This window comes from Thamnophis elegans, chromosome 4 (genome assembly GCF_009769535.1).
Source record: "Thamnophis elegans isolate rThaEle1 chromosome 4, rThaEle1.pri, whole genome shotgun sequence".
In the NCBI taxonomy this organism is placed as follows: Eukaryota; Metazoa; Chordata; class Lepidosauria; order Squamata; family Colubridae; genus Thamnophis; species Thamnophis elegans.
In genome coordinates, this window is record NC_045544.1 from 62408789 (window position 1) to 62469736 (window position 60948).

Here is a 60948-nt window from a genome sequence, read left to right on the forward strand (position 1 = left end):
ATAACAGAATTGGAAGGGACGTTAGAGGCCTTCTAGTCCAACCCCCTTCTTAGGCAGGAAACCCTACACCATTTCAGATAAATGTTTATCCAACATCTTCTTAAAAACTTCCAGAGTTGGAGCATTCACAACTTCTAGAGGCAGGTTATTCCACTGATTAATTGTTCTACCTGTCAGGAAATTTCTCCTTAGTTCTAGGTTGTTTCTCTCCTTCTCTATCGGGTAGATATAATCCTTACTCATCCTAGAACGGACCGAAAATTATACCAGCATCATCTCTGCCGACCCCATTGTCTCTATTGCCTTTCTTGGCAGACGGTGTCCGTCTCTTAAGTTTCTCTTCCATCAACAATGGAGAAAAAGCCGAACAGGTGTGAGACACCTTGAGGATCTCCTTGGATGGTTCTGAATAAGAGAGGGGGGAACAAGACGAATTAAAAAGAGCCCTGCAGAAATTGATCTGTCTCACTCGTGGATTGGAGACAATACGCAAACAACTTCACGGAGACGTTGCAATAACCACCACAACAAGGAAGTTTGCGCCTACAAAACCGGATCCATCTCGCCCCAACAGTCAAGTCAGATAAACGTTTCTGTTTATTGCAATTGAGTCGTCTTCCTGGTTTGCATAGAAATGCAGCTTCCCGCAGGAGTCATTCGCCGGGCAGTAAACAGTCCCATCAATTTGGAAGGTGTAATTGGCGGGTCTTAACAGCATTATTTATTGACCCTTTTGATTTATTTATCGAATTTACAGAGCTTCCCGTCTCACCAGAAGTGACTCTGAGCGCCTGGCTCTATGCAAAAATAAAATAAATAAACGGGGGGAAACCGCGGTAGATTACCGCCCCCCTTGCAATTAAATTGCCATCTTTTGACTCGGGGTTTTCTCCAGTTGCCAAATTTATTAAATTGTTGTTCTCGGGTTTTGAGAGCAAAGAAACGACTGAACGCCAGGATAAACTTCATAGAAATGTTTTCAGGGCAAACTTCATAAAAATGTTGCCAATGGTTACAACCGGGCATATTTCATGATATTATATCTGACATATGAGATCAACATCTCATGATTAGTATACTTTTCCAGCATACTATCAAGATATGCAATCTATACTATCTTACTATGCGGATATGTAATTAACACAGCAAGGCTGGCTGGGGAATTGTAGGAGATGAAGTTCACACTCTTAAAGTTGCCAAAACTGGCCTGGAATGAATATTGAAGGTTTCCATAGCGTTGGCAAAAACAAAAACACCCCATTCGATCCAGCACGGCTTTGCCTTTCCAATATTTGACTCTCCTCCCCCGCCCCGCCCCCCAGCCCTACGCCGATTAATATTCCTTCCTTTGCCCCTCGTCGTAGAATACAGCGGTCGCTTTGTTAAATGGCACCGCCAAGAGCTTCCCTCCATAGGGTTCAGGCTGATGAAAGGGGTCGAGAATTGCAGAAGCTACGTGGGAAGTGAAAATAAACCCGCCTTTTCTTCACACACACTCACACACAATGGCGGATTAAGGCTCACTGGTGTCGTAAGCACTGACAAATCTTGGTGCCTCCCTTCCTTTGTACATACTGTGCAAATCTTTTTTCTTTCTTTCTCAACTTTGTGGTGCCCTCTTGAGTCTGGTGCCCTAAGCACGTGCTTAGTCTGCTTAGTGGTTAATACACCACTGCTTCACTTTTCTCAACCTTTTAGCGGGAGCTATTGTGCATGACAGTTTTTAGCCAAAACGTTATTTCAAGCCAGGGCTATAAAAGTTTCTGACTTAGAGCAAAGCTCCTTTGGGGGACCAGGGATCCGTTTTTGGTTTTTTTTCCACCTTCCAAGTGAGGGTTTACCCAAGGTGTTAAATCCTCATGTGGATTGTTTGATTATGTCTTAGCTCTAGTCTACTTTATTCACCAAGCAGATTCTAGCTTCTCTTGGTGGGTGGTTGTATCTGCATAGGAGTCCCGCAATTGTGAATTGATATTATGTTTTCTGCTCTGATATTTAGGGAACCTTTTTGCAAAGAATCTCTGCATCCCAAGAGGGACTGCATCCACTAAGCTTCTTTGATCTTCAAGGTAATCTTCAGGATTCCCTGGGATTTCTCAACCCCAAACAATGCAGACAAGGATGGATAAAGATGGGTCAGATGATTCTTTTACAGGATACTTTTTAGAAAGATGTCTTTTAAGAAGAGACTGGCCAGCCAGTCTGGAATACTACAAGTAGGGCCTCCTGTTTGAGCAGGTTTTTGGACTAGAAGACCTCCAAGGACTTGTTTGACATTACTAATCTCCCCATGGATAAAATACAGTATCTACTAAAGGGCAATCCATAAATATGTAAGGGTTATGTGTGTAGGTCAATAGGCACAGCTTTCTTTGGAATAAGTGAAAGGGGGGTTGCCGTAATGACAATAATGGCAAAAAAATAATTGCAGTAAGTATTGGGGATGAAAAGAAGAAAAGTTGGGAAATAATTGGGAAAAGCATCATTGCACAGACTCTTAAAATAGTTGTCAAGATGATGTAGGAAGGGGGAACTATCTTGCATGCTATTATTAATGCATGTTGTATGTTAAAACTTGGAGGTATCATGGACAGGAATTTAAAAACTGCTGCCCTGTTACAGTTAATGATGGAAACCTCAACCTTGATCCATGCAGTTTAATTTGCCAGTAGATATAATTACATTTATTTATTGATCTGTATGACTGTATGATACCCAATACTCAACAATTCTGGATAGATATCTGTTCTAACCCCCTCCTCCATCCAGTAACGAATGCTGAGAGAAGCTTAACTGGATTGTACTTTAATAGCAAGACACCAAAACCTCGGTGGCTGAAAGCCAAGCAAAACCAACAGATAAGGACCTTGGCAGCAACTCAGACAAACTCACAGATAAGGCTTGGCAGCAATCCAGCCTGCCAAGCTCACAGTACTGTCCCCCGACATTCAATCCTGTGTTGACTTCTGCAAAGAGGGCTGTGTGCACAAGTAGCTTTTTATAGTCTGGAGAGGAGCCTAATGACCACCAGCTGAATACAATCACCTCCTGTAATTGCGTAATTGTTCCTGATGCCTAGTAGCTCTTTGATGGCGTGCATCCAGGAACAACTCACTACTGGCCTCCGGCTCACTCTCCCTTGTCTCCTCCCCACTGATCCAAGGCTCAGGTGGCCAACCAGCCTCTCTGCGCCCTGCTCGGAGTCAGAACCCTGTCCAGGGTCCTCCACCTCCTTCAGAGCCGACTCTGTCGGAGTCTGGTGGCAGCTCCAACGGCACCTGCTGGGCCACAACAGATATCTATTATCAATCAATCAATCAATCATTTATTTATTGTCTCTCTTCAAGGGACTGCATTAAAAATATTATGTCATTCTTCCTAAGTATTATTTCATTGTGTTGGTGCAGTGCTTTCTGCAGAATTAAGTTACAAATTGAAGACCAATACGAGCGCCCAGAAGTGAAATTTGATGCAGAGAAGATCCTGAAGTACCTATGCTCCAATAGGGCTGCTTTGTCAAATGAATAATCCAAAATGATAGGAATATTTTTCATGAAATGAGATTTATTTATTGCCTTTTATCTTTCTCAAAACCTATTTTGAATGGTGCTGATGCATTGATACCTAGTTTATTGAATTTTCAAGATCCTTAAAATCAGGCTTAAAAAAACAAAGACATTTTCAAGCATAAAAGATATGTGACTGAAATTTGTTGGATTTTAAGAGGACATTTCAAAATGGAAAATCTTGTGTTGGTTTGTTTCCATTCTATGGAACTTTGCAGTTTGCAAGTATTGTTTTTACATTCTGTGGAATGTTGTGGTTTTTTACTTTTTAAGCAATATAACTTCAGTCTACTGTATCTTGGCAGCTGAATTAACTCTATGTACAGCCTAGATCAATCTTTTTTGATTGGTGTTCCAGGCAACCCTAGGGATCTATGGGAGGTCATTAGGGGTTCCACAAGAGAGCATTATTGAGAAAAGAAATTATTCTGATAGATAAACAGAGTTGGAAGGGACCTTGTAGGTCTTCTAGTCCAACCCCCTACCCAAGCAGGAGACCCTACACCAGTGATGGCGAACTTTTTTTGGCACTAGGTGCCGAAAAGATCAGGTGGAAACGCATGTGCACGCGCTCATCAGGGCCGTGCTCCGGAAAATCCAAACTTCCAGGTTCTAGCATGCATGCGTGCCCAACAATCAGCTGGTCAGTGCACATGCGCAGGCTGGTTTTTGGCACTGCTGCATGAAGGGACCATGCTCCAGAAAAGCTCCAGAAAAGCCAAACTTCCGGGTTCTGGCATGCATGCACTCCTGACAATCAGCTGACCGGCGCACATGCACACACCGGTTTTCGGCATTGCTGTGCGTGTAAAGGACAGTTGACCATCATGTGCGCATGTGTGCCAGAAACATGAAAGACAAACAGGCAAGGCTGCACATGCTGGGCAACATAGCTTTGTGTATTACTTTGAGCACGTGTGCCATAGATTCACCATTCTGAAAAATGGCACTCCACTCTCTTCTTGAACTTAGCACACTATGCAATGATAGTGCTTGTGAGCTGTAGATATAATCATTGTTTATTTTATTGTAACTTTTATAAGTGTTTATTTATTTATCAAATTTGCATAGCTGCCCATCTCACAGAAAATAGCTGTGGGTGACAATTACCTTGGGCCTGAATTTTATTTCCTCCTATTAAAAAGATTGAGAAAGGCTAAGTTGAACACATGGATGGATTGATAAATACTTACACAGCAGATTACTGTATTTTGTGCAAGTGTACTTGGCAAAATAGCAGGCTTCTTCGAGTACTTAAAACAGTAACATTAAATCTTACTGAAGCTGCTTGAATGGTCTTGGTTCAAAATCCCGCTCCTTCTGTTTAGTTCTCCGATGGTGATTTTCCTTATTCCCACCCCTTTTTATCAAATCAGCTGGGACATAGCTTTTTTTTTTTTTTTTGCAAAATTATTGAATTTCTGAAAGAGAATTTTAAAACTCCTGGGCTTTCTATTTTTGATACTTTCTCCTAAGGCTTTGGATCACCAGTACTTTGCAAAACATTTCAAAGAGGAAGGAGAGAATAAGAGGGTGGAGGAGGTGATTAAGGAGAATCTCTGAATCTTCACCTTTTGGCTGTCTCAAGTACTTGTCTGCCTTAAAGCTTAATACAATGCAATTCATTAAAAACCATCCTCTACCCTTCCTGCCTTGTCTCATGACAAATGTGCTGGTAGAACGGCACATTTCTTTAAGGAATTGTGTTTATGGAAGATGAAAAGAGTTTAGAGAGTTTAGAGTAATTTATTTATATGCCGCCCTTTTCCCTGGGGGGACTCAGGGCAGCTTACAACTCGAAAGGGGAGGGAAACAAACAATTGACACATAAGACAATACATCATTAAAAGCACAACGTTCATACTATTCGGGTGGGTTACAGTCTTTAATTCCAGGCCTGTTTTTAAGGGCTGTGCGGAAGGTCTGGAGGGTGGTGAGGGTACGAATCTCCACGAGGAGATCGTTCCATAGGGTCGGAGCTGCCACCGAGAAGGCTCTCCTCCGCGTAGTTGCCAGTCGACATTGACCGGCAGATGGGACTCGGAGGAGGCCTAATCTATGGGATCTAATTGGTCGGATGGAGGTAATTGGCAGTAGGCGGTCTCTCAAGTACCCAGATCCACTACCATGAAGGGCTTTGAAGGTGGTAAGTAGCACCTTGAAGCGTACCCAGAGATCGACCGGAAGCCAGTGCAGCTCGCGGAGGATAGGTGTTATGTGGGTGAAGCGAGGTGCACCCACAATCGCTTGCACGGCCGCATTCTGGACTAGCTGAAGTCGCCGAATACTCTTCAAGGGCAGCCCCATGTAGAGCACATTGCAGTACTCCAGCCAAGAGGTCACAAGGGCACGAGTGACTGTTGTGAGAGCCTCCCGGTTCAGGTAGGGGCGCAACTGGTGCACCAGGCGAACCTGGGCAAATGCCCCCCTGGTCACAGCTGACAGATGGTGTTCAAAGGTCAGCTGTGGGTCCAGGAGGACTCCCAAGTTGCGGACCCTGTCTGAGGGGCGTAATATTTGACCCCCCCCCCAGCCTGAGAGATGAAATACTTGCTGAATTAGTGGGAGGGAAACACAACAGCCACTCGGTCTTATCTGGGTTGAGCACAAGCTTGTTAGCCCTCATCCAGTCCCTAACAGCTTCAAGGCTCTGGTTCATCACGTCCACCGCTTCATTGAGTTGACACGGGGCAGACAGATACAATTGAGTATCGTCCGCATACTGGTGGTATTTTATCCCGTGCCGCCGAATGATCTCGCCCAGCGGTTTCATGTAGATGTTAAAAAGTAGGGGGGACAAGACCGAACCCTGCGGCACCCCATATGTTAGGGGCCTAGGGGTCGATCTCTGCCCTCCAACTAACACCGACTGCGACCTATCCGAGAGGTAAGAGGAGAACCACCGCAAAACAGTGCCTCCCACCCCCACCTCCCGCAGTCGTCGCAGAAGGATACCATGGTCGATGGTATCGAAAGTCGCTGAGAGGGAAAAAAATTAAAGGAAGTAGAACAGCAAAATACACATTGTTAGCCTCCATTGCAAATGTCTACAAATGTTCATAAGTAGCAGAAATGGTCAAACATCTGTCAAAATTTAGAGAAGCTAATGATGCTGTTTTTTTTTTTTAATAGTTGCAATTATTGCTACTGCTGGAATAGAAACAATAATATATAGGAATATGTAAGTATTCTGAAGTATCTATTATTTTTTATCAACCTCCAATAACATTACATATATTTTGCTATCTTATTTTTTTAGCTAAAATGCACACTGTAACCTGAAAAGTAACTACATATACTTTTATGTAACATTTTTTTTGTTTCTATTCTTTTAGAAGCCATATATTTATAATATGTGCAGAATGATTATTATTTTTAGATCATACTATACATTTTGTAACAGAATAGACCAATATAAACTATTTGTTCTATGGCATCAGAATGTTTTCAGATATATCAAGATGTTAGAATACTTCTCCCTCTCTAAATACTAATACTATCTACTACAATATGTTTTAAATAAACCAAACAAATGAAGCCATAGTGGTTCACTAAAATAGTTATATAAAAAGATTGAAGAAAAAGTGGATAACAATGAAACTTGGCAATGGCTTAACAACTGAACCCTACAACAAAAACTGAAGGTTTGATTTTGGCTGCTCAAAAATTATTTGAATTATTACAATCAAGGCCAGAATTGAAAAATCAAATGATTCAGAGGAAACTTTGTGCAAAGAAGCAGAAGAAACAATAGATCATATATACTCATTACATGCATGAAGATCACATAAATTAATTGTAAACAACAATAGAACACAGTCGCCAAAATGATTCAGTAGAATTTCTGTAAGAAATTGCCAGTAATGAAAAATTGGTGGTATATACAGTTGAAAAAGTAATTGAAATGAGCAACATGTTGAAGGGTTTCCTTAGGCAAACTGATAAAGTTTGGATAACATACCAATAACTGATACACCAGATCTAATAGTAGAATAAAAGATAAAGAACTGGAGATCACAAAGTATCAAGAACTGAAAACTAAAGTTAAACAGTTTATGAGATGTTGATTGTGGTTGTCCCAGCAGTTATTGGTGCAGTGGATGTCACATAAAAAAATTTGGATGGTGCTTAGAAAACATGCATATGGACAAAATTTCCATCTGCAAATTACAAAAGGCCATGTTGTTTAGATTTGCACATATCCAAAGCCAATATATTATGAAATTCTAGCTTCTTGGGAGGAAGTTGAAGTGTGAAGGCCAACACCAGCTAAAAAACTGGCAACTATGATTTCAGGTTGTTGTGTATGTAATAATAATCATAATAGGCAACAGAATCAATAGCTAAATAGCACATAAAGATAATCATAAGTGGCTCAAAGAAGTACATTGGCTTGCCATTCTTAGGGCTAAGATTTATATGCTGTATTAAGCCAGAGCATGATTTATTTGTAGCATAGGCCATTGTGTGAGTACAGCCATTGTTGTTTTATTAACTTCAATTGACAGCTTAGCATTTTGCATGAATCTTGACTATCACCACTTAGCAAGCTGTGGATAAAACTTGGTTAAAATGACATCTAAATCCCAGGTCCTAGGAATTTTAGCTCCATCACTGCTGTTGAATACATTTTGAGATGCTTAAAAATTTCTTCCTTCCATGAACATTGTATAGCCTAAAGTTCCATGAGAGAAGGAGGAATTATAGCACAGTGATTACTAATTATTGTTTAAACATGCCTGGTTTTTCTGAGGGGGGTATTCCTTCAAATTGGTATTGATTCCTGGCAACTGCCTGGATAGCTCCTTTCAGGGGGGTCAGGGGGGGCAAGATTTTAGAAATGGCTTGCCCTTGCCTTTCTCTCAGAGCTGAGAGTGACTGGCCCAGGCCATCCAACTGGCTTTGTACCTAAAGTGGGATTAGAATTCACATTCTCCAGGTTTGTAGCCTGCTACCCTAACCACTACGGCTATGCCAGACTGACTCTTTTGGTGTACCTCACTGGTACGGCATAACAAAATAAAAATGCAACAAGCCTACTATAAAATATAAAAAAATAAAATAAACTAAGAATTATAATATATTTTGCTTGTTTTATACATCTATGTTGTTTGCCATCCATGCCTGGCTTGGATAATCCAAGTGTCTATGGAGATTCTCAATCAACCAGGTCATGGTTCTGAGCAAGCTTCTTGTATGAGAAGCAAAACAACCAAGAAAGTCCAGTTGTCTTTTGAAAAAACACCTTTGGATAATGCGAGGCTCATGGTTTTCCCATGTGCAATGAACGAAACAATACAAATTCTTCAGTACTTTATCACTTTGCTTCCCCAAAGCATTGTCATCTTAACCACTATAGAGATATCACATACTGTATTTTTCGGACTATAAGACACACTGGTCTGTAAGACACACCAAGATTTCGAAGAGGTAAGTAAGAAAAAAGTTTTTGTCCTTCCTGGCCCCCAGGAGCACTCTGCAGGCTTCAGCAGGGCTGGGAGAAGGGGAAAATGCCTTTTCACCAAAACAGAGGCATTTTTCCCTTCTCCCAGCCTTGCTGAAGCCTGCAGAATGCTTCTTGGGGGGGGGGGGGGGAGAAGGCAAAAACACTCTCATTTTGGTAAAAAATGGGCCATTTTTCACCCATTTTTCACAAAAATGAAATGCGGGGGCGGGGCTTTGGGAGGCCAAAAATGTCTGTATTCAGTGTATAAGACGCACCAACATTTCCATGCTTTTTTAGGAAGGAAAAATGTGTGTCTTTTACTCTGAAAAATACGGGAGCTTCAGATAGCCATTTCTCATCCTAGTCTCATCCTAGTCAAGGTTCTATTACTGCAAGGCTGTCCTTGAAAAATGACTCACAAATTTCAATTAATTAGAATGGAGCAGTGTTGGCAGTGATGGTTATGCCTCTCTACGTCAATATGACATTCTTGCTTTATGAACTGTACTGATTACCACTATGTTTCTGGGTGCAACTGAAGGTGCTGATCATCTCACACAAAGCTACATGGCATTAGGCCAAGTATTTGAGGGACCACCTATCTCTCATGCCCTGCTGGTATGTGCTGGCAGAGTTGGTATGTTCAGGGTTCCTTTATCAAATAGGAGCATGCATCAAGAGTCAGGTAGCACCCGCCTTTTGACATAAGATTCTCCCTGAAATCCACATGGCTGCCATCCTGATGTTTCTCTGTACGGTTTTGAAGATTTGGTTATTCTTCCAGCCTTTGGATTGAGAAGTATGGGACACCTTGTTGGATATGTTTTCTCTGTAATTTTGTATAAAGCAGTCAGATCCTAATGTGTTTCATTTTCTATTGTGTCTTTAAGGTTCATTATATGGTCAGTTACACAGAGTCCGTGCAGCAGTGTCCAAATTGAATTAAATAAATAAGTCTGGCAGCAGGATTAAGTGTCTGGATTTGCACTGAAAGCTACAGCATGCACCCTATCAAAATAAGTCTCTCAGGTATACCAGTTACATTAAAGTTGATGGAGCAGTATTTCTAGCAATTTTTAATGCTGAACTATAACTTCAACTTGGATATTAAGGAGCTAGATCTGAAGCACAGGAAAGTGGGAGTAAATCAGGTCTCTCTCTCTCTCTCCCTCCCTCCCTCCCTCCCTCCCTCTCTCTCTCTCCTGTGATGCAGAAAAAAGGGATTGATTTACACCTTGCTAAATTTATATAGGCTTGTAGGACAAGAACTTCCAAAGCACTCAAATATCCACATTTCATCCTAGCGGGAGTTCCTCTATGTATTTCCCAGTTATTTCCCTATTTTGCAGTGCACAGCACACAGCCAAGGAGAGAGCCATTGTTCTCAGGGAATCCTAGGTATACCTTCAAATAGCCTTGTAAAATTTCAAAGATTACACTTCCATGCTTGTCTGAAAAGTGTACTGATTCAAGTTCTATTGATTAATAGAAAGTATTGCACAAAATACTTTAAGTCATTTCTGAGCTGAAGACAACTGAATATTGTGACACACATACACCCACACATCTGCCTTGTACATTTCATTACTTTATGAAGATAATATTTTCAAAGGAAAAGTGCCTACAAATGCAAAGAATAGAATCTTTTTGCTGTGGGGAAGGCAAGTCCAGCTGTCCTCCCCTCTTCTTTCTAATAAAATATCCTCCTATATTTACCACAGTTGGCTCTAAGGAACTCTTGCTTTAAATACTTCAGACTTTATTAAATATGTTGTTCTCAGTGATTTCAATGACATTGACACTGGGACTGTACTACTCCTGTACCACAGGTTTAAGCATTTTTATTTGCAAGCAAGTCATGGAAAAGCCCAAGAACTTAGAATCAAGAGAACAACTTGGTTGCTCTTGGTTCTAAGTTCTCCCAATTACAGATGATTTGTGAATATGCAAGTTGCATATTCCTTCTCCATGGTGTGAAGAAGCTTAAGTCTAACTCTGATCTATGTCACACAACATATCCCACTTCCTTCGTATCTGAACTCCAGCCATTGACACCCTTCTCTGCCTTTTAACAATCTGAGCTTAATCTTTATGAATGTTGTTGCAAGCATTTAATCATGTACTCCAAAACATTTCTAACAACTTTAATATTGTCTTTATTCTTCCAGACATCGTGACCCAATTGTGCATATATTCTTTTGAATTACCTTTGTTAGTTTTGATAAACGCGTTAGGGTTGTAGGAATCATTTTTAATCAGCATTCCAAAAATGACTTCTCACTTGCTTTCCAAAGGGTGCCTCATTAATGTTAAGAACTTGAATAGCACCCAGGAGGAAGTTGTCAATTAAATTCTCTTATAATACTCTAAATCTCTCACATAAATAATTCATTATCATAGTGGGTAGTTGAAAGATTTCACTTCTAAGAACTTTTTCAAAGTGTGAGAACCCCAGAAGTCCATTCTCCCCACCCCAATATTTAACAACTTACTGTAGTAGAATGCAACCTTGGTGTGATAAGAGAGGAAAATAATATATGCTGCTTCTAGAAATAATCACATTTTATCTTTGCAAATTTTTAAATTAGCGATAAGCATTCCAGAGCTGGAAATTAATTCACAGCTTTCAAAGTACTGAATGCTGCTGCTGCTGCTGCTTATGTTGATGCAATTTATCTACATGTGCTCTTTGCTAAATTATTGTTTGGTGTATTGTTCTATCACAGATGTTTGCATTAGATTCTTAGTTAAAATCACATTCACTGCTCCTTCTACCAATGTAAAGCAGAAGGTTTGAAAAATTACCTTTTGTTACTGTCTATGAAAATCACACATGATTTTACACCCATGCCTTTTGGGTTATACTTTAGTATCTTTGTCTACCAATATATTTCCATTGTCCTGCTCCAAATGAAGCCGAAATGAACTTGGCTTCCGATTACTGGGTGGTAGAGAGGGAGGGGTGAGCGAAGTTTGGTAGTCTTGGAACAGTGGCAACCTACCAAATTAGAAGATGTGGAAACAGGAAAGTCAGGGAGCAAAACAGGGAAAGTGAGGCTTTAATTACAGGAAACAGCCAGGAAGTTTTAAAGTACTTAACATACCCGGAGGGCAATATACTGCCAAACCTTCACACATCTCTAGGATCTAGGGATGGTTTCAGATGTATTTTCGGGAAGGATTTCTTTTTCAAGGGCTACTTAAGACTTAAGAAATATTCATAAAGGACAGTTTAAGAAAAGTAGGGTTCTTTTCCTGCATTTATCAGTTGCATAGTGCAAACAGATGGCACCAGTGTTGCTGTTGTTTGGGGAAAAATAAACTTACAAACACTGCTGCATAATAGTTAAAAGGCTTATCTGATGGAAAGATTATGCAAACGTAGATTGGGGAAGAAGCTGGGGCAGGAGAAAAGTCAAAAGTCTGAAATAGCTTTCTGGGAGAAGCTTTTCTTTCACAAGTGTTTTAATATTTAACAAATTTGCTGTGTTATATTTTATATTGTTTTATTGGTACTTCTATCTAGTAAATATCATTTGATGGGAGTAAAAAAATGGAAGAGTTGTGCCAAAAGTTTATTATTCAAGGTTTTCACTGAGAGAACCATTGAGTCAAAACTTCTGATTATTTTAATCATTGGAACATCATCCTGGGAGATTTGCATACATATTTTGATTATACAGTTTGAATTAATATTCTGCAATAAATCTGTCCATCTTGGGTAAGATATCCAAGACCCAGTATAAAGATGAAGATATTACATAATCCAACAACAAAAATAAAAACAAAAACAACTCCATGATACAGCCCTCCAACAGCAGCAATTAATTATAGCTGGAAAGGCAGTAATTCAGTTGAACCAAAACAGCAGCTTGCTATTTACAAAATTTAGATGGATTTTAATTTGGCTAAGAAGTGTAAGGAATGATACAGACAATTATACTCAAATATAGCCATTTAACTATATAAAATGACATTTTTCCTTTATTGGAAAATTGGGGTAGTAGCATTAAGTGGCCCAAAAGGGAAAAAGGCATTTAAATAGAATACTCAACTGAACATTAGCAACAAAGGGACGATAGTAGGTGGACAATAGTGGAGTAGATTATAAGTAATAAATAATGGAACACAGTCTCAGTAACAGCAGTTAAGATTTTTAAGTTAAAATATGTAATCTCTAATACTTTCCATTTTTTTAAACATAGAATTTAACAAATATGTAATACTTTTCTAGGCTGTATTGCAGGCATTGGGAATGAGGCCTCTTAGCCAAATGAATAATTGTTCATTACATAATTTTAAATTGATTTATTTTGTTAAAAAAGAAAAAATAATTTCTTTATTGTGTTCTTTATAATGTAGAAACAACAGAAGAATGTGAAGGGGAAAATAATTCCCAGAGAGTAGATATTTCTTCCACCCCAGTCATCAGACTCCATTCCCATCAACTAATCAAGAAAGCTTAGCTGGTTCCTTTGTAGCTGGGAGTTGATCTATTTATCTATAAAGTTGACAGACGAACAAATTATGGTGGCAAGAGGAATTTAGATAATGACGTGGAACATACTTATTAATACAAGTCCCAATAAACTGCAATACAAACTCCAATATTGCCATAGTTAGATCTGTATGTGATGGGGATTATTGTATGCATGTCATCACATTGAAGAAGACTGGAATATGCCAGCATCAGAATTTTGTAGTTTGCTGGGAAGTTGGACTAAAGTTAATTTAGACTCTTGAAACAGTAGCCAGGCAGGGAGAGGCAATAAATTGCAGAAGGATATGTGCCAAAGAAGTTTAATCCATGATCCAAACCAGTAATGGTTTTCTCTTACCTTCACTACCGGTTTGGAACCAGGAGAGCATGTGTGCGCGCTTGCTTCGCTCGCTTACGGTGCTTCTGTGCATGCGCAGAACCTTCTGTGCATGCGCAGAACCTTCTGTGCATGCGCAGAACCTTCTGTGCATGCGCAGAACCTTCTGTGCATGCGCAGAGCGTCCGTGATGACATCTGGGTGGAGCCTCCCGCCGCTGCTACCGGTTTGCCCGAACCGGGGCAAACTGGCAGAATACCACCTCTGATCCAAACCCCTCTTCCTATGTTTATCAATCATAGAAAGGAAAAGTGGAGAGTTTGTAAACTGTAAAGTTCTTTTCAGATCAAATCAGCTTTTAAAAATCCAAGAATAGGGATAGGAACAAAGAGCTGGCCCCAATCCAACCTCCTACATGCTGTAGCTACCCAGCAGACCTGAGAACAAGAGCAGATAATCTGGATGGTACTTTTGACCAGTTTACTGAGTACTAACAACTCTGTCCAAAAACTATCAATATCTGTGAAAAAGACCACATGGTACTTATGAGACATGAATTGAAGCCAATCTGGTAAGTTTTTCATCACCTCTCTCAAAGATGTGGAGAAGGCAATAACATCTGAGCTAAAAGAATATCAGAGAGAGGATCTTTAACATATGGATATGCTGGCATGTTTAAGAGCAGAGAGTCAATGAAGCACATTCAGTCCTCTTCATTCATGAAAATGTGAATTAGAGTATCAGCTTGTACAAATGGAATTTATTTGAAATATGTTTACTGGAAAATACAAAGAACAGCACTGGTACTCTGTGAGACTTGAGCAATACCATCAGAACAATAGAACAATTAAACATATGAATCTGTTCACAATTCGTAAGAAGAATGTGTATCAAAAAGTCATATTTAGAGAATTGCAATGAAAGAGTGGCATGAGAAGGACACAGTACATATGCAGTCATAAATAATGTTGATCAAAGTATTCATAGCATGTTTTCACAGGACCAAATAGTTAGTATTTTTCATGGTTGAAGGAATTTTTGCCAGAGTAGTTTGTCCAATATTTGCTTATTTGCTTGGGTTCCTAAAAAATATTAAAAAGATTTTAGTACATCAACAGATATTTCCTCTATTTAAATAACTTAACAGCGAATACATCAGAATATACATAAATAGTATTGCCAGCAATTTAACAAGGCAGTTATCCAATAAAAAAAATCAAGATTAATATGATGAACCCCTATTCTTGATATATCCATGCAGACCTCTGGTGATTGCTGCCTTGTTTTCTTTTTTTTTATATAAATATTTTTATTGCACTTTTCCCCCATACATGTCTCTTATCACATGATTAATGGATCTGTGACATCCATAAAACTGGAATAAATATTCAACAAATTATACACATTCTATTTCCAAACTTTCTGACCCTATGCATGCAGGCTTGTTTGCAAGGTGCTTGCCGATCAATCCTTTTGTGAAGGATTTAGAATCGTTCCGGATATCAATATCAGACTGATTGGGTTTTTATAGTTTTATTTAATTGTTTAAAAAACATTCATTATGGCTGCTTTGTTTATTCCTTTGTGCTCTAGAGTAGTAATTTTTACCTTTTTTATTTCCAATCCCTCACTCTTAATTCGCCACAGTTCTTGAACTCATTTTCTGTCTTTCTATAATGTTGTATTCTTTTATTATTATTATTCGCCACAACAGAATTGTATCACAGCGGCCAGTTGTTTCGCCGAATTTGGCATTGATTACTAGTCGGGCCCACCCACAGGCCTAGGACGTCGTAACATATTTTCGTAATATCCGTGCAGTTCCAAGCAGTGCGGCTTTTTGCATTTGACTGACGGTGATTTTGTCAATTTTTAACTGTTTAAATGTAATTCCAGTGCTTTTGGAATAGCACCCAGTGTGCCAATTACCACTGGAATTACCACTGGTTTGTGCCATGGTCGTTGAATTTCGATTTTTAAGTCCTGGTATTTTGGGATTTTTTCATGTTCCTTCTCGGCGACCCTGCTATCACCTGGTATTGCGATGTCTATGATTGTGACCTTATTTTTCTCAACCAGTGTGATGTCTGGTGTATTATGCGCCGGTATTTTGTCCGTTTGTATGAGAAAATCCCACAAGATCTTGACCATCTGATTTTCGGTGACTTTTTCAGGCTGATGTTCCCACCAATTTGTTGCTATTTTAATATTATAATTTTTGCACAAATTCCAATGGATCATTTGTGCTACTGAATTGTGCCGCAATTTATAATCAGTCTGCGCAATTTTTTTACAGCAGCTGAGTATGTGACCAACAGTTTCATCAGCTTCTTTGCAAAGTCTGCATTTGGCATCATCAGAGGATTTTTTGATTTTGGCCTTAATGGCATTTGTGCGGATAGCTTGTTCTTGTGCAGCCAGGATTAGTGACTCTGTTTCTTTCTTTAATGTACCTGCTGTTAACCATAACCAAATTTTTTCACTGTCCACTTTATCTTTTATTTTTTCCAGAAATTGGCCATGCAATGCTTTGTTCTGGTTTGTTGTTGTTGTTGTTGTTGTTGTTGTTGTTGTTTCTCTTTCATACCTCCTCTATTGACTGGATAGATGTATGAAGAAGATTGCTGACTGGGTTAATGTAGAAGCAGAGGGCTTTTCCCAGCATCTTGGCTCCTTATCTAGCTAGCTATGGCTAGAGAGCAGACAGTGAATATTTACTTATTTCATTATTGCTACATTTATCTCTTGCCTTTACCCCAAGGGCAAAATAGCATTTCCTCCTCTAATTCCCCCCCCCCCAACAGTAATTGGTTGGGGCTGAGCTTGAGCTGAGAGAGGGTAAGAGACTCTTAGTCACGGAGTGAGTTTCCAGGAATGAAGGGGAAGTTGTAGTGGATTTCTCCATTTGCAGTCCAACCTCTTAACCATTATACAACTCTGAGCTCTAACACAGATGTTAGCTCAGCTGCTAGTGGATGATGTTTATTTATTTACCATCAAGTATTATGTCCCCTACTCAAATACCTGTAGACAGCAGGTATACCTGAAGATATTTTCTTTGGTATCTATCAATTCCATTGCTCCTATTATTCTTAGTAAAATAATTTTAAAATGGAATCAAATTTAAAATATTGCCTTTGGGCATTATTTAAAAAAATATTTTAAGGAAGATGGCTGGCTATCACCGACTATCAGTTCGAAAATGTATCCACTTGTCAGGAACAACCCCCCCCCCCAATAAAATGCAGTGATAGGAAGCATTTAAGAATAATACTAAAGCAGGAAGCCACTTTGCCTGTTTCCTATCATCTAAATGGGTACTATTTGATTAACTTGCCAAGTCCTGGAGTAACTACTGTGTTTCTCTGAAAATAAGACAGGGTCTTATTTTCTTTTGACCTCCAAAATAAGCACTTGGCCTTATTTTTGGGGAGGTATTGTTATTTTTGAGGTGCAGGAGGCAGCGAGTGTGGTCACCTCATGGCTGCTGCTGTGTTGCAATATTTTTGGGGAGGGCTTATTTTAGTGCATGCACTCAAAAGCCCAATTGGTTTTATTATCCGGGGAGGTCTTATTTTCAGGGAAATAAGAGTATTTATGAGAAGATCCAGTTCAGATAGTCCTTGACTTATAACCAGAATTGAGCCAAAATTTATGTTGCTAAGTGAGAATTTGTTAAGTGAATTTTGCCCCATTTTATGACCTTTCTTGCCAAGATTGTAAAGTGAATCAGTGCAGTTGATGTTTGCAACGTGGTTGTAAAGTGAATCTGACTTCCCCATTGATTTTGTTTGTCAGAAGGTTGCAAAAAGGGATCACATGACTTTGGGAAACAGCAACAGTGATAAGTATGAACCAGTTGCCAAGCATATGAATCTTGATCACATGATCATGGGGATGCTACAAGGATTGTAAGTGTGAAAAGTCGTCATGTCGCTTTTTTCAGTGCCGCTGTAACTTTGAACGGTCATTAAATGAACTGCTGTAACTCGAGGACTACTTTTATATCCTTTCAAAATACCCACGTGGCCACCAGTCTAGAAAAGTTTTCTCACTGGGAGCACTTAGGTACCGTTGGTAAGCTTGTGAATTATTATTAAATAATGAAAAACAGAAAAAGAAATTTAAAAAGAAAAAAAACCTACTATTACAGGATGGTAAAGGGCTACATCTTCCAGAGATAAAGGCATAGCAATAGTGTCCTTCTCACCAACAGCAGATGATTTCTCATCTTCAATCCTGTTGGGCAAAATAAAACTGGAAACCAATAGTTGTATTAGCAATTATATCTTCGGTTATCATCCATTTATCATGGCGTCATGGTATAAAGTAGCTGATAGAAGCACTGAGACTTTGTGTTCTAGACATCCTGTTTTTTACATAATAGGCAGCCTTCAATTCATGAACACAACTAAGACCAGAATTTCTATCGCTATTTCTTGTGGTCATACAGTGTGATGTCACATGACTGCATCACTTAGCAATGGCAATCTTGGCACACCCTGCTGTCATGGTTTAAAAAGTTCCACCAGTCGTTTGCTGAGGAGGACCCATCCCAACTGAAGCCATTCTCAGCTTAGTTCCTTCTCCAACTCCCTGCAATAACCTATCTCCTTCCTACCTCTGCCCTTTGGGCCATTCTGCAACTTGCCCTGCAGACTGGCGAGCAACCTCTGAACCACACAAACTTAGCGCTGCTTGCCATGTTGTGGACTCAGAGAGGCATGTTGGCGTGCCACAGTTCTGAATCTCAAGCCACAGTACAAAGCCACAGCCAATCCTGGAAGCCTCAGCCACCTTAACAGCATGACAAAAAGCCATAGGGCCCAGGAAGCTCCTGCAGAGCACTGCAAAGCTGTAGCATCCGGAGAAACCTCAGCTATCCTAACCCAGAGTCACCCTTGCCATCCTGGACAGTGAGGCCTTTATGTTCTGCGCTCTACAGTAGTGGTAGGATTCAAAATATTTACTACCAGTTCTGTGGGCATGGCTTGGCTTGGTGGGCGTGGCTTGGTGGGCCTGGCAGGAGAAGGCTATTGTAAAATCTCCATTACCTCCCCACTCCAGGGGAAGGATACTGTAAAATCTTTGTTCCCTCCCCACTCCAGGGGAAGGTTACTGCAAAATCCCTATTTTCTCCCGATCAGTTGGGACTCAGGAGGCAGAGAATAGATGATGGCGGGGCCAGTCAGAGGTGGTATTTACTGGTTCTCCGAACTACTCAAAATTTCCGCTACCGGTTCTCCAGAACTGGTCAGAACCTGCTGAATACCACTTCTGCTCTACAGCCCCAGTTGACTTTCACCATCTTCTTGCTCCCACTCCTGATGAGGTCTACCTCCCCCTGCCCTTTGAAAGAAAGCTATTGATCACGTGAGGCTATCTTTCCCAGGTCTTATGAGGAAGCTGTCATGGATGGCCTAGGGAAGAAAGCCTTGTGTGACCGCCAGTTGCTTCACAAAGGGCCACAGTAGGCTTGTTTGATCAGCATCAGGAGCAAGAAGAAGGCAAAGGTCAGGTGGGCAACAGTGGTCATGGAGTGTAGAGGACCAAAATGGCATAGACAGGAGGAAAATAGGCAGGTAGGGGAAATTGGGGCACCCCTACAGTCATAAGTGAAGGTGGACTGCCAAGTGCCTAAATTTTGATCACCTGTAACTTCAAATGGTTGCCTAATAAATGGTCATGAGTCGAACACTACCTGAGAGTTGCTTATAAATTCAAAAAGCTAAAGTTAATCAGCATACAGTAAATACATATTGCAGCAAACTTTAGAATTTCCATCCCCAAGTAAATGAGAACTATTAGTGCCCCTTCACTGTTTAGTCATGCCAGCCACATGACCACGGAGATGTCTTTGGACAGCGCTGGCTCTTTGGCTTTGAAATGGAGATGAGCATCCCCCCAGAGGTGGTATTCAGCAGGTTCTGACCAGTTCTGGAGAACCGTTAGTGAAAATTTTGAGTAGTTCAGATAACGAGTAAATACCACCTCTGACTGGCCCCCATTTATTCTCTGCCTCCCGAGTCCCAGCTGATCGGGAGGAAATGGTGATTTTGCTGTAACTTTCCCCTAGAGTGGGGGGGGGATGGAGATTTCACAGTATCCTTCCCCTGCTACGCCCACCAAGCCATGTCCACAGAACCGGTAGTAAAAAATATTGAATTCCACCACCGCACTGCCCCCTAGAGTCGGGAACAACTAGTACATATGTGTGAGGGGAACCTTTACCTTTTACCTACTCATAATGTGGATTACTCAAACCATTTCTAATTTAGAAATTAGGGTAGGTAATTTTGTTCAGCTTCATAAACAAATCACTACTATATGAAATCTAGCATCTTCATTGGCAATGATTCTCTAAAAACAATAGATGAGTATTTTTTGCATTGAGCTTTACAAATACTATAAAACAATTATTGAATTTTGCTTCTCCCAAATTTTATACATAGAGTAGGAAGCATAGCCACTGGGTTCATTACAGGATATAGCCAATCAGCAGCCTTAAAAACAAAAACTTACATATCAACATGTTTCTCTTGCTTCAACATTTTCTTTTCTTTTGGAATTCTGAGTACTTTGGGAGAGTCTTTCTGATGCATTTCTTGCTGCTTTGCATGAATTAAACATGGAACTGTGTTTTCTTCTATTACCATCTCATTACATTTCAGTCTGGAATGTTCATGACCATTTGGAAACAAATACTCCATCTTGAAATCACAAAAACAAAGGGTTTCCCCCCCACAAAAAAAGTCATTTGAAACAATTTCACCCTATTAAATAAGAACTTGACCATTTAATATAGTTATTATTTAGTAAGTTTGATGCGAATTTAAATTTATGTTGTAGCAATTTTATTGGAAATATCTGTGTTTTGATATTCTTTTTGTCAATGGATTTGTGCAATGATCAAAAATATATGAATGCTACATTTTTATTTCTAGTTTTCATTTTTTATTGCTGTATATCAATAGGAATGTGCAAATCATGAAAAAGTATCCTATACAAAGATCAGATAAAGTAGCTTTCAAAACTTTTAAAATATATAAATCATACTAATCATATTGCTGTTATGTTTGCAGAAAAAGTGAATTTTTAGGGAGGGTTCTATGTCTGGCCAGTTTATTTATCTATGTCTGTCAAATACTATGTTACAGGTTTCTTTCTCAGCATTTTTCAAAACTCACATACTTCAAGTCATAAATTTTACCCTTTACCAAATTTTCAAAATATTATTGGCACTGAAGTATAGACTACAACTGCCCGCTAACCTGGAATAATTGATCACATTGTTGTGATTGGAAAACATATAGATAACTTTAAATTTAAAATATACTGACTTCCAAAAAGCATGGTCAAAGACAGAAAATTGTGAAGACCATCTAGTGGGAGCTTTAGTCTAATGTCTTCATCAGAAATGAGCATTTTTACTTTTCTCTTAGCATATAATTGGTTAACAGATGAGCTTGAATATTCAAAACCAAATTCTGAATATAAAATATCTCCATTAATACACTGTTATTTTATGCAAATGATTTTTTGTTATATTTGTTATATTTTATTTAACATCAAAGACAAAAACAAAAATTATTGGGAAGCGTGTATATTAATGATAATCTACAACATGGCTACAGGAAACATGTAAATGTAAAACTTAACACTGAGAGAACAAGATTGATACTAACCAGATCATGGACACTTTGCCCTTTCCTGACATCTGAAAACTGACCATTTTGCTTTAGGAGCCTGTTCCAACAGTAACCAAAAACAAAACAAATTAAGAATAGAAACAGCAAGGGTGTCAAACTGGATTTCTTTGAGGGCCATATCAGCATTGTAGTTCTCCATTGATTTTCTTAACAGTCTTTACACCCGCTGCAGCATCCTGCTAGCCAAAACAGGATGTGGGGGGCCACCTACACCCCCTGCGCCCCATTTTTGACCTGGATATCCTCTTGCCGTGCACTGCTGGCTGAAACAAGGTGCGGAGTGCTACACACAGCCCCCGGTGCCCCCTTTCTTCTGGCAGAGTGCTGCAGGAGACCATCCAGTCTGAAAACAGGGCGCAGGTGGGCCGCACACAGACCCCGTGTCCCATTTTGGCTTCCAGAGGCACTGCGGGCCAGTCCTTTGCTATTTCCAGTCCAGCTCCATGGGCCAGATTTAAGCACCTTGAGTTTGACACCCCTGCCATAAAGAAGAAGACATTTCCTAATTTGCTTCAGTAGCAATGCTTCCAGGAAAATAAGGACACCAAAGATTGCTTTCGGTACATTTGAAACTGGCCAAGAATCTTAGTGTCATCTATACAATGTACTTCCATACATTTTTTAAAAAATAATTCTTTGGCATCATCTTTTATATTAAAGAATCCTGAAAATATAATTAATGCAACGCAAAAAAAGATTTAAAATCTTATTTCACCCTTTTTTAAAGAAATCTGATAATGTTCTTGATAAGCCAAAGTGGGGAAATATTACCTAAAACCTATGTATTACAAATGAAACAAATCAGAAGAATTACTGACTCTAGCACTGTTACAATGCTGTTTATAACGATTTTCATCTGCTCTTATGTTAAGACATTACTCACTTTCTCTAGTGTGAAATATTTTCTTATCTGGGAAGGATGTTTCAAATTGCCCTTTTCAATTCTCGCAGACATAATATTAAATATAGCTGGTATAGTTAAATCAATATGTCATGTGTAATTTTTGCCTTTCAGGTTCATGCAAAGAAAACCACACTGTATAAAATGAGCCTCTCCATAGGTGTACTAATAAATAAATGTAGAATAAGTCAATTTATAATATGCCATATAGAAAATAAGTGTTGAAATAACTTAATGGTACCATTCATGTTTCTATTGATTTCAAAGACTAAGCATGATTTGGATTTGTCAGATACATTTTTAAAAAACAAAGTTAAATACATTAATACAGTCAAATCTTTACTTTCTTCCATTATCCAAAAGAATAAAATGCACACAAATGCCTCCTTTGATAGTCTTGCAATTCAGCTTTCTTAAATTTGTTAGAGCCAATTTGTAGACTGCTAAATCCTCATTTATCACAGTCACTGTTTACTTAACACGATGAGCCCCACATTGTATGGGCATGACAACACATGCTCCTCAGAGGTGGTTTTCAGCAGGTTCTGACCAGTTCTGGAGAACCGATGTGGAAATTTTGAGTAGTTCAGAGAACCAGTAAGTACCACCTCTGACTGGCCTCGCCCCCATCTATTCTCTGCCTTCCAAGACCAAGTTGATCAGGAGGGAATGGGGATTTTGCAGTAACCTTTCCCCTGGAGTGGAGAGGGAATGCAGATTTTAGCAATAGCAGTTAGACTTATATACCGCTTCATAGGGCTTTCAGATTTTACAGTATCCTTCCCCTGGAGTAGGGTGGGAATGGAGATTTTACAATATCCTTCCCCTGTCATGCCCACCAAGCCACACCCATCAAGACATGCCGTGCCCACCAAGCCACGCCCACAGAACCGGTAGTAAAAATTTTGAATCCCACTACTAATGCTCCTCTTCCTATCTTTGAAAGTGCAGAAATACACTTCAGCAATTGAGTTACAGGGATCAACTTATCTCTGGTTCCAAGGTAGGGCAAAAGTCTGATATTACTTGGCCAACTCTCACTTGGAAACATTTTAGACCAGGGCTAACCAGATGTGGTCCCAATGAATTCAATTAAGATATTTAAGTACTTTGTGTGCTTATGTGCCACTGGGTTATTGACTCTTAGCAATCACATATTTTTTTCCAACATGACCTGTCCACAGGGCAACCCTTCAAGTCTTCCAATGATGCACCCATGGCTATTGTAATTGAGTCTATCCACCTCATAATCTTATAATCTTTCACTCTAGAAAACTCTTTCAAAGTTCCAGCCATACAGCATTGCACATTTCTAAAAGTCAGTAAAAGAAACCTTTGTATTAAACAGAGGAAAACAAAACCAGTGTTGCTCTAATAATTACAATGCCACATACCAGTATTATAACTCACCTCTTGGTCAATGCCATTTTAATAAGGGAAAAGTAATACAAATGATTCAGACAATGAAGATGCATTTCATGTTTCATTCTTTTATCTGATTCCTTCTGTTAATTAAAAAAAAAGTCAGATTTGCACTAATTGGCCTATTTGTTTTTGGAACCCTGGCTTTATCTTAATGCCGTTTATTAGAGAGAAGACAGGGCACCGAGAAGAAACTGACAAAGAATTTCAAACAATTTATGTCTTCACTTTATTGTTCTGCTGACTGCTCAACCCCCACTGCACAATTTAGATATTTTTTCCAAAATCAGCGTGCAGTGCAGAAATTCAAATGAAAGCATCCCAATCCAGCTTCTACTGGATCACATCCTATCAATGAAAGTCCCTGCCTACTCCACTGTTAAACTCACTGTTTGGAAGCTCTTTCTAACATTCCATTAAAATCTGTCCTTCTGTGACTTAAAAAGATGGTGCCAGGTTCTGCCCTCTAGAATCAAAGACAGTTTTAACGTTCTTCCAGGTGACATCTTTTCAATTACTTGCTCTCACATTCCTTACCAGCACCAACATATAGTATAGTTACTATATACATATGTATATACTAACTACTGTATATTCATAAATACACACACATACAGACACGTGTGTGTGTGTGTTTGTGTGTGTGTGTGCTAACCAATAAAATAAGGCTAGTTTGTGTGGGTTGTAGTCAGTGGTGGGATTCAGACAGTTCGCACCACTTCGGGAGAACTGGTTGTTAAGTTTCTTAGCAGTTTGGTGAATGGTTGTTGGAAGAAATCATTAGAGAATCGGTTGTTAAATTATTTGAATCCCACCACTGGTTATAGTATCTCACATAGTATTCATGAGTTCAGTTGAAATCTTACCTCAATCATAGATTAACTGGACAACAAGAGGAAGCCAACTTTGACTTCCACGTGCCCTGTGAGAGTAATAAAATATTGACTCTCCTTAAAGTATATGATGTAGTGGATATTCTAAAATTGTGTTTCAAGTACATGTCTTCCTTCCCCCCTCCTCTTCTTTTCACTATTTTGACATGAAGAAGCTATGACAACCCTGTTCAAAACATATTCAGTGGCCTACTAGAAAATTATGGTTTAAATAGCTATTAGTCAAAATAGGAAACATATCCTTATGTAACATCTATTAGGACTATTTCACATTATTATTGATCAGAACCTTTATAAAAAGAGGTATTATATATTTCATTAAGCTACCTAACAGAGGAAAACACTCCATCTGGTTCCACCACCTTCCATATTCTGCTTTGCCCTTGTTAATGTTAGTTCCAAATACTTTATTGAATAAAAATGGTCAGACCATCTAATAGAACTTTAAATAAAGAATAATAAATGCATTTTTCTATTGTCTCTAACGTCACTAATAAACGTAGTGTTAAAAATCTATTCCTTCATACATTATGACTGATTCATCCAGACTCTAATATTTTCAGTTTTTGTTGCAACAGAACCATGTAACCATGATTCCATAACATTATATACAATGGTGGCATATAAATATGTGTTAGCAAATTTATCTCCTTTTCCTGTTGAAAAAAGATGAAAAAAGTGTCCATTTGAAAAAAGTTTTAAAAATCCATGAAACAGATTTCAAAAGAACAGAAAAGGGCAGTCAATGTAAGGCAAGGTTTATAGCCCTAACAGGGAGATAACCAACAACCTCACTCTGCTATGCATAATTGATTGGGAAGCTTGATTGTACTCTCCTGAAGCCTAAGGCCAGAGAATAAAATGCAAGTGGGAAATGGCATTTTGAATAAAGACAATGTTGACACAAAGCTGGAGCCAGCCTCTGTATGATTAAGGATGCCTTCCTAAAAGCACCTTTCTCCAAAATTCAGTGACCTTTGGCCTTCTTTACAAGCAGAGCTATATTTTTCTACTTTAGGTAAGAGCTCAGTAGGATGAATTGCTGTATCCTGTTTTCATCAGTCCTGAAAGACCTGGGTTAAAGGTAAATCTAAGGATGTTTGCAGGACACTATTTTGAGCTATTCTTAGCAAAGTTTTAATGGTACTATGCCCAACTCAAAGATGGCCATCTCTGAAGGAACAGCTAGCATGAAAAAGCAGCTAAGTCCCAAGAGCTTCAGATAAGAGTGTGAAACCTACCCCTCCCCTTGACTTTGTAGTTCTCTAATCACCTTAAGTAAAGAAGACTTGTGAATCTCTTTGGCAGGGAGGAGCTGATGGCCCAGTAGCCTACCCTTCTTGTGTAGACGCCTTCCACCCAGCCTTCATTACAAAATTATCATAATAAAGGGCAGTGCTTCCTTTCAATTCTCAGCTTGATCTTGAAACTTCAGAAATTCTTCTTCATACTGTAAAACTTTGGCTTCTCTCCAGGTGAAGAATAAAAATAAATAACCCCGCCCCCACCTCCGTACACAACACATGCATATATACAAACATAGCCACTTCCATCCCACAGTTGCAATTTGGGGATAGAAGGATTGGGGGGGGGGGGTAGGACAATGCAAACCTGGTGAAGAGGAGCTGAAGAACATACCACCTGCTGAGATTTCAATGGCTCCCCTTGCTTTTTTCTCACATCAGAAAGCAGGAACTGCAGAGGGGGAGAAGGAGAGGTTTTAAAAATTCTTATAAAATTTCAATCAACCTTAAGACATGTTCCTCTGAAACATATAATAAACAAACCATAAAATGGGTTATTCCCTATAACACATAAATATAGCTGTAGATTTGATCGGCATTTATTGCAGTATAAAAACTAATTGCATGATACAATAATGATCAAAGGCGTAAAAAACCACCACTGCCTGGTGATAAATTATTTGGCCTTCTACTGTATTGCATTTAATACTTTTAAGTTCTGCTAACTGTACACTAGAGTATTGTCTGATTTGGGAACTGATGTTACTATATTTCTTTTTGGCCAAAATGAAAATTGGCACTTACAATAAATGACAAGTCCCATTTTATTTGTTGGATATTTACATAGTGAACATTTTATAAATCTTATGTTACTAAGCTTTTTCCTTCTTTGAATGTTTTTGCGTTCCAAGATGGAAATATTCAGGCCATTGACTTAGAAGGACAAATAAGACATTATATTAATTGTTTTTTTTATGAATACAGTATTTTAATGCCACCAGTTTAATTTGGAAGAAAAAAGAAATTCAGAATCCTGATCTAGACTCAGTTTCCTGATTCAGACTATAGCTTTGGATCCCTAGTTACAATTAGCTCTTGAAAACTTGGTTTATAGGATATAACATGTCAATCTAAATCAGCCTTCTCCAATCATGCACCTTCCAGACATATTGGGATGCATCTCCCAAAATTATCACACAAACCAGAGAGGATCAGTGAATGCACACATTGCTAAATATTATGCTCCTTTGTAAAGATTCAGATAGTCCTTGGTTAATAATGCTAATTGGGACAGGAATTTCTGTTGCTAAGCAATGTGGTCATAAAATTCAGTCTCATGTGATCACATCACTTAGCCACAGCAATCCTCGCAGCCCCCATTGCTGTCATTAAGCAGATCACACTCGGTTGTTAGGTGATGATTCACTTCGATCCAAGCCATTCCCAGCTTGGTCCTTGAAGCCTAAAGCCTTAGTAAGCTGCAGTAAGACTGCCTCCTCTTGAATTTCTCCCATTCACCTATTACCACACCTCTCTCTTTATGGCTACCCTGCATAGCGGCACTCCTCAGTGGGGGAGGGGTCTAAATGCTGAAGTAGAGCTGGTCTCAGCCAGCTGCTGTCCCCCCCCCCCCGACCTCTACTTTAGCCTGAGCATTGCTGACACTGCCATTGCAATGAATGCTGCCCAGCTTCATGATGCAAAGTCATAGCTACACCAGTGCCAAGCCTAGCTCTAACTTCAGCACCCCTGCACCCTGCCAGCCTTATGCTCTGCCAGCCCTGTCACCCCAAGTTGACCTTTGCCAACTTCTTCCATCCTCCCTTCTAGAAGTATCCTTGATTACTGAACATCTGTTCAGCAAACTGCTCAAAGTTGTGACAGTGCTGAACAAGTGGTACCTACAATCTGTTCTTGAAGTTCCAGCTATTAACATGCCTTCACAGTCATGGGTTTGCAATTCAGGCACTCGGTAACTATCTCTCACAATGATTGTGGTGCCCTGTGGAACTGACAAGTCAGCAGGGAAGGTCGCAAGTCCCTCTGGTAATTCCCCATCCTTGGCCTTCCTGCGCATTGCGCTGCACCCTCCCTTCCTTGGCTTCCCTACACTCATACCTTGCCACATCTGTTATCCCTTCCAGGTAAATTAGACAGGAAACAACTAGATGGGCTAATTCTTCTTTATTGTAAGCCTCAATTAATAGAATCTTGCTAAGCTAAATTAATAGAATCTCGCAAGCCTGAGGACTCAAACTTTCTGCCACCAATAAAATAGTCTTTAATTCCCAACTGATAACTCTTCTATCTTCTACATGTTGAGGTTCTGATCTTAATCCTACCTCATTTTTTCTGTTCCTGCATTAAAAATTCCTGTGCCTTATAACATGAATGCGGGTTGCAAAAGCTGCAGAGCAAAAAGAAGGACAGGAACTTTGCCCCATTAAATTCAGTGAGAAAGATCTGGAGCTGTTACACTCTTACCCACTGAAATAAAGGAGCATCACAGTTCACAATAAACTGGAATGTGAAGAGAATGCCAATTTTATTTTTTGTTACGTGCACAGATGTGGCATATTTTTTAAAGTGGTGCATAAAGTCATAGATGAATAAATACCCCTCCCTTCCTATAGCCTTTCTGCTATAGGACAGAGCTTGCTAACTCAAAGCCAGGGCAAAGTTTGCAGTAAGCTTTTTCAGTCACAGATTCTCAGCAAGGGTATAGATCCTCACCTTCATGCATTTCTTCTAAAGCAGAAACCCCAGAATTGTGGTAAAATTGAAATATTTAATGAGCAAGCTAATTTATTTCATGCATGGGGAATATTTTAAACTGCATTAAATACAATTAAAATCAATCTGTCGTTTCCCTCCCCTCTTTTATTTTCCTATTCTATATAAACTTTTTGGAGTGTGGCCCATTGCATGTCACTCAAGTATGTCCATGGAAGAAGAGAGTGTAAAAATAGTGACAGCTCTCTGATCAAAGTCTTACCCTGTTTTATAGGTTTCATATGATTGTGGCTATCAAGGTAACTTTTTTCACCCCACCCTTTGATGCCACCGCTTGATGCCATTTAAACATTAGTTTTCTTAAACCATTGATCTAAATAGTGAATTAGGTCAGTAGGTACCTAGAAAATGTTTTAAATACAATATTTTATTTATTTAGAAGATTTATATGGCTGCCCACTCATTTTCATTAATTCTGGGCACCTTACAAAGAATAAGTGAAATGTGCTTTGTTTCAGGTTAGGGGTGAGGTTTTGTATTTATTAAAGATACTATTGAAGAATTTTATTTTTTTCGTCAGGTTTCAAATAAGTCATTTCTTTTTAAATATGCTCCAAAATTGACACTATTGAATTCATGTGATCTGGCATGAAAGTGGAGCAAATATTTAATTTTCTTTCACTAGATTCTACACTAAAGTTCTTTACGGTAGCTCAGTTGTGCCCATTTTATTTGGATGATTAGCATCATTATAAAATACTTTTCTCCAGTTACATGTTCAAGTAACTGTTATAATATCTGCAAAAAAAAAGATATGTATGCTTCAGTGTACACTGTTTGTATAGTGTTACATCAATTTTAAAAGAGTCTTTAAGGGGTTTTTGGTTTGCAACTGCATTTCATTTTTTAAAAAGATATTTATTTTTTAATCTTAAAAAAATTAGACTGATTTTCTCCTTTTCAACACAAAATGGCATTAGCTCATGGAATTTAAAGAAATTTAAACATTTATACCATTTCCCACATCTTCCTGAATAATTCAAAAGCTTAAATTTGATAGAACTAGTAACTTATTGCAAAGGCAAACTATGGAAAGTTATTTGTTGCCTTAGAAACCCTCAGCTCTGGATTTCCTGCCTTCTGGGTGAATCCAACTTTACTTGTAAACATTACATCAATGTTGTCTTTTGCTCACGATGAAATATAGGGTTAGCTTTTAGCTAGGAAAATGCTATTGAAAAGTTTCCCTCAATTTCCATTTCCCTCCATCTGTACTTATATGGGAAAACATTTCCACGCACAAGCAAAAAGAAAGGGGAGGGTGGGACCCTACTGCTATATTTTTCTTTTCCTGCAAAAAGGCTGCAGATATCTTAATGTACCTGAGACAACTAATTTAAGAAGGAAGTGGTCAAAGTCATTCTTCTTTGTAGACTTCAAAGGTGATCCCCTCGCCTTCCTCCTCTTTACATTTTACTGTCTGTCTCTCTGCAGCTGTCAGCTTACCCTGAGAGTTTCATGGCGTCAAACCTGCCTCCTCCTGCTCCATAAAGTGACAGTCTTGGTTTGGTGGAATGCAGGTGTAGGAAAGGGGAAAGACCAAGATGAGCCTGCTAATGATTTCTCTGACACCCCATGCTGGGCTGCTAAAGAAAGAAATCTATGCCCACTTCTCTTTGTTTGGTCAAATATTCTAGGCTCTGCTGCCTTTCCCTGCTGCAAAGGAGCTTTTTTTTTACAATAGGGCAAAGGCTCTATGCTAAAACGATGGCATCTTATTCAAAGTTTGAAAACTCTGAGGCTTTAATTAGATACTGAAGTGGAGACAGGCAGCACCCAAGCCTTCTATTTTCTTGATAACTAAGCAAATGCTTCATTCAGGGTTTTAACCCCATTGCAGCTTAGATTGGTTTGAAGAATGGAAGAAGTCATCTTTTTTCCCGGGGACATCATACATATCTTGCTTCCGGGCTAGCAAAAAATTAGGGTCAAGAGTTTTCATTTCATCACTATAAATGTTCTATTCCGCTAGTCCTCTTGATTTTGGTTTACATTCAAGTAAGCACAACGAAGCTAGATATGGGTTGTATGTAGATTCGAATTTTCCTCCCTGTCTTCTAGATATGGATTTTAAAAAGGAAGCAAAACATCTGTAATTGAAAACCCATTTACTAATCACTAAGTCACACTGCAGACAAAGCTATCCTGCAAGTAAAAAAACAATTGCATTGCATGTGTCTGTGAAACCAATGGAATATATTAGCCATGATTAAGTAGAGTTTTCCCTTTTGTGGAAAGGTAATAACCACCACTCAGCTAGGATGGTTATATTTTATTCATACTGAAAAATCTAATCTTGCTGTGGATGGCATGCTGAACTAAACTAAATCAGGGAGAATTAAATTAGCCTGATGTTCCATTGGCAGTATGTTCCTCTAAACTAATAATGAAAAAAACCCAGGCATTTAAAATATTTTCAAACATTCTTTTAGATCCCATGCTTTAGAAAATAAAGCGCAGTTGAGTTCGTTTAAAAAGACTAAAGGGCATACATTGCAAATGGTGAAGATTGCTTAATGTGTTTATATGTCTAGAAGTGAACACTTTTAATAATATCTCAATGTAATGCAATTCAAAAAAAGATTCTAAAGTAGTTGAAGGCAGAAAATAAGTAAACATTATAATGTAAGCCCCACAACAAATGTAATTCCATTAAAAAGAAAAAAACTATCAGTTTGTTTCCCAGCATAGCCCAAAGTATGTGCAATTTGTATTGTTATCGTACCCACAGTAGTTCTTGCCTTTCCTCAGTGCACTGGATATGACACCTGGTACCAAAAGTTTTTCCCCCCACAAAATTCCACAATTTACGCAGTGCAGGTTTACTGGATTTCAGCTCCCATAGTCTCCAGCTAGCATAGCCAAAGGCCATTAGGACTAGGTATTATAGGAACTGATCCAACACATCAGTAAATAGATTTGCTCTATGGAAGGATAATACAATGCACCCAATCCTTTATTAATGGAATAAATTTTTCCTTCACTAAAGGAGTCTGCTCTCAATTAAAATACATTTTCCACTAAGACCAACCTGTGAGGATTATCCAATTCCTCCTAGATATTTCTGCTGCTTGCTCTCCACCACTGATCACATGCTCAATTTTTTGGTGGGCTGCAGAATTTACATGCTCTGAGCAGCTTAGAACATCTTGCCAATGACAAAATTTGCAAGGCTGGGAATTGGGATTGAGATGACACCAGTGACGTGCGGTGAGCTTTATGGCTGGTGAGGCAGCAATTTTTTTTTAGACTTGTGGACTTCAACTCCCAGAATTCCAGAGCCAGGCATGCTCAGTTCCGATTTAAAGCAACAGCATTTTTCCCCCTTGCAAAATAATTTTTGCAAGGGGGAATTTTTCCCATTCTTTTTTTTCTCCCTTATGTAACCCAGATGTGAAGTTCTGACTTTTGGGACCAAGGGTAAAATCCAGCAGGTTGTGACAGGTTCTGGAGAACCAGTAGTGGAAATTTTGAGTAGTTTGGAGAACCGGCAAATGTCACCTCTGACTGGCCCGAGTGTGGTGAGAATGGAGATTTTGCAATATCCTTCCCCTGGAATGGGTGGGAATGGAGATTTTGCAGTATACTTTCCCTGCCACATCCACCAAGCCAGCCACGCCTACCAAGCTACGCCCACAGAACCAGTAGTAAAAAAACTTAATTTCACCACTGGTTGGGACCCATCCAAAGTCATTTGCAGCAATTGGTTAGGCCCATTTATGACTGTTTGTAGAGTACTGTGATCATGATTTTATTATGGTTTTGTTGAAAACTGGCACTTTCTTTTGATTTCTGGCAAACTCATAAACCATCCGTTTAGTGATTTTTCGAACTTACAACAATGTTGAAAAAGTGAGTTATTTCACACTTACAACCGCTGCAGCATCCCATGGCCATGTGATCACAATTCAGTTGCTGATTTTGCAACTGGCTCATATCTATGACGGTTGCAGTGTCCCGGGATCATGTGATCATCTTTTGTGACCTTCTGACAAGCAAAGTCAATGAGAAGCCAGATTCACTTAAAAACTGTGTTACCAACTTAACAATTGCAGTGTTCCACTTAACAACTGTGGCAAAAAAAGTTCATAAAATTAATCAAAACTCACTTAACAACTGTTTCACTTAGCAACAGAAAGTTTGGGCTAAGTTGAGGATTATATGTATAGCAAACCAGTGGTTTGTTTAATGATCTTTATAACATGCTACTGTACTGGGCAGGCTCCATTATAATTACATGTTGAAGACTACCTGTATATAGAAAGTGATTGTCAATTATTAGAACCACCTAACAAGGGTGAAGATATTGTATAATTTATTGTATAAACTGTCTTGTAGGCAGTGTTTTATACTGATGCACCACCATCTACTCAGCAGGCAATATAGTTCATTGCATGCCTATTTTGACCACCACCATGTTTAGGTATAAGTAATTTAACTTTTCCACCATTTCTATTATTAGCTCTTCAGCATGAATATTTTCAAAGTATCTGGAATGTTTGCTGCATATTTGAAAGAACCACATTCCTAAATTATTTCTTCTCAATTTCTGTTGTTAGCTGTCATCTTAGTTATTACAAGACATATTGTGTCACTTTGATATATGTCTCACTATTAAGGTATAAATATTCTAGTGTTTATATACTAATGTGGCTTTATCCTAGCCATTCAAATATTGCAATCTCCTATGAATAATCTCAGAAAACAACTATATAGACATATTAATTTGAGAATATCTTGAGGTGAACAAAATCTTGCCCCAGAAATCCTCTGTCCTTTTATTCTTTAAGGTGATCAGTTGGAGGCCAAAATGTAGCAAAATTGAGAAATGAAAGAATTCTTCTTTAAAAGGCAAAAAATGCTAAATTTAAAGAGGGATTGAAAATCTATCTAGGTAGCAGAACAGAAGGATACATAATTCTAATCACATGAAAGAAGGGAAGAAATTGGACCAAATAATAATAATTTATATATATTATAAATTTATATATAATTATTAGCTGACCTTGCATATATTTTCAGCATTTAAAGTCCTTCATGCAACTCAGAATTTGTGATCACAGCAAAATCTCTTTTTGAATGGTTAAGCAATATTTTATACAACAGTAAAATAGTAGCTGTCCCATCATCATTCACCAGCATTAAGCCAGTTTCAAATGGAAGAAAGGGCCATTTTTCTCCCCTCTTACCTTGGAAAACATTTGTTCTATTTGCTGCTGGCTTCTCATCTTCATTTTTGTAGGAGTTGATGGGCAGCAAATATCCACAGACTGCAACAAAAGAGCTGCAGTCTGCTGTGAAAATTAGGAGGGGGACAGTGAATGATTACTTTGTACTCTTAGAGAAAACTGGAATAAAATGTATTTATCAAGCAGCAAAGAGATAATTCATTATGAAAATGCAAAATTGTTTAAGCCCTTCAAGTGAAAAATAATAATTAAAAAATGAATAATCTGTTCACAAATACAACTATTCTAGTTTTATGAGCATTAAGATAAAACATACGTTTATATAATATGGTGCACTTCATCAATTTTGTTGATTCCGACATATTTGTTTCCATAGTATTAAAAACTCATATTTCACGAGTCATTATTTCAAAACAGTGACACCTATGAACATTAAGCTTACTTCTATTTCAGGGGAATGTCACAAAAATTGGTATTAAAACAACATATTGGTATCAAACTTGCAGAAAAGTTATAGCTGTGCAGCTAATTTAATCCAGTCCATTACATTAACACATTTTCATAATTTAAAATTTTGTAATTTGGAAGTCCTAGAAGGAAATTACTTTGTTAAAATAGCAGCAACATTTGCAAAATTTAAATTAATTTGAAATGGTTTTCCAAACACATTAGTTCACAAATCTAAGATTCCTATTAAGTCACGAAGTTGTTGCGCCTTGATTTTGTCCAAGCAGAACATCTACTACTACAAACATCTGTGTTACAAAAGGCTCTTTCGTTTAAGCACAGCCCAGCTGAACAAAGAGAGGACAGCATATTATTCTTCCCGAATCTGTGGCACATGTATTTTACACTTCTATTTTACACTTCCATTGTAAACAATACCTTTTTGTTCTTTCTTCTCACACACATTCATGGTTTACAAATAGAACTAAACAAAATGCATGTATTTACTGAATCCAATCCCAAAAAGCACAAATCTAGTAACAGCCCAAACTTGACCTCAAGTATCTTAACTGCAGAATAGATTAATTGATAGTATATACTATCAATAGGAAACGTAAGAATATTATAGTCAAGGCATGAAAGGCCCAAGTTCTAAATCCTCTAAATGAGGATTTCAGTAACAGAAAATGAAACAGTTTTGAAGAAATGTCAACATCTAATAAGGGCAATGAGCAGACTTACTACTGCAATTTTTACCCAACAAAACCTCTGGATATTATTTTTCTTTAATAGCACATACTGCAGCATTCTACTATCACGATGGAACCAAATCATGAATAAATGTTGCAGGATCTGATTGATTCATGAATAAGTGCATGACTCTATGGTATGAAAGGGTAATATTGTCTGTCTGGTCCTTGGCATCCCATAAAGATCCTGATTTCTCAAGATCAAGAAGCACATCAGCTCAAGATTGAAACTCAGCTCTTTTCAGAAGGAAAAATCCAAACCCAATCTCTATCTTATCTGGATTTACCACGGTTGCAAAACGCATTGCAGCATATTCAAATTACAATCTGACACTAATCCAATATTCTCATTTAAAAACATGAAAGAAATGCCAGTGAGTAAGGCAACAGCAATTGCCAGAATAAAACAAATCACACAATATACCTTGAAACATGATTGGGTCTTTTTTGAAAAACACTTGTTCTCTGAGCACACATGGATTGCATTCCCACAGTAGGATAAACAATGCTGCTAGGTTTGTCTCTCATCCCTTCAGAATCTTTTTAGTGACAGATTTTTGCACTAAGCAGTCAAAGTGTGCCAGCACTGGAGTGAGCGATACTATTGGTGTTAGCTGCAGCATGCCGATACATCCTTGAGAACTAGCACATCATTAGTAATACCTTCACAACTAAGGTCAGATGGCACACAAAGCAATATATCCTTAGGGCAAGTGTGTAAAAAACATTTAATTTAAGCTCTTTATCATTGGTTCTCTTAAATTGTATATGGAATATGCACATATGTATGTAAGCATTTATGTGTGGGTGTGGGTGTGTATACACATACATATACACATACATACAAGTTTACATTTGATATAGACTTGTCAATTGGAACCATACTCTATCTGACAATGTTGCTAGAATCTGTCCATCAGTCCAATTAAGAATTGTTTTAGAAAGAAGTTATGAATAGGCACAAGGTAAAACATAACATTTGTTCATATACAGCTTTTGTTTACACTTTGTCATGCAAGCACTACAAAATAAATTTTTAAAAGTTGTCAAGATTCTTCACAGAAACGTGAACTAGAGCTAATATTCTCTGTCCACATTAAACTCATAGACTAGGATGATGAATCTCATAATCTAACTGAAATTTACATTTATATTTAGTTTTGAAACTTGTAGCCCAATTCAATAATTTTCTTGCATCCCTTATTATCATTGCAGTCAATGATAATAAGTCAATTATTGTTATTGCAAAACAGGTCTCCCCCCTCTAATTTTGGCTAATTGAATCCTTCCTCACCATCATTATTAAACTGTATATTTCTACAGCATATCCGAGATTACTATTAACAGATTTACAGAAACACATCGAAATTGAGAGTTACCGGTTTTGTGAAATTTTAACTATAAATATTGACTAGATGCTCTTGGAAACAAACTGTTATACTTCAGTCTCTGATCTATTTTGGGAAACTATCCAATTGTGTTGGAGCCAATAGATGAACTGGGTTATTCTGGATTTCTAGTCTCAAAAGCTCTGCAGAAAAATAAAGGCTATACCAAGAGACAAGATATAGCAAATTAAAATAAAATAGTCATTAAATGATCTTTAAAAATTAGGGCTTCTTTTTAAAAAATGTGCCTTAATTCTGAAAAAAATGTTGTTTCATATGTGTGATTATCAGACATATTTTTGTCATTTCCCATCTTATCCCATTTCCTTTCCAAAGTTAAAAAAAACCTGCTAACTTGATTCTTTCTACAATTATGAAATATTATTGAAATACTGTATATAACTAATATGATATGAAATATGTGGATGTATTATCTTTAGTTTGCATTTTTATCCATTTCTATTATTTGCTTTACTATCTAAAATTACTTATACCAAAGAAAAGAAATTAACTATGTTCAAACTCTGTAGGTATAGTAGGCTAATCATTATTAGTTCAGAAAAAAATAATTAAAATTGTTAAATCTTGGTAGATGAACATATAAAGATGGATCATTAAAAATTGCCTCATTTCTCTTAATTATTTCCACTAATGTGTTGATTAGTTTGAAGAGTTTATCTCTCAGATGATAACCTGAAATGCATCTGATTTTAGTTCCAAAAGACAGTGGCTATTCAAATGTATGAAAAGGTGCTTTTTCATTCCTCCATTTTATTTCTCTCACATATATGTGAACAATTTCCCTTGATTCACTCTGCCTCCCAGTAATAAGGATTCAGCCAAGATATATTTATTTTAGGCCAGGCAAACATGGGTCCATGTGGCCTACCTTTGACTGGGGCGGGATGAAAGGCAAGAAGGGCCTCCTAACGGTTTGGTGACATCTCCACTAATCCTCCCTCCTTTGGGGAACAATTACAGATGTCAACTAGAAGGCATCCACAGGAAAATTTCCAAGGCATATTCTGAAAGGTTTTTGCTTGCAAACCCAAAGTAAAGCATTTTGGTATCATTCTGAATGATGAGAGTTCATGGAGTCACCTCAGCAGATATTGTCTATATTGTCATAGAAAATGCTTTCCATGTGCAGATAGATTAGATACGTTTGTCAAAAGGATTAGACTAGGAGCCCCCAACTCCTTTAAAAAGTTTCAAATTGTTCAGTGACTCCCAAACATGCGGGTTGATATTGACCACTTTGGAAAACCTTGGACTAGACTAATATGAAAGATTAAGCCTGCAATGCATTACAATGATTGAATAGTAGTTTAACAATCTGTTAACGATTTATATTTCACCACAGGCTACATGCTTATAAACACCAGGTCTAGTGGGGATGCAACAGAGGTGATATCTTCAGGCTCTGTAGCTATGCTCCTCAAATCATGTAGATAGCATCAATGATTCCCTCCCCCCAATTCAGCTCCAAACTCTTTCATAACTGGCTTAAGACCACTCAAATTGAATGCAGAATGAAGGTTTCTAATCATTCTCTGGTTGACCCTTCTTTTGCCCTGATCAAAGACCAAGGGTAACTTTGTCAACCCTTACCTTGACCTTACATGCAACTGAATAGCCACGAGGAAGAAAAAGTACTGTTAATGTCTTCCCTATGTAGCCTAAAATCTATGGCAATCCTCCAAAACTACTGAAATAGGAATGAAATGGATGATTTGACCCTTTCTTCTTCATCTGTTTTAATGTGTAGATTATTAAAGGGTTGAAATACAAAGAATATTTTTTAAAGCAAATGCGAAGGAGGTAGAAAAAAGAAGAAAAAAGGCAAGATGATAAGAAAAAATCTTATTAATTTAAATTGTAAAAAACAAATCTATATTGCATTATTATAAACCATACATTATATCCCCCTTTCCTTCCATCTGTATCCCCATTATTGGTCATAGTTACATTATTTGAACTTTACATCAAATATTAATGATTTCTATTTAAGTTTTAAAAATGGTATTCCAGATACTTAAATTTGCTTTGCTCTGTGATACAGTATATGCATGGGAGTCATGCAATGAACCATTGGTTCATTGTAAATTACTTCTCTCAAATTTTGTATCTATTTTATGATAGCGTTTTAATATATTAACTCTCTATATCAGTGTTTCTCAACCTTGGCGACTTTAAGTCCTGTGGACTTCAACTACCAGAATTCCCCAGCCAGCTATGCTTCTGGGAGTTGAAGTCCACAGGACTTAAAGTCGCCAAGGTTGAGAAACACTGCTCTATGTCATATTCAGCAACAGTTTATGTACGTATCTAAGTAACCATTTCAGGCTCTGTCATATTTTTCAAACTTCCTCATCTTTTTTGAGATCGCTTTTTATTTTTCCAGTTATTTATAAACACATTAATCATGGTGGTTTGTCCTTTTTCATTGTAACCTACTAATTGTGATTGCTCATAATTTTTTCCCCACAAAATGAAATTTATACAAGTGTATTATTGTCTTTTTTCTCTTCAGTGTTCCTCAACATAATTTCACTCTACTTTTAGCATAGATGTAATGATAAATAGATTCATAGATCATCTTTGTGAAAAGGGGTCTTATTTTTTGGCTATAAATACCAGCCAATCCTGAATTTGTTGTGATGTCAGAAAATAATTCAGAACAAATTGGTAGGATCCTTAGGTGAGATATAGATTTGTTTTACTTTATATAATGTGGTCTCAAATGAGCAAAACAAATCATTTACCTACACAAACCAAATTTTACTAGTTGAAACATATGCACATAGGGAAGACAAAAGCCTCATGTTACATTCTAGAATCAATTTAATGTTTTTTTTAAATGCAATACCTTAGTAAAGTGGTCCTCAAGTTTTGTATTATCATGACTAGCTTCCTAAAATGAAAAAATAAATTTGAATAATCTCTTCATAAAAATGAAGCAGTTGGTGTTAGAATTTATTTATTTATTTTAATTTGTCAACAAGTACAAGGAAACAAGTAGGAAAAACACATGAAAAAATGGCACAAATAAATGGACAAAAATAAGCAAAACATAGCCATAAACATATAAAAAGAGTACATGTAAATGGGACAGTAGGACAGGGATGGTAGGCACGCTGGTGTGCTTATGTATGCCCCCTTAGAAACCTCTTAAGAAATGCATAAGGTCCATGGTAGACACCTTAAGATAAAAGGTATGGGGGTTAGAGCAGTGGTCCCCAACCTTTTTATCGCCGCGGACCAGTCAGCCTTTGATAATTTTACCGTGGCCCGCTGAGCGCGCGCAGGGGTGGGGCGCCGTTGTTCGCGATGACAGATTGATTGTCGTGGGGGAAATAGGGGGTAGGAGTATTAGGTATCTTCACTAGCATATATAAAAGGAGATACTATCTTAAATAACAAAGTGGGCCCCCACCTCCAAAATATACTAAAAGAAAAAAGATTCCATGTGCTCAACTAATTTTTTTTAAAATCATCACTATATTATGGACTACAGACATATATATATATATATATATATATATATATATATATATATATATATACATATACATATACATATACATATACATATACATATACATATATATATATATACATACATACATACATACACACACACACACACACACACACATACATGCATATATACATACCGTACGTATGTACGTACGTATATATATAATGTCCAAATAACAGGAAAAGCGCTTCAAGGACCAAAGTATATTCCTTTTCTGCAGCCTTAAGAGAACTCTCGTTTTTTGAGGCTCAGAACCAGGCATTCTCGTGGGCTGCAAAAAGGAAACGCGACCCGGGAGTGCAGCCTCCAAGAGTCCATATCACCAATAACTACGCGTGGGGGGAAAGGAAATGTGTTTTGTGAGGAAGAGAAAGAGCGCGCTTCACCGATGCCCGTTGGCGAAATTTTGGAAGAGAGGCAAGAGACTTCAGGCACCGAGCCCCCACCCCTGGCTGCGGCAACTGGAGCGGGCGGGAGGCAGGGAAGGGGTGGGCAAGACTGCCGCTTTTCCACCGTGCGCTGCCCCCCATCTCCCCTCAAAAGACCCTCCCCCGCCCTCGGCTGCCCGACGTTCTCTCTCTCTCTCTCTCTCTACCTCTCCCGCCGTTCCTTCTCACAAGCCAAGGCCGGGCGGGAAGCCGCCAGGGCCTCCAAGGGCTCCGCTTCCAGCGCATGGTCCGCCCCCTCCTCGCCTCGCTTCCAGGCGAGCCGACTGAGGCGAGAAAGGAGAAAGAGGCGGAGGCGTTCACTGAGGGGACGGCTGACTCGGGGAGGGGGCGGAGGTGGTGTAGTAACGGGGGATTCTTCCTCCTCGCCTCACTTGCTCCTGTGCTTCCGCGCAGCTCCCCCCCTCCGGCAACGGCGCTGCATGAGTGAAGAGTCGGCCGTTACATGGCCCCCGGCCGCTGCAGCGATCATGGCCCCCGGCCGCTGCGCGGCCCAGTGCCAGGTACTCCACGGCCCGGCACCGGTCCGCGGACCGGGGGTTGGGGATCACTGGGTTAGAGGAACTAACAACAGGATTGATAGCGTGTTCCACACTTTTACTATTCTGTTGCTGAAATTGTTTTTCCTCCAATCAAGATTAGAATGGAGTTGGGCAAGAGATAAATATATCCTATTTAAATAATGAAAATGTAACCCATATCTATATTTGTTTATTGGGCTCTTAAACTCCTATACCAATTACCACTATTGTGCCCTTGCAACATGTACAAAGCCCAAATGTGAATGTCCACTACCAGTATATTCTTATTTTGCCTACAAAAACCAGATCAGGTTAAAAAAAAAACATGCCCAACTGTTTCTCAACTGCATTTCCCCATTTGAGCTGTTTGTAATATTAATTAAAACTTTATATTGGGAGGGGCCTGCTTGTGCTAACAAAATTAAATAAAACTGAGCAGTGTATATTATTCCATTTCACCATTTCTTAGAAACCTAACTATATATCTTCCAGCAGAAGTTATTTCAAAAACCATATACTTTGAAAAATCCCCATACAAAACTGGCTTTAGATGATACCATCTTTCTATTGTAAATTAGTTGCAATTGGTGGCATTTTAGAGATACATAAATATGGAGTACTAAGTCAAGAGCACATGACTCTGGGTCTTTTTCACAAGAAACATTTTGTAATAGTAATCTTCATAGCCCCTTTATTGCAGCTTTCTCTAAGGAAGGACCTAATAGACCCAATATATTAGAAGGGACCAGATTAAAGAAAGCTGCTCATTATATGAAACTGAATTAAGTAGTTGAAAAACAATTTCACAATTGTTTTGTTACTGAAAAGACCAATTTTCCTAAATTAAAGCAGAGCATTTAAAAATAAAAAGGTTATAAATAGATTTTTAAAATGTACTTACTTTTTTCAGCCTGCTATTTGGAAAGCTTTTAACTTGCTGGAGTGGCTTGATTCCAGTTGGAGTAGAAAAAAGTAAAGATTTAGCAGCGGACACTAGAGATTTAAAACAGAAAGTAAACATTGAAGCTCTGATGTAAATAGCATAACGAAATTTATTTTCATCAGCTGAAACAAAATGATCAGCTGAACATTTCCTCCTATACAGCAATTTTATACAAATTTCACTCATTGTGTTTTTCAATGGGACCTAGGAAGCATGCATTTTCTGTCACACCACCTGCTTTCTGGAAAACCAGAGATTAGATTAGACTCGATCTGCTGGTCTTTTGTGAAGTATTGAAGTGTTCCAGGACTTGGGGCTTAGAAGTCTAGGTGGTTCGTGGAAGGATTTTGTTGATTGTTCTCTTCGGGTTTTCTCTTGGTGACCAGTGTAAGTTTTTTACTCTTTATTATTGTTTGTTTGCTTGTTTGCTTTTAGGCCCTGTTAGGTGCTCAGAGTTGCGATTGTGAGATAGCTGATCATAGGATTCAATCAATCAAATAAAAAATATAAAGTAAGTGCATCTAGAGGGGGAATTTTTTGAGAAAATTCTGACAAAGATGAGTGAAATGAACATATTTCAGGGCTTTCCTCGTGGCTGTGGATGTGTATAGAGTAAGGAAGATGGCCTTGGTGAAAATATAAGCAAGAAAGTGACAAGGGGTAAAATATTATTTTTAAATCCAGAACATCCAAATAATGTTTGGAAGTGGCTCTGACAGACAAAATTTTTGTGTGCACCGAACCGGCAGTAATGCCAGGAGCAACCCACCCCTGAAGTAACGGGAGCTCACTCTGTTACGGAGCACTAGGGATTCAAACTGCCAAATTGCCGGCCTTTCTGATCAACAATCTCAGCATTTTAGCCACTGAGCCACCGTGTCCCCTGCTAGTATCTATAGTCCAATCCATATTTCTCATCTCCTTGGTGCCACTTTGCCAGTGAGATTATGTGCATTTCAAATTAATTTATTATTTATTTAACTTGGCTTTAATCTTGCATTTTAATGATTGTAAATGCTCACAAGATCTACTAGGGGACAATTTCCTTATTTAAAATATTGGTCAGTAAAATAATAAATAAAATATGTGTCTGCTTTTCTTGTAGAGATGAATCTTATTCCATTCTCCAGAAATTATGAAGATACTCAGCTTCTTGCTTTTATATCAGGAAGCTTGTCCTTGATCTTTGGACCAGGAACATCTTCCCAAGCAAATTTCCAAAAGTTTTCATAATCTTGCTGGTTCTTTATGATGCCAAGTTTAGTTAGTTCATTCTGCAATCCAGTAACCTTAAACAAAGGAATGGAAGAAAAACATTCCTTTAAAATGTATGATTAGTTAGGGAGCAGCCATATGAAATATAAGATTTACTTTATAAATGAGGCAATGCATGCCAAGTGGAAATGGAGGTTCTAGAGTTGTTGTAGTACTTTTTTTTATTCAAGAGCATACAGTAATTGTGATTTCTGCAGAAACTACATAGTTTTTCAAAAGTAATATTGCTCACCTAACCCATAATATATCTGGTTTTTTCAAACGATCCTGCTATAAAACAACTGCAATCATATTACAACTGCATTAGTAGAAGAATATATTTATTGCCAAATTTAAAAAAAACAATCCAACTATATATTGTTCAATGATTCTCAAACCTGATCTATATGGACTACCACTAGTGGTCTACTGCAGCCTCTCCTATTTAAGTCCCCTTGTCACCTCTTTCCCTCACCTCCCTAATAGTCAGCTAGTTTGCAAGCATGGATTAGGAGCTGAGAACTGGTTCACTGAAGTATACAAGTGATAATACAAATAGTAAGGCGAATGCTAACATTCAGAGGACTGATAGTAAACAGATCTACCCACCCACTACTCCAAATAGAACTGTGATCTTACAGCAACATTTCAAAAAGAAAAGTGAATATGAAATAAGATGACTTCCTAAAAATGTGTTGGCTATAATCATTGTGTTAGGGCCTGAAACTCAAGGAATTTCTTTTGAAGAACACTCTTGACTAGAAAATTTGTGCTATGAATTGTTATGATGGCATGGAATATATAAAATAATTCAAGTGATAAATTTTTGGATTAAATGTTTTTCTAGAAAATTTAGTTCTCAAAGATACTTTTAAAAACAAGGAGGGTGAGAAGACATACAGAAATGCAACCAAAATCATTATTTTATTCTCAAAAAAGTGAAGTAATGTTTATTCTCTAAAAATGTGAACTAGCATAGACACAAAAAGACAGAATTGGTTTAACTGGGTGGTCCTTCTAGTTTTTGAGTGTTGATTTAGCAGTCCAAGGCCACAGAAAGTTTAAGAGAAAAATGATATAGTAGAATTAACTGTTTTCTCCTATAAGCACATAACCTAGGACTTGCTAAATAAAAGCAGTAATCAGTCTTCATGAATGTAAACTTTTCAAGAAGTATCCAAAATGTCTGATGCCCACAATGACTGAATAAATGCTAAAAAATAACATTGGCTATCTATAAATAAACTTTGCCTGTTGTTGTTAGTTCACTTTACAGAAAAATTAATACTGTCATACAACTATATCCTATCAGTACCCAGACTGAAGTATGTTTTTCATGGTTATAAGTTTTTTCTATTCTAAAGGTAAGATCTGCATTTGAGAAAGATCTTAAAGTTATGCAGATTATGAGACAGGTCCTGAAGATAAAATGCATTTTCACAAAGTGCTGTGAGTGACTACTTAGGAACTATTTGTAATTCAGAAAACAACACATTTCCATACAGACAGACCACTAAGAAGATCAGCATAAAACTCAGAGACTTGTTTATTTCTTCTGTTAATTCCATAGTTGTTTGTATTATGATTTAAAGATTAATTTTAGTAGTTTTATAGTACTAGCGTAGGATAAAATTATAACCATCTTATAATTACTTCTTTGTGATTACATAAGTGCCTACTTTACTAATTGTTAACTAACAATTTGGAGGAAGAGGAGGACATGCTCAGAATATGGCAGGGAGATTAAGGCTGGTGTAGATGGGAACCCTTTAGGCCATGAATTTCTAATGACAAGAATAGGAAAATTGTAATCATTGGAAACTTATACCGGAAGTATGTTTACTAGCTGAGTAAACAATGGGTTTTAGTGCCCAGTGTTTGTCAGTGCAAATTGAACAGCTTTTCAAATTAGAGATTCTAGAAGAAGGTTTAGAAGTTACTTTTGGAATGGATAAACCAAGCTAGGTTGACAAGCTGCTTTTACATCATATGGCTGCTAGTGATATGGACAGAATGAACTGTTAGGGAGTAAAGAAGAAAGGAAAGAGGGCCAGGGCTTTTCACAGCTGACTCCTTAAGCAACCATTTGACTGTCCTGAAGGAAAAAGCAAACTCTTTTGTCCTAGGATATGCATTTGATATTTTCTAAAACACTTCTGTGACAACCACAAAACTAAATGGAGAAGGGTGTCTTACCCAGTAGCTGTTTGATTGTGACATGAACTCCAAGTACTTTGTATCTTGAGACAGTTTGCAGAAAGGAAGTTTACGACCAGGGGTACACTTTTATTAAAGAAGATTTTAAAAAATTGTTAATTTCTCTCCAAATAGCTGGGAAACAAAGCTCAAAACAAATGACAAGTAAACATTCAGCCACAGGAAGCCATTAACCACAGTGGGCACCAATTAGAACTCAGCAGGCATTCTTAAGACCGCCTGGTGCTCCTCCCCACCTCTCCCGCCGTACTCCCCAGCTTTGACCAAAGACTCACAAATGCAGCCTTAGGAAACATCCTCTTTCATTCACTCAGCAATTTGTATTCTGGCTGATAGGCTTATAAATTTGTTTGTAGTCTTGTTCAATCTCCCTTCAAGTCTTCAAAAGTCACAAACTACCGTCTGGCCAAAAATTAATTAATTAATTTCTACGTAGTCTTTGGAGAAAGTATCATCTAAGTTGTAGCAGTTCCTTTCTTTTATGTTATTTATTTGGCATTCAATAATGAATTCTTTAATACAATATTTTAAAATAAACCAATCATTTGTTTTAGAGAATCCTCTTTTCTTTCAAAGGCTAATCCAAGTTCCGAAATGGTGGTATGACACAATTCCCATAATTTAGACTACAAACTAATGTCCGGAAATTAGTTATAGAAAAAGTAAGTTTCTTTGCTGCTGCTAACTGATTGTTTAGATTTTTAAGTCTGCCAGTATGTTGTGATATCTGAAGGCATTTTAATTTACTTTAATTATGATTATGAAATACAAACCAGGTTCAAACTATGATTTCATCAACTAAACAGGCATCCAGCTACAGGCAGGAACTTTTCTTCCATTTTTCCAGCTCTGAGTGTCATGAAGGCTGTTGAGGTGATGATATCAGGGTGGATTAATTTGAAATGTTCAATCCTACTTTCTTCCACTTAAAGAAAAAATATGTCTAAGTTTAGGATAAACAAATTGCAGACCCCCAGTTTTAGTCACCAGGAAAAAAACCTGATTAATAATATTTTGAAACTTCCAGAAAATGAGGAGAGGTCCATGTGAATCTGAGATTCATCAAGATACATGGATATAATAGGAAACTGTATTGCTTTAAAATCTCAACTGGGTTGAGACTGATGTCTGGTCCAGCCAGTCCACTGTCAATTACAGTGATAGGCGGGAACAAATCAGACTCACCTCCAACCACATCTATTTGACATTTCATTTCCAATCTATTATTTTTCAAGCTACTATTCACATGGCTTCAGTACCTTTCTAACCACAATAAAGGAACAATACTGTCCTCCCATATTCTGTTCCAGTAAACACTCAAGGCTGAAAAATGTTCATGTGCATGATACATATAAAAGCAATACACTTCATATTTACATCATGTTTTATAAATTTTATTTCATATATATTTTACAAAAAGAACCAGAGGTGGGATTTAGCTGGTTCTCTCCGGTTCAGGCAAACCAGTAGCAGCAGCTGTGGGAGGGCCTGCCCACCCGCCTCGACATAATGTGCCTCATCAGATAGCTGTGCGCATGCACAGACAAGGCATATGTGAGCGAAGCAAGTGCATGCGCATGCTGTAAGTGAATTCCTCCTTTGTGAACAACTGTCATATTAATTTCATATGAAACTTCCATTTATCATTTATCAAAACTAGACAACTTCTTAAGTTACAGATTCTGCAATTAGCTATTTCAAGTTTTTCTATTTATCCTTTCATAACCTTCCTTGTTTTTTAATTGAAAATTCTACAAATCATGCTAATTATTTTTTTAATAACTAAAGTGGCCTTTAAATTTAGCCATTGATTTAGTGGCATTAAAAAGGAAACACCTATTATCTTATTAAAGGTAGTTCCTTTTGAGACAGGTCGTTGTTAAGAATACAGCAGATTATAAAGCATAAAGTAAACCCTTATAGGGAACATGACAGCCTTTTACTACTGCTTGATTGTTTTAGCTATCTTCACCCTTTAAATCTTTATAGTAACAATAAAATTACTGAAATTCAAATATAAACAGCAGTTGCATTTCCTTATCATTTCAGGTCAACGTGGATCAGCTTTACTGTGACAATAGATACCCTCTCCTTCTGCCAAGGCAAATAGATTTTTTTTAAAGCAGCATAGATACTACTATGAAGTATTTTGCTTTCTTAGTTTATGTAACTTCTGACAGCAGATTTAATAAAATTTCTAACAGAATGCCAGTCTCAAAGAATGAGAGTCCTATGTATTTCCTAGTGGCATATTTAACCCATTTTTCAGCTTCTAACACACGTGCTGTGGAATCTTTCCTGTTGAGCAACTGATATCAATTCTTCATCATTTTAAAGTAATTCCATAAACTGATTGCTCTTTTTAGGGGAGTTAGTTTAGTTTCAATCCTCCAAAATTTCTCTAGATCTGAACTTAGTACCATATAAGGGTCTCTGAGATATATGCCTGCAAACAGACATACAAATTTATGGGGTTGTATGAAAACTTACTTTAAAATCTTAAATTGTGAAGACATGGAAATTGACATACCACAAAGCATGAAAGATGGAATCCAGTGCTGTAATGCGATTTGCTTGGTTTTGACTTAAGAGGTACAAACCTAATCACCTGGAGTTTATTAAGTAAAACATACTTAAGGGAACCAGGATTAAGACTTTGTGTAACGTGTGGACCCAGATAATTTTATGTGATAAACTCACAGGGAAGAACTATATTATTAACAATACTTCTATCCTGCTCTTCCATATTGTAGAAAATTTAAACTAGGATCGTAATAATTAAAAGTTTGGCATTATATAAGAATTAAAATAAGCAATAGTCAAGCAAAGTTAAAAATGGAAACAGAAGCATAATTATCTATTTAAAAAAAAAAATCCGAATTTAACCATGATTTGAATTCTGTTGCAAAGGCAATGTTGACATAGACACACAAATCTCAGCTGGGTTAATATTCCAGAGCTGCAATCTAGAGCTAAATTTCTTTCACCTTTGAAGTTAACGTCAGGGACCAGTAGGAGATTTATAATCCTACACTTTTCTCTCTCCTTTTTTTCAATTGTGTTCTCAGAGACTACCTGGATAAGGTTCTACAGCTTTCTTGACAAGGTTTTTCACAAGTGGTTTGCCAGTGCTCCCATCCAAGGACTGAGAGAAAAGTGACTGGCTTAAAGTCACCCACTGGCTTTGGGCCTATGTTGGGGCTAGAATTCACAGTCTCTCATTTTCTAGCCTGGTGCCTTAACCACTATATCCCAAACTGACTCTCACCCAGAGGTGGGTTGCTCCTAGTTTAGCCCGAATTGGGCGGATCGGTAGTAGTGGCGGTGGGAGGATCCGTCCATCCGCCTGGACACTTCTGCGCATGCGCAGAAGCATTGCGCGCGGGCACGAGAACACATCCAAACCAGTGGTAAAAAAATTGGCAACCCACCACTGCTCTCACCCTATGTTTTAGCACAACGTAAAAAAAAAGTGGTAGGTTTATTTTAAGTATTTCAATAATTGTTCCCCAAAAATCTATTCTATTCATATCAGTTAAACTTTGCTACAAATGATTGATGTTATCTGAGGTATATGGGCTCTAAAATGTTTTCTGTTGTCCACAATTCTACATAAATAGGTTTACAGCTTCTCCAAATGTGAAGCTAAATTCACATTCTGAAAATTAAGATGAGCCATCTATTTGTGAAGGCTATGCATTCAGTTTCACTATGTTTGGGTAGGGAAGCAATCCTACATAAAGGTGAAAAGGAAAGCTTTTGACAGTAATAAGGAAGCTGATTTGGTTACAAGTTTTGCTGTCCTTCCTAATATTGTGGTCTTTACATACACTGGGGGTATTGCAGTAAAACTACATACCAAGCAATTGCATAATACAAGTAGCCCTCAACTTCAACAGTCCATTTAGTGACCGTTCAAAGTTCTATGGCGCTGAAAAAGTGACTTATGACCGTTTTTCACACTTATGATTGTTGTAGCAGCTCCATGATCACGTGATCAAAATTCAGAATGCTTGGGAACTGACTCACATTTATGATGGTTACAGTGTCCTGGGATCATGTGATTACTTTTTTGCAACCTTCTGACAAGCAAAGTCAATAGGTAAACCAGGTTCACTTTAGAACTGTGTTATTAACTTAACAACTGCAGTGATTCACTTAACAACTACGGCAAGAAACATCGTAAAATGGGGCAAAATTCACTTAACAAATGTCTCGCCTAGCAACAGAAATTTTGGACTCAATTGTGGTCGTAAGTCAAGGACTGCCTGTAGTTCATAACTAAAAACTCTTCTTTCTCCTTTTTTTCTAATAGCAGTTGCCTCAAACATAATGGTACATTTTTTATTTCTATACTGTGGGTTCGGTGTTTATTGTTAGTTTGCTGCATAATACTTGCAAAAACTTCTTTCTTAAAAACACAATTTAATTAAAGCTATAGGCTGAATCCCCACAAGTTAGCTTACATAGGGACTATTAACAGAAAGAAAAGGTGAACCATTAGAGTACAAAGAAAAATTTAAAACACAAGCATATTGGCATAAATTGACAAAACAAATTTTCTTTGAAGTTCAAAGATTGTAGGCCTTTGATATTGGGCAGCCTGATTTTCGCATATTCATTTAGATTTCTACAACAAGTAATTGAAGTATATCCTTTTATTGGAGCAAAACATTATTTTGTAAGGTGATATTTTATTTTTAAAATGATGTACTGTAGTTATTTTTTGAAACAAGTCTGGAATGTTAAATATTTCGGTTATTTTTCTCTGGGCATTAACTTTAATTAAAAAACCAAAATTAAAGGAGTTTCTTCATGAGTCATGTGGTCATAAAGAGAATTCATTGATGGATTTGTTTGTTAAATATGGAGAACTGTCCTTTAGAAGAGGAAATTCTTTTAAGGAAGTTGTTCAGAGAGGGAAAAAAAATCAGGATGAAGCCAGCAAAAGGTGTGAAGGATTTCCCTTTGATTTCCCAATGTGTGTATTTGGGTTGAGACATAGACTATATTTAATGCACATATTAATAGCATGCTAATAAGACAACAATCTCTACTTTAACATTGGTTTCAGGGTCAGTCTGATATTTTGAGTTTTAAGACAGAAGGAGTCTTGCTTTCTTATAGAACCAGAATAAAAAATCTGAAAGAAGAAAACTTCTGAAAAAGAATTATTTATTTAAGATTCATATCTGTTTAATTCCTCACCCAACACAAATTTTTACTTCAATCAGATACAGCCATGTCAGAATACTAATATGTGTATATGTGTGTATTTATATTTGTTTGTTTGTTTGTTTGTTTGTTGGTTTTCCTTCTTTGGACTTATTTGTTGTCTAACAGAGCTTCTCCAAAGTTTATTTCCCCAACCCTTCCGTGATTCACAACGGCATACTTGAACATCAGATGAACTCCAAAAGAGTACTTCAGACCAATTCTGTTTTTTTTTCTTTAAATTTTTGAGAATTTGGTGTATTAAAACCACAAACTGTGATTTCCAATTAATTTTTCTAACTAATATTAAGGAAACATTAACTGAGATAAACAGAGTTTGTAGTGTCACCAAACTAAATATGCCTAGAAAATAGGATAGATGTAAGTAAAAAAAAAGAACTAGAGCAAACAGTTTTATCCCTTTGTTAGAAAATTGTATTCTGCAAAAATCACTGTTTTCTTAAAGAAAAGTAAAACTCAAGTTCTATAAAATTTATTTCAGATCTACATACAGATTGTTGAGTGCAGATTCACAACCACTGCTTAAAAGATATTCTCTTAAACTTTAATTGTGTGATTATTTAGATTTATCTTCTGCTATACAAAATTAGAATATTCAAATTAAAAATATTTTAAAAATAGCTTTCATATGTGTTTTTTTTTCTTTCACTGAGTTTCAAAATAATTTAATTTTTATGTTGAGGAAATGTTAATTATTCAGACATTAAAAAACCTATGCACTAAATGCATATGCCACTTCTTTTTCAGACTGATATTAAATTTTTGGGAACATAAATTGAGATGAATTGTGATATATGTATGTTTGATATCTATACATTTTAAATGTAAGCCTTATTCATTGTTTAGGGTCTATTATTATACTAAACCATTCCAAAGATTTTATATAAAATTTTGATTCCCAAAAAACCCAGGAATCAATGGGAAAAGCAAAGATACCAAACCCATTAGAACTAAAAATCTGTAGAAATTCTGAATTAGAGCAATGCATTATTGCAGGTTCATGAAGGAATCAAACTAGAGCTATAAGATGTCCCTAAGCAATCATAGCCTTGTTCTCCCATAGAATTTATTTAAAGTAGCTGTTTGAAACTACCCATTAAAAATTCAATGTATTTTCAATAAAGCAACGCAAATGTCAATTAAAATGATAAAAGCCTATATGAAAACACTGTTTCAAATTAAAACCAGCAATTAAAGGAACAATTGTGTGCTAAACCTGCTATACTTTACAGGTATTTTAAGCACATTCAACTATTAAAATAGTTATTTATTTCAAGAAAGACTACAATGTTAATTTGGATGTGAGATATTATACTGCACAGGAACATTGGTGAAGAACAAGTTAGATAATAAATAAATTAGACTACAATTAGGAGAGAAATGGTGGCTATCTGTAGCCCTCTAGGGCATTCAAGGACATCAGAAGATTGTAACAACTTCAACACAAATAATGCAATATATCTCAGAATTAGAGGGTACCATAGCAATTTATACATAAGACTATAATACTGATCTAATATATCTGGAAATATAACCTAAGTCATAAAGTATTTTTCTCTGTAGTGCCGTAATCCTAAAAGCCAATTTAACATATATCCAAACACTTGTACTGTATATGACAATGGGATTTCTGAACTCCAGAAAGGTTTGATTCCTATTATTAGCCTTTACACATCCTATTGTCCATGCACTTAGAATTCAACTCTGTCTCATCTTTGCACATAACTTGAAGTTTCAGAAAATCATTGAAAGGAGTTTTTCCATGCATGGAATTGACAACAATGTGTTTCTCAACAATTAATTTTCTGTTGGCTATCAGCTAACTTGCTCAGTAAACTATTCCAGGTATGCCTCATACACATTATTATAGTTTGCAAAATTGTAGATATTGTACTCACACATGAAATATTTGTAATAATGCCCATATAAATTTTAATGAAAGCTCTAAAAATATGCATAATTAAAATATGAATTTTCTAGTTTCCTTCTTGATTTAGCCATCCCTCCCCCTCAAAATGTGTACCTTTTGTTCTTTGCGCTTAAGTTGCTGCTGTTGTTTCAGATCAAATGCCTTGATCTGAATTCGTTGCTTTAGCACTTTCTCATTCAATAAAGTCTTGTAGCGTTCATATAAGATATTTCTTATCTTGTAAAGATTCTTGTAGGTTTCAAGATGATGCTTGATTAAAAGAATAGGAAGCATTATAATTGGAAATTCTTTCAGGAAAAGCAAATACCATGAATGTTCAACTTAAACCAATACCATAAAGTTTTCTTAAAAGATTACCTAAAAATTTCTTTAGCAAATTCAGAAAACTGCTTTCTGAAATGCCAAAGCAGGTTCTATAAAGTTGTTCTTTGAATGTAAACCTTTTTTCTAAGACCATTTCATTTTTATAAGAACATTTTTTAAAGAACGTCATTCCAGAGATAGCATATTTTCCTAACAAAATGTAACTTGTTGCAAATATATTCTTACTAAGTCTCAGTACACTTGAAAAATGATTTGGAAAAAGTGATTTAACCTCCCATAATCACAGCACTTTCTTAAAAACAACTCAATACTTTTCATGCTTTAACATGAGTATAAAAGAAAAGGATCTACTCATCAAAGGTCAACACAAACCTTACCACCCTGACATCTTTTTTCAGCCTCTCCTAAAAGCCACAATGATGCAGATGATGGGATTACACAAATTCCAAGAAGTATCTCAACGGTATTTTCCAAAAAGCAACTGGATTTTCTCGTGGCTTTTGTTGTTGTTTGTTTTCAAAGGACACCCTCCCCAAGAAAGTCCAGTTACCTTTGGGAAACCATGAGTAGATGATTGAGAATCTCCATAGACATTCCAAGAGCTATGGACAACCTTAATTCTTATTCTCTTACACTTGAGAGTGCTTGGCTGCACAGTGCAATTCAGCAGTGCCACCTTGTGTTGCATCATTTAATCACACTTTGACTAGCCCTAATATGTGAACGTGTAAATTTCACAGCAATATAATCTCTATCATGCTCACTTTATGCTACAACAATAATTCAACTTAACCCAGCTAACTTGAACTCATATTCAAGCTGCATGATAAATAGATTGCAAAATCACAACACATATATTTAAACAATACTATTATACCAATATTTCCTTGTAAAATTTGCTATTACAAGTACCTGTATACATTAAGTTTATGACAACATTCACTTTTCAAACGACATTATTAATTCAGTAGGATTAATATCATACTTTCAACACATAATAGCATACATTGATTTCTAATTCCATTTTATAGATGCATATCATTGTGCTAGTAAATGAATGTGTATTACACAGTGAATTCATGTGCATTACACTTAATAGTTGCAGAATGAAAAGACTCTCTTTTTGTACTGGAAGTAATAAACACTGAGTATTATGAAGATTCACCAATAGATGGTACTATTGAGAACCAACTCAATAGAATTTAAAAAAACAATCACCAACTCAAAGTGTATGAAAATGTAAAATCTTGGAATTAAATCTCACTATCACTGACTTCATAAAAGGTAAAGGTTCCCCTCACACGTATGTGCTAGTTGTTCCTGATTTTAGGGTGTGTGTGTGCTTATCTCTATTTCAAAACCGAAGAGTTCAGCATTGTCCGAAGATGTCTCTGGGGTCATGTGACCGATATGACTAAATGCCGAAGGCGCATGAAACACTGTTACCTTCCACCAAAGGTGGTCCCTATTTTTCTACTTGCATTTTTACCTGCTTTCGAACTGACTTCATAAATACATCCATATACTTTCCCCTGCAACATTTGCCTCCTTATTTCTGAAAAGAAGCCCTTACTTTTTAATAGTACTATCAGTACTATTTTCTGGGGATATGAAATAACTCCAGTACAAGACGATTGGAGAAAAAACTGTGGGATTGGTACAATGTTTCACAATTAAAATATTTAAAATCTTGATTCTTTAGTTCCATCTGTAATTCTAGTCCTTATTCACACAGTATATAAGCAAAATGTGTAAACCAGGGGTGTCTAACCTTGGCAACTTTAAGACTTGTGGGTCTCAATCCCAGAATTCCACAGCCAGCTATGAATTCTGGGAATTGAAGTTCGTAGGCCTTAAAGTTGTCAAGTTTAGATACCCCTGGTGTAGACAGTATTTATTTGAACTCTTCAATAACTGAAGCTGTTCCCACCTTTCCACGTTGCAGTTCTTATAGGCACAAAAAAACAACAACCCTGATATACAGCAGAGTCTTGATTAATTTTACTTTTTCTTTAAATAGCCTTTCTGCATTCCATCCTCCTTTTCCATCCACATTGCATCCATTACATCAGGGGTGTCAAACTGAAGTCGTCACGTGACGTATCGCAATTCCCCCCCCCCTTTGCTAAACCAGGTGTGGGTATGGCCAGCATGACACATCCGGCCCGCAGGCCGCGAGTTTGACAACCCTGTATTACATCAATTACACTTCAAATAGAACAGAGGTTGTTGGCCAAGAACAGGTAAAATACATGGCTAATGTGTAACAGCCTTTATTGAAACTACGTTCAGAGTTCTTCAGATATTTTAGATAGGAGCCGTGCTGGTGCAGTGGTTAGAATGCAATATTGCAGGCTAATTCGGCTGACTGCCGATTGCCAGCAGTTTTGCAGTTCAATTCTCACCAGCTCAAGTTTGACTCAGCCTTTCATCCTTTCGAGGTTGGTAAAATGAGGACACAGATTGTTGGGGGCAATATGCTGACTCTGTAAACTGCTTAGAGTGGGCTGTAAAGCATTGTGAAGCAGTATATAAGTCTTAAGTTCTATTGCTATTGCTATTTTCCAAGGCATGTAATATCAGTTTATCAGCAAGCAGCTCCCATAAAGAAGGAGATGTTGGAACAAAATGACATGTGATGGATCTTATAGGCCATCCAGGGAAATGTTTGGAGTTTTTTTGCCAAGAAACAGCTGGGTGATTTGTCTTGTGAATTTGAATAGGGCATTAAAGCATTTTGTCAGCAATGCACAGCAGGTATTTTTAAAATATGAAGCACTATGTTTTGACAACCCGATGCCCTCCAGATATGCTAGATCCCAATTTCCATCATCTCCAATCAATATATAAGAAAGCTACTCTAAAACATGTGCCAAACAAGCGAAATTTGAAATTGATTGAAGCTAAGACTGAGATAACAAAGCACGGTAATTTATAGAATCAGCCACTCAAGGAAATATTTATTTATGAATTTATTTATCAATCAATCTATTTAAAATGCCAAAATATACTTAGTGGAGAAAAAAAACATCATTTGCATTATCCAAGCATATTACCTTTTCCAGCAGAGCTTGCTTGATGAGTTCATCCTTTTCTTCCTCGCTTAAAATGCGGCTGTTGTTCCTTATCTGCTCCTTTTTGTTTTTTTCTGTTTTTTGCCAATTTGCTCTGTTCTGAGCCAAACAAAATAAAATCCCGTAAGAACAGTAGGGCATCATTAATTGCTGTTTTAAAGATCCTTTTAATCTATGTGTGGCTGCCAGTTGCATTTTTTAACTTGATCACACTAAAGAGGGATAGAGTCAAGATCATGAGAAGTATTAGTACCACTTTATAAAACCTTAGTAAGACCACACCAAAATACTGCATGCAATTTTGATCACTACATTACAAAAAAGATGTTCAGACTTTGGAAAGAGTGCACAGAAGAGCAACAAAAGGGCCTGGAGACTAAAACTTATGAAGAATGAATGGTTGCAGGAATTAGGTATATCTAGTCTAATGAAAAGAAGAACTAGGGGTGACATGATAGCAGTATTCCAATATTTGAGGGGCTGCCACAAAGAAGAGGAGATCAACCTATTCTCCAAAACACCAGAAGACAAGATGAGACAAAATGGATGGAAACTAATCAAGGAGAGAAACAACCTAGAACTAAGGAGAAATTTCCTAACCATGAGAACAATTAACCAGTGGTATGGCTTGCCTTCAGACACTGTAAGTGCTGGAAGTTTTTAAGAAAAGTTTGGACAGCACTTATCTGGAATGGTACAAACTATCCTGCTTGACCAGGAGGTTGGACTAGAAGACTTTCAAGATCCCTTCTAACTCTATTATTCTGTATTCAAAATAATTAGGAAGGCCAGTGGCATAATTAAATAGCGCCCATACAAATTGTAATGCTGGTAGCCTAACTTGGATTGTGATACTAAGAAGTAGTGATTGCAAAGGACTTCATTTTTTCCTCCCCAAATCTGTTGAATGGAAAATAACAAAACACATGAAATATCTGGAATATAACTGAGTCAGCAAGGAGCCAGGTGAATTTTGTATATAACTCTAATGATACCAGTACCATTTTTAAGGCATTGGGTTCAAATAAAATGCATTTTAAATGGAATCATTAATTCTGGAGCAATTCCTTTAAATAATGAAACTTTTTTTTAATCTGACAAGCAAAAAAGTTTGCCAAACTAGAAATTAAACTTCACATAAAAGTCTTCTCAGTATGTGCAAAGATTATGCAATAACGTATAGCCAGAAAACAATATAAGCACCTAAGGCAAGCAAAAAGAAAATGCTATTAAGAAAAAATAATTGTGTTATGTTCTTCCAAATGTAATAGTTTTCCTGTGTTTATAAACTACTGCTTTTTGGATGAGAACCAACCTGCTTCAAAAGAACATTTGCTCAAGCTGGCAAAAACCTCCTGCACATTGTGTGCAATTCTTTGCTACCTAGGACACACTGCAAACATGCGTAATCCTGGCATTTCCCAAAAAAATCTACTTGTGGAAAACCTCAGAGTTTAAAAAGCCACCAAAATACCAAGCAGCCTCAGACACAACAAAAGCAATAGGGATGTGTGTGCGCGCATAGAAACCTTTAGGCAACTAAGACATTCCTTTATTTCACTATAACAAATATACACTGGAATTATTAAAAAGTCTATAATTCACTGTATCTAATCCTTATTAGGTAAGGGAACAGGCTTTTAAGTCCAAACCAGATGGGTGAATATTCTTAAAACAAGGACCCTGCATCAAAATGAGTATTTAAATAATATTGCTTAAATAATATTTGAGTCTCTTTGAGAGTGGGCGGCATACAAATTAAGCTAATAAATATTTAGATGTAGAACTGTATACTGCCAGGAGAAAGATTTTTCCAGAGGGAGAGTAAAACTGCAATATCTTAAACTACTCACTGAGTGTGTGTCCTTAGATGTTTAGTTGTATTGTCTGTGATAATTGCACAGGTCGTGCTCAAATTACAACTTTAATGGAGCATGGAATGTTGTTCATAAGTCATAGCAGTCATTAAGCGGGTCACAACCTTTGTTGAGGCTGTTGTTAAGTAAATTTTGCAGGAAACCAGAAGTAAATAAATCACAGTCATAAATCATGAGGGTGAGTCTGCAGGACACTGCAAATATGTAGGCCGGTTGCCCCAAATGCAATTACCTGATTGGGGGATTGTTGTCAAAACTTTGAAACCAGATTGTATGTGGCTTTGGGGAGATCTCTTGATCTCTTGACCATAAATTTGAAGGGTTGCTAAGTCGGAAGGCAAGCTCTACCTATATTGCCAAACAATCTTAAGAATCTGCTATTTATTTTCTGGTGGGTTCCTACCGGTTTGGACTGGTTCGGCCGAACCAGTAGTTTGAGGCCTGCCATGCCCCCAAACCAGTTCTCTGGGCGGCGCCATCTTGTTTTTTGCTTCTGCGCATTGGACTGTGCATGCATGCACAGCGTGTGTGTGCATTGCGCACCCATGAGTAAACTGGTAGTAGTGAGTGCCGGAACTCACCCCTACCACGCACCCACCCACCCACAATACATCATAAAGTACTGCACAATCTTTGGAGAACATTCTCTTCTGAAAACCTGTGGAACTTTTTGCAATAAGGGACAGGAGAAATGGTTGTGTCTTGCCAAGTGCAGAACTGATTTACATATCACATTCCTTCTTAGCTATTTTTCTACCAAGTAGCATAATATAACTTTTGCATTTTTGCCCAAATTCTACACAATATACTTTCAGAATTACACCATTGCTTTTTGAACTGCAGGTTTACACTTAATTTAAATTTTTTTTGATGAACCAGAAAATAGCTCTTAGCTTTTCTGATAGTTGTGAATGGGTTTAGCATGATGTGTATCAAGATAGAAAGATCTGACCTTGAGAAATTCACATTTCATGCCTCAAAGAGCAAAAGGATTAAGCCCTGAAATGCAAGAAAACTGTTCAGGTTCCACATTAGTATAATATCAATAAAGGACCTCCTGACACATTATATACTAAATCTGTGTGAACTATTTAGAAGGAGCCCATGTGTGCAAATAGAAACATTTCCATTACAACTGCTAATGAAGTCCTGCAATTTTCTGTCAGCCCAACAAGGTATGCAAGACTAAGAAATTAGTGCTCTACAGATCAGGATTACTTTTATGGGAATAGCTATAGTAATTCTTGACAGTGCTTCCCCCTCTCTCACTTTTATCTCAATGTGAAATAGGGAGGGACATTCTGAGTGTCAACCCTGAAGCTGACTTGACCAAAGCCATCTTGGAGCTTCAGTAAGGTGACCAGATTTTCAGATTGGTAAAGAGGGACACTATTGACCGAGGGGGGGGGGAGCTAGGCCACGGCGGTTACTGCCAGCCCGCGACCTCGCTAGGGACGTCTGGTCACCTTAATTATACATATCCTCTCTCTATATATCCATCCATCCGTCTGTCTGTCTATCTGCCTGCCTATCTGTCTATCTAGTTATGGTATCCCTCTCCCTCTCCCCCCCCCTCTCCATCCGTCTATCTGCCTGCCTACCTATCTCTCTCTCTTTTTCTCTATCCATCCGTCTATCTGCCTGCCTATCTGTCTATCTAGTTATGCTCTCTCTCTCTCTCTCCCTCCCTCCCTCTCCCTCCCTCATCTCATTATCATCTATCTCAGTGTTTCTCCACCTTGAAGACTTGAAAGTATGTGGACTTCAACTCCCAGAATTAGTATGTGGACTTCAACTCCCAGTCCACACACTTTCAAGTCTCCAAGGTGGAAAAACACTGATCTAATTAACATAATTATTTCTCCCTCTCTTTTTCACTCTGTCTCCAGCGCACACACGCAAATGCACAGGGCAGCCCACCTCACACACAGGTAACTGCGGACAGCTTACAACATTATGATGCACATCCAAAGGTGCCTGTGATCCCAACCCTCCTTTCCCGAGGGGGGAAGGCCGTGGAACACTGCAAAACTCTTCTTAGTTGCATCACTCTCTGGGGCTTTCACTTTCGCTTGTCCCCCCCCCCAACCTTTCCAACCTTTCCAAAGCCAAGCTTCATCCGATTCTAACCAATCCCAGCGCCTCTCGCATCTCTCCTTTGCAAGCGTCACCCTGGCCTCTGAGCATGTGAAGAGGGCTGGGATGGGAGCTGGAATCCGATGCCACTGGTGATCTGGGGCTGCTGTAAGCAGGCGCTGGGCTTCGGGGGAAGGGGGATGTGCAAAGCCCCCTCCCCTAATGCTTCCGGCTCTTCTAAAGAAGGGGGTCGGGGGGGCTTGTGCAGACCCCTCCCCCCTATTCCCGCATCTCCTTGCAGGAACCCCCAATCGCAAGGGGCATCGGACGCCAAATCCCATCGCAGCAGCCCCCAATGGCCAGTGTCTTAGGACTCCAAATCCCATCGCAGGAATCCCCACTCACCAAGATCGTAGGACTCCAAGTCCCATCCCCCCGCCCGTCCCCACCAGCGCAGCCCCTGGCGCAATCGGGCTGCAATCTGCGCCGCCCGCCGCATCAGCCGGAATCTGATTCAAGAGATCTTAATCTTGCATTGTTGGGGCCTGCGGGTGAAAGAAATTTCTTTCGCCCGCATCAGAGCTTGAGGGGGGGGGGGGAAGAAAGCACTTTTCTTTCACCCGCATCAGAGCTGGGGGTGGTGGTGGAAAGAAAGCACTTTTCTTTCGCCCGCATCAGAGCTGAAGGGGGGAGGGGAAAGAAAGCACTTTTATTTCCCCCGCATCAGAGCTCGGGCGGGGGAAAGAAATTACTTTAATCAGTGGGGTGAAGCTTAAGGTGGCCATATTATTTATATATATATATATATATATATATATATATATATATATATATATATATATATTATATTATATTATATTATATTATATTATATAACACGGGGTGACTGACGATAGTTTGAGCGGGCGCGGCCGGCGCAAACTACCGTCAGTCACCCCGCGCTCAT

The 60948-nt window shown here is 37.8% G+C and overlaps 1 protein-coding gene across 2 annotated transcripts; it reads right to left on the reverse strand.

Moving 5' to 3' along the window:
- Window positions 1–14583: 14583 nt before the first annotated feature.
- On the reverse strand, window positions 14584–42806 carry LOC116507081. 2 transcript variants are annotated; one of them, XM_032215012.1, is made up of 9 exons: window positions 41974–42806; window positions 39434–39478; window positions 33981–34085; window positions 26366–26449; window positions 23850–23944; window positions 21515–21575; window positions 20352–20539; window positions 17975–18086; window positions 14584–14911 (listed from the first exon to the last, which is right to left on the reverse strand). In XM_032215012.1, exons 1-9 carry the CDS (start codon window positions 42199–42201, stop codon window positions 14840–14842), a joined length of 990 nt encoding a protein of 329 aa, XP_032070903.1. In that variant the 5' UTR covers window positions 42202–42806; the 3' UTR covers window positions 14584–14839. The 2 variants fall into 2 exon arrangements, with proteins under 2 accessions (XP_032070903.1, XP_032070904.1); XM_032215013.1 differs by lacking the exon at window positions 33981–34085.
- Between the last annotated feature and the right edge of the window lie 18142 nt (window positions 42807–60948).

Excerpts from the sequence above, each read along its gene's own strand:
- LOC116507081 (XM_032215012.1), bottom strand. The coding sequence starts at position 42,201 with ATGAGTGAAATTTGTATAAAATTGCTGTATAGGAGGAAATGTTCAGCT. Across the intron at positions 39,479-41,973 it reads CAAATAGCAGGCTGAAAAAA|GAAGCTAGTCATGATAATAC; the intron begins GTAAGTACATTT and ends TTTTCATTTTAG. Across the intron at positions 20,540-21,514 it reads GGCAAAGTGTCCATGATCTG|ATGGAGTATTTGTTTCCAAA; the intron begins GTTAGTATCAAT and ends TGTGATTTCAAG.